At 40.2% G+C, this 72089-nt stretch overlaps 1 protein-coding gene across 3 annotated transcripts; it reads left to right on the top strand.

Annotated features, from left to right (window-relative positions):
• Window positions 1–15302: 15302 nt before the first annotated feature.
• On the top strand, window positions 15303–45524 carry LOC131226613 (digalactosyldiacylglycerol synthase 2, chloroplastic-like). Of its 3 annotated transcripts, none has more exons than XM_058222189.1 (5): window positions 15303–15462; window positions 29612–29943; window positions 30977–31243; window positions 43851–44200; window positions 44733–45524. In XM_058222189.1, the coding sequence occupies exons 2-5, from the start codon at window positions 29659–29661 to the stop codon at window positions 45250–45252; spliced, it is 1422 nt and encodes a 473-aa protein (XP_058078172.1). In that variant the 5' UTR covers window positions 15303–15462; window positions 29612–29658; the 3' UTR covers window positions 45253–45524. The 3 variants fall into 3 exon arrangements, with proteins under 3 accessions (XP_058078172.1, XP_058078171.1, XP_058078173.1); XM_058222188.1 differs by having other exon boundaries at window positions 15304–15462; window positions 29576–29943; XM_058222190.1 differs by lacking the exons at window positions 15303–15462; window positions 29612–29943 and adding an exon at window positions 30759–30824 and having other exon boundaries at window positions 30893–31243.
• Window positions 45525–72089: the final 26565 nt, after the last annotated feature.

Below are 72089 nucleotides of genomic sequence, written 5' to 3'. Positions count from 1 at the left end.
ATACGATGGTAGTTCTCATACATGGAGAGTTGATTGGCCACGTGTTGATGGGTTTTATACACACCATAAGGCGGTAGACTCATGGGCCGGGGATGGTGGTCATGAGACATTATACCCAAGTCGTCGGCCTATGTTGGTGACGAGCCCCCGTAGTAACCTTGAGCCTATTTAAACTAGCTGATTGTGATTGGACTAATAATAGCTTGGCTAATCATGCATACATGGCATATCTAGACCATCGTTATAACGCCTTGAAATTCGGGGGTCGAGCATAACTCAGCTCCCAAGTTTCACAACATCACTTATGCAACATATTTAATGATGGATGTATGTTGTCTGTATTAGTGCATAAAACATGGAGTAGATTAAGCCAAACTGCAAACATAATTCAGGGATAAGTGAAAGTCGCAAGCGGAAGACTTAAAGAAATATATGTGTACATGTGCAAGTCCCTGAGATATGTAAGTTCTGCCAGGTCATAATTACAAGTGTTGTTTCAAAACATATGTATCAAAATGACATCATCTATTACAATTACAAAGAAAGCCCAGAATCCCCGCATATCAGGACATGACTCACATGAAGCCTCCTGAGAACAGCATAAAAGAAAACACATCCTCGTCATCCTCATACTCTGGCTTTGCCTCAGGGGTCGCGTCCTCATCTACATCTAAGACAAAGTCTGGTTGGTGTTGAAACACCTCCCCAGAACGTGGGAGTGAGTGATCAACTCAGTGGAACTATACAGTAAAAATTAACATGTTATCAAATCAATCAAGCAGTAATGATAAGGCAATACAATCAAACACGTCCTAAATACTCTTGTTAATACAAGGATATATGTAGAAATGATGCATGTTCTCGCCTGCACTCCCTCAGCGTCTTCATCTTACGGTACGCATGACAACCTCCCGCAGTGCCAACAACTCCTACGCACATGCAATGCGGTGCATGAACATAATTATCAAGTTGTTATTAGTCCTTTTCATATAGCAGGATTGGGAAGCTAAGGTACCTTCCTCATATCACTTTTCAAACAGTGATCCATTCTAGGTGAATTCTACCTAACAACCCATATGATCATGGTTTTAGTCGCCGCAAAGGGCTATCACCAATCAATGCCTATCATACCTTAGTACTCCTAAGGCTCGTGCCTCAATGCGTAGAAGGTAGTCAGGTCTACAAGGACTCGTCACATCAATGTAGGGGTAACATATTATGTTTTCTGCACCATAATCGTCATATGGATTGTTACATTGGTCAAACGGGAGGTCGTCACCCAAAGATAGGCGATGCTCGACCAGCCCATCCACATTGCTCATAATTCTCTAGCGGATAAAGGTACAAGTTGCGATTACATTGGTAAGTTTGGTACCCAATATTCAAGCAATAGCGTCCCATACATCAGATAAACGGGTTACTTGACGAACTCGACTAGCACGGCGCACGTTGAGTTATAGAGTGCGTAAAAACCCCGTGTGGCCAAACCACGGCCGACACCAATACGACTTGGGTTCGTCAAACACGTCTTGCGTGGCGAAAACAACCTCGGCTAGTTATGGATTTTCTGGACTATTCATAGTCCCAAACACATCCAATTATAATAGGTATTACAGTAATGGAACAACAATTTAATCATACAATATGGAAGCATGTGATGAATACAACTCAACATAGATTGGAATGTAAATAGCATGTAGGAAATCATACACATAATAGTTTTTTTTTTTTTGAAGTATTTATAATTTGATCATAAACTTAACTTACTTAGTATTTCTACAAACACTTAGATCACATATTCCATTTCAGGAATAATTTGGCAATTCCTTTCGCCAAGGGTTGCCACACATACAATCGCACAATGACGACAATTAATCAAGAACACTTCATATTTTATCTATACGAACTTCCTATCAACAGACCACAATTCCTCAATCTCACTATATCATAAACGCAAAAAAACATCATGATGGACATTCACCACACAATAATAAAGATTACAATATTCACACCCACAAATCTATACGAATATAGTCCGACCTTAAACTAGAAAGTGTGCAACAGATCTGATTCAGATTTCGTCAACGGCGACTAGTAACCTAAGGCACGAATAAAATGAGCTACATCAACATAGACTATTCGAAGCTCTAAAAAGTTCTGCAAACTTAGAAGAAAGATTAGCACAAGAAGATACATATAATAAGACGAAAGAATCAGATTTAGACTTCTTTCTCACTTTCTCTCTCTTTTCTTCTCTCTTTCTTAGCTAGGGTTAGAAAATTCGTATGGAATAGAGAGTGAGGGATTTAAGGTATTTATATAGGCCTAAAATAGATGAAAACAGCCCCAGGGCCAAGGTATACTTAGGTTATAACCAAATCAGGCCTATTCCGATCCAACGGAACACTTCTGGTGGTCCTTTCTCCACGTGCGGTCGGACTTAAGCTCACTGACCATGGATCTAGGTCAGGCTGAGTTTTCGTACCGATCGAATTTACAGATCAGCCGTGGCGGACCACTCTCAATTCAACGGTCACCGAAACTCGATCAGGTCCACCGGCACTAGGATATGCCAGGGTCATCTTTCCTAATCCGAGGGTGAAATTGGGTCAAAATCCAATGGTCAGAAAGCTTAGAATCGGCGCGCAAGCGACACAACTCAGATTTCATAAATTATATTTAATTTCTCATCTTTCTCACACTCTTTACTCCGGACTTAAGCAAATCGACCCAGGACATCATCTGGACTTGATTTTTGAGGTGATGGTCAAGCCCAACAAGATGACCAAAATTGTCTAAGATCGACGCTATCGGACTATCGACGCGCGGTCCAGATCCAATACAAAGTTTCCAAGTACTTCCGAGAGCAACTGAATTTAGCGTTGAATCTTAGATTTCGGGGTAACATAACGTTAACAATTCTACAGGTTTTGAGTCCTGCAGATCGAATTTAAAGTGATTGATACTAATTTTACAAGCAATTGAGTTTAACGCTAAATAACCCACACATTACTTCGAAGGAAAAATAGAGGTAGTACTCGGGTCTTTGCACGAAATTTTTCAGGTCATTTCAATCGTTTATTAATTTATGTACGTGACGTACGATAGGCAGTCGTTATGCGATACGTGATGTGCTTCGCTAATGGCCAGCCTTTGCATGGGTGATGAGCCCAACTTCCGAATGGATGAGCACGCCCGGGTTAATAATGCATTCACGCATCTATGCATATAATGAGACTGCATTTGTTATGTTTTGTTTGTCTGGATGTTTTTGTGTTATACTTGTCTAAGGCGGCGGTGTGTAATCTTGAAGGGAATTCACACTGAGTTGGTCACTCATCCATCAAATATATAATTGTACAGGTAACACAAGTGGCTTAAGTGATTTTCAAGTTTAGACTGATGAGGGACCGGGTACATGGCCAGAGATGCATGGCTGTATTGTCAGGAGGAGTTGCGGGGTTTTGCGGCTCAGATTTATATGCTTCTTTTTATTTCTCTTGTATTAAATCATAAAAATCATGTATTTGTTAATTTTAGAGACATTGGTTTATATAAGTCATTATGGGCAAACCTCTTATATATTCTAAATGCAAATTGAAATTTTTCTTTATGTTGATTTGTCCATTGTACGCTAAACTACTAACTTTGAAGAAAACAGAAAAAAATATATATGGAATTGGGCTCTCTAAAGGTTAACACTCGGGTTTTTGGAAAACGGGTCATATAATCGGGTCCTGAAAACAGAGGGCATTACACTTAGAGGTGGGCATCGGACCGAGTCAGATCGGATTAGGTCAGGTTCGTCACGAGTCGTTCTACAATCTCCTTCACGCTACCAGATCGAGCCAATCTCAGTCCAGGTATTACCAGTAAACCACATTCCTCTCAACCGATCTTGCTTCTAACTCGTTAGAGAATCCACTGGGTAAATACCCAACTGAGTTCGGATTTATCCAGTTCTAGCCCAGCTCAACACCCGAGCTGATGAGTGGTTTGGATAAGCTTCCAACAACGATATGTGGGCCAGAATCAGCCTCAACTTTGGGCCGATACCGGTCACACGAACTAGGCCGAGGTCTGGGTTAAGACCAGCCATTCAAACCAGGCCGAAAGCTGGCCACGTGGGTCGCGGGTTGAACCGAGCCCGGCCACACGGCAGTGGGCCGGATCCAACTGGACCCAGCCACAAACCGCAGTGGGCTGCTCAACACACATCACGGTGGGCCGGATGTGAGAAACATCTCAGTGGGCCACACCACACACCATATAGGGTGGGCCACACCTGTGAAATGCCTCAGTGGGCCGCACCATGAATCACACTCAATGAGCCACACCGTAAATCTCAGTGGGCCGCACCTAGCAGTGCTATGGCCCAGCCCTTCGAAGCCAGGCAGTGGGCCCAACCCCTTTTTTGCAAACCAAACAGTTGGGCTAGTAAACCCAGACCAGCCTTTGGGCTAATATATGATGGGTGTTGTTCGGCCAGAAACGGCCCAGCCAACCCTTCCTGTAACTGAACTGCTGCTGGGCCAAAAAATGGCCTAGCCTATAAGGATCTTTTAGCCAATGAATGCTGGGCTAGGGGCTGGTACTGATGCTGGGCTAGGGCAGCCCAGCCCAGCTGCTCGTTGGAATGCTATAAGACCGTCTCGGGTGGGCCGACAGCCAGTCAGCCCACCTCAAATTTAAACCACAGCTGGGCCTGGACGGGCCCAACCCTGCTACCTCTTGAGGTTTCTGAGTATGGCCGTTGCTGGGCCAAATCAGGCCCAGTTCGGCCCTTAGTTTTGGGCCATTTCAGGCCTAGCCCAGGTCGCGTTGATTGGGTCGTCCATTGGTGGGCTACGGACAGCCAGCCCAACCCAGTTTCTGGGCACCTATTGGGTTATCAAAATGGGCCCAGTCCAGGCCATAATGATGGGTTGATTTCAGGCCCAATCTGGGCCACCTGTTGGACAAAAATTTAGTGTGCCTGGTCACTCTAATACAGGCCCAAATAACCTTATTCATGGTAGACCATAGTATTTATTATCATGACTAGATTCATTATGGGTAGAAAACATTATCATTTTCTTTATGGGATTAGTATGATTCTTGTTAATATGATTAGTCATTATATTATTATTAGTGAAAATTTTATTACTATTACTTGTATTATTTAAGGGATTATTAATCATTATAAGAATAAAAGATAATACTCATATATTTAAATATGAACTTGTTATCCATCATTATTAATATGTTAGCTAATACAAATTATAACACTAACACTAATAGTTATCTTGTAATTATTAAGATTAAATTGTAACTAATATACCAACTGGAGTTCAAATCCTAGAATATAAGTTTAGGACTAAACCTTAGAATGAAAATCCTAATTTTACATTAAACTCTAAGATAAGTAATTCAAACCCTAGGCTATGATCTTAAACCTAGGTAGTGCATAGAACTTGGATCTAATTATACAAGTTCATGTATGTGATAGGATTCAATTCTAAGGGCGCAAGCACTTAGTGACACTAGAAGGTGATTTGGTTCATTAGGTGATGACTTTTCCCCTTGAGCTTTCTATTTCTAAATTAAATTAAGGATAGCTTTTAAATTTATTATAAATGATGCCTTAAAACTTGATTAATTATATGTGTAGCTTACTTGGATATATGTTTGAGAATTGATCATGAATACCAAATGCATATGCTAGACCTTAATTCATTTAATAATTTTTGAATTTCATTTACACTTGCGCCCAAGTTGCATTTTACTAAAATGGTATCCTAGTTCGATACTTGATTTCTATGCTATTTGGATATGCTATTGTACTGCTTGTAAGACACATGTGAATCGAAATCTCTCTAGTTTGTGAGGTGAACCTATATATAAGAAAGAAAGTTCATACTCGGGGTATAATGAGACTGATTATGCTAGAAATAGACCCTCAACATGAAGGTTATGTTAGTGGCAATTTATTCATGGGACTTACCATATATGGGGTGATTACACCTATTTGATTATGGGATGAACCATTTGACGTTTTTATCGCTACTGCTTATTCGTGTTTAAGGCATATCTACTGACTTATTTTTTAATCGTTGTATTTCAGTATCTTTGACATTCATTTCCACTCAACATACGATGGTAGTTCTCATACACGGAGAGTTGATTGGCCACGTGTTGATGGGTTTTATACACACTATAAGGCGGTAGACTCATGGGCCGGGGATGGTGGTCATGGGAGACTATGCCCAAGTCATCGGCTTACGTTGGTGACGAGCCCCCGTAGTAACCTTGAGCCTATTTAAACTAGCTGATTGTAATTGGACTAATAATGGCTTGGCTAATCATGCATACATGGCATATCTAGACCATTGTTTATCGATTTACATACGTGATGTACGATAGGCAATCGTTATACGGTATGTGATGTGCTTGCTAATGGCCAGCCTTTGCATGGGTGATGAGCCCAACTTTTGAATGGATGAGCACTCCCAGGTCAATGATGCATTCACGCATCTATGCATATAATGAGACTGCATTTGCTATGTTTTGTTTGTCTGGATGTTTTTGTGTTACACTTGTCTAAGGCGGCGGTGTGTAATCTTAAGGAAAATTCACACTGAGTTGGCCACTCATCCATCAAATATATAATCGTACAGGTAACACAAGTGGCTTAAGTGATTTTCAAGTTCAGACTGATGAGGGACCGAGTAGATGGCCGGAGATGCATGGCTATATTGTCAGGAGGAGTTGCGGGGTCTTGCGGCTCAGATTTATATGCTTCTTTTTATTTCTCATGTATTAAATCATAAAAATCTTGTATTTGTTAATTTTAGAGACATTGGTTTATGTACGTCATTATGGGCAAACCTCTTGTATATTCTAAATGCAAATTGAAATTTTCCTTTATGTTAATTTGTCCATTGTACACTAAACTGCTAACTCTAAAGGAAATAGAAAAAATATATATGGAATTGGGCTCTCTAAAGGTTAACACTCGGGTTTTTGGAAAACGAGTCATATAATCGGGTCCTGAAAACATAGGGCGTTACGCTTAGAGGTGGGCATCGGACCGAGTCGGATCGGATTAGGTCCAACTCGACCCAGTTCGAAATTTTTAGAGCTTGACCCAAACTCGATCCGATCCAGAACCGAGTCCGGGTCATCTAACTCGAATAGATCCGAACTTCTACTGGCCTAAATCGATCCGAGTCCAACTCGGTCAGGAAAACCGAGTCGGATCGGATTGAACAAGGCTCGGATCGTTCGTTTTTTTTTCAACGGTGTGTAAATCATTACTATCAGTGTTTCATATGGTGCGATCTACTTGATTATTGAATTTAGTTAAAATTTAGTATCAACCCCTAAAATGATCTGAAAAAATTAATGGACGATGTAGATAAACCAAAAAAGTTCAAGATGGCCCACATAATTTCCTCAGTAGGATAAAAAAAATACAGCCATGTAGCTTCTTGAAGAAGCTTTACACTAGAGATATAGCTTCCTGGAGAAGCTTTATAATTGCTGTCTATAGCTAGCACCAGCTAACCTATAGCTGCTCTTAGTACGTGTCGTGCGAAGACAGGACTGACGCTCCTCGATCTCCGAGTTGTGAGAACGGTTCAAAGGAGATCAAAGTTACATCTTACGTGGGCCCCACAGTGATGTATTTATTATATCTACACCATTCATCTATTTTTAGAGATAATTTTAGAGCATTATCCAAAAAAAATGAATCATATCCAAAGATCATCTGGACCACACCATAAATAGCAATAGAGATAATGATTTTTAACATTAAAAAAAATTATAAGGTCCATTATAACGTTTATTTTACATACAATCTGTTTATAAGGTCACAAGTAACTGAATGAATAGGAAAAATAAATTTCATAAGATCATAAGTATTTGAATGAAGAGGAAAAACAAATTTCATATTGATCCAAATTTTATGTGACCTTAAAAAGGGTATCAATGGCAGACGTTCAATCTCCCATTAGTTTTTGAAGTGTGGTCTAGTTGATGGTTAGATCTGTCTTATTTTTTGTCTCAAGCCTTAAAATGAGCTCGCCAAATGGATGGACGGTTTGGATATAACACATACCTCGTGATCAGACCCGTTACACCAGCCGATCCGCTTCATACATAGGCCCATCTACTTCCTTCAACTTCGGGTGTGACCGTCAAGACACAGCATGTAAACAGCTGTATGCACCTGCTACGACTCTCTCTCTTTCGAATAAAACTATACACCATTTCTCAGTATATATTTCTCTCTAATAGAGAAATCCCATGAAGCTCCAAAACTCAACGGTAGAAAAAGAAGAATTTGATCTATCAAAGGACATCTAGCTAGCCTTTTTCTTACCTTCTTCTTCAACAGAAATAGAGAGGCAGATATAAAGAGAGATAGACAAATATAGAGAGATAGAGTTGGGGACTCAGGTGTACATTGGGCGGGGTTTTTTGGCGCCGAACGAAAAGCCTGGGCGGTGAAATTTTTGTTTAGAGATATATTTACATCCGGGTCAGGTCAGGTCGAGTTGGTTCGGACCATTTCAGTTCGAGTTTTCGGATCAGTTCTATCCGGATACACCTCTATCTGAACCTGACTCGAAAAACGATCGTATCTGGATTGACAAACTCGATTAGGGCCGATCTAGGCCATCGGTTCTGTTCGGAACAGTACCGAGTCGGGTCGGATCAGGTCGGATCCACCGAATCGGGTCCAATATGCCCACCTCTAGTTACAATGGTTATCATGCTATACGGGTCGTAGTCTTCATTTTATAGGCCTTGGCATGGACCAACTAGTGGGGCCTTCATTGACGTATGCAAATAATCCATGCCGCCCATCCTTTTTGCCGTGCCATTTTAGGGCTAGGACCTACATATCAGCCTGATCCAGAGCTCGTATGAGCTCAAATATCAACAGTGGGTGCCATTGTCACCATTATTTTCTATTATGTGGCCCACACGAGCTCTGGATCAAGTTGATATTTTGAACTTATACCTAAAATAACACGGCAAAGTGGATGGGCGGCATGGATTATTCACATACATCAATGTAGGCCCCACTGGTTGGTCCTTACCAAGGCCTATAAAATGAAGACTATGACCTGTATAAAATGACAATTAGACTAAAAACTATCCGATGAGCCCTTATCAAGGCTCACCTTGATGTATTTATTATATATCCACACCATCCATCCAATCTCTTAGGTGAACTATACTAAAGGAAACAACGTGAAGATGATTGGATGCCTTGTTATTCAACGAAGGTGAAAAAAAACAACATCTAAAACTTTTGCGCTACATTAAAAGTCAATCACCACCATTACCAATGGTGTATTCTTCTAAAAATCAGATCCTTTTCATTTTTGTGTCGTGTCGTTAGAATGATTTGAAAATATAGAAAGAAAAAAAAAAAAAAAAACAAGCTTCTATATATAAATGGCCTTGCAGTAATGGCTGCATCGTCTTGGGTGAGGCAAGAGACCGCACCTAATCCACTCCCTAATCAGATATCGCAGCTGTATCATACGCTATATTAATCCCAAAATATTCTGCCAACGTGACACACATGTAGAATATTCGACTCATGAAAAAGTGGGCCACACCACGTTGATCTCCCAATCAAGACCGATCCACCCGTAGTGAGAGGCATAACGCCAAATACTAGTGAATATCCGATGGTACAACGGACGCGGATCAGTTGGTGTTGACAACGCCACCCACAGTCCTATTGCGTTGATGTGCTGGGCGCTGTGGGCCCCACCATGATTTATTTGTTTTATATCCACGCCGTCCATTAATTTTCTAAGATCATTTTACGTATGATTCCAAAAAATAAAAAACATCGGAAGCTCAAGTGGACCACACTACATGAAACAGTGGTGATTGAATGCCCACCACTGAAAACTTTCCGGGCCCACAAAAGTTCCGATCAAGCTTATATTTGTGTTTTCCGTTCATCAAGGTCTGTGCGACCTTATCAACAGGCTGGATGGAAAATAAAAATTACGGTGGGCCCCAGTAAGATTTCAACGGTGGGGGTCTTATCCCACTGTTTCACGTGGTACGGTCAACTTGATCTTCGGAGCCGTTCATTTTTTGTTCCCGCTTAAAATAAGCTTGGAAAATGGATGGACGGCGTGCGAATAAAAAACATACACCACGGTGGGCCCCACGGCACCCAATACATCATCATAGCGGTCGCTGGGGTTGGGTATGGCCCACCCAATGAGTGGATCGGCGTGATTTTTCATAAAGGTAATTACTGATTATCGTGATCTACCCCACCATTTCTACGGCTAGGATATTCTATATATGCTATAAACTGGCAAGGGAGAAGAATAATGGGAAGCGGATTGGCTGCTGTACCACACACCAGCGATATAGCTGGTGTTGGTACATGTCGTGCGAAGACGAGCGATGACGCTGGTCGTGCTCTGAGTTGTACGAACGGTTATGGTAAACCCAAGTTACATGGCCCCAAAATGATGTATTTATTATATCCACACGGTTCATACATTTGTAGAGATTATTTTAGATCAGGAGCCAAAAATGAATCATATACAAAGATCAAATGGACTACAACGCAAATAGCAGCGGGATAATGATTTTCACTGTTAAAACATTCGTAGGGCCCACAATAACATTTATTTTTCATCCAATCTGTTCATAAGGTCAGAAATAACTTGATGAAGATAAAAAACAAATATCATATTGATACAAAACTTCTGTGACCCCCAAAAGGGTTTCAATGGTATACGTTCAATCCCCCACTGTTTTTTGCATTGTGGTCCAATTAATATTTATATATGTCTTATTTTTTGGAGAAAGCCTTAATCCGAGCTCGCCAAATTGATGGACGGTTTGGATATAACACATACCTTATAATGTGACCCACAGAACTTGCTGACGTCAATACTTCAGCTACATCGCTGGTGTGTGGTACACTAGCCAATCCGCTTCCAGAATAATGTATCCTAACGTACGATACCGCCGCTGTATCTGATGGTTTCTTGGAAAGAAGAGAGAAGAAAAGTCCGGTTTCTCTTCTTCCTCAACTTCGCTACATACCGAAAATTTCTTCAACTCTCTTCGCTTTGATTGAAATCTCTGAAGCAGATTCCCTCTTCAGATTATTTTTCTCCAGCAAAAAGGTCATATATTTCACCTCATTTTCCTCCCTTTCTTTTTCTCGATTTCTAAATTCTTGGATTTTCTTTCTCTGCTTTTCTTTTCCTCTCTCTCTCTCTCTAGATATCGGCAAATTCTTGTGATTCATGGGTAGATTGTATTTTTTTTTTTTAGTAATTCATATCTATTGAATTCTATTTATTTTATTTTTTAAAATTTTTTTATCTGGAATTGCTAATTTGTGAATGTTTATGGAGTGAAAGTTGTGATTCATTCTTTTCTTTTCTTTCCAAATATTTTTTGTTGATTTTATAATGTAAATTCTTGAAGGGCTAGATCATGTTGTTTAAGCCAATCCCAACCTTCCGTATTGCGGCCCCCCAATGTAGCGGGTGCGTTACGTGAACAATCGTACATCTGACATGTGAAGGCCACAACAGCAAGGTTAGCCATGTCAGCAAGGTTAGAAGTTATGGAGGTTATGGAAGGTTGGAGAAGTTATGGAGGGTTAGAGAAGTTAGGAAGTTACGGAGGTTTGTGAAGATTAGAGAAGTTGTGGAAGTTATAATTAGTTATGTTTCTCTTTGTTGTGGTTCGATTTGCGGTTTTTATCACGTGACAAGTGCGGGCGTGCTAGAATTGAATTTGTGGCTCAATTCAAACCGAACAACTATGACCCCAAGCGTCGAGATAGGCAGATACGTAGTATATGACTAAGATCGAATGAGATCGGTCGCCTATTTAGGCACTCGTTCAATATGTAAATAGGATTAAACGATATTCAGAGGGTAGGGTTTGTCCTTTGATGATGGGTTACACCTTTGACTTCAGTACGAAAGGACTTTTCAATACAGATAAAAGAAAAATAGGAAAGGAAACCTTATAGTCGGTCATAATGAGCAGTTGCAAAACACCTTCCTGGATGGAGCACCGAATCCAGCGTATGAGCGTAGACCCAAATTACAACTAAGATCATCAGCTATGGATTACACTATGGAATGTAAACATCAAGCCAAAAGTAAAGGATTACACTAAGAAATGTAATTGATTGGCAAAAAAGTAGAGTGATTACGCTAAAGAATGTATGCACCTACAACGACTCTCTCTCTTTCGAATAAAACTATACACCATTTCTCAGTATATATTTCTCTCCAATAGAGAAATCCCATGAAGCTCCAAAACTCAACGACAGAAAAAGATGAATTTGATCTATCAAAGGACATCTAGCTAGCCTTCTTCTTACCTTCTTCTTCAACAAAAATAGAGAGGCAGATATAGAGAGAGATAGACAAATATAGAGAGATAGAGTTGGGGGCTCGAGTGTACATTGGGCGGGGTTTTTTGCGCCGAACGAAAAGCTTGGGCGGTGAAACTTTTGTTTAGAGATATATTTACATTCGGGTCAAGTCGGGTCGAGTTGGTTTGGACCATTTCGGTTTGAGTTTTCGGATCGATTCTATCCGGATACACCTCTATCTGGATTGGCAAACTCGATCAGGGCCGATCTAGGTCATCGGTTCTGTTCGGAACAGTACCAAGTCGGGTCAGATCGGGTCGGATCCACCGAATCGAGTCCAACATGCCCACCTCTAGTTATAATAGTTATCATGCTATACGGGTCGTAATCTTTATTTTATAGGCCTTGGCAAGGACCAACTAGTGGGGCCTTCATTGATGTATGTGAATAATCCATGCCGCCCATCCTTTTTGCCGTGTCATTTTAGAGCTAGGACCTAAATATCAGCCTGATCCAGAGCTCGTGTGAGCTCAAATATCAATAGTGGGTACCATTGTCACCATTATTTTCTTTTATGTGGCCCACACGAGCTCTGGATCAAGCTGATATTTTAAACTTATACCTAAAATAACACAGCAAAGTGGATGGGCGGCATGGATTATTCACATACATCAATGTAGGCCCCGCTAGTTGGTCCTTGCCAAGGCCTATAAAATGAAGATTATGACCTGTATAACATGACAATTAGACTAAAAACCGTCCGATAAGCCTTTATCAAGGCCCACCTTGATGTATTTAATATATATCTACACTATCCATCTAATCTCTCAAGTGAACTATACTAAAGGATGTTGCGATATGTCTTAAATCTGAGTCATTTCACAACTGGGATGCGAAAGGGAAGTTGTCTAAACTATAAATAAGTGTTCCTAGGGCCTTTTTAGAGGATGAGAAATAATTCAAAAGCTTTCTAAAGGGGTTTTAAGGAAATCAAAGGGTGTAGTAAGGGTGAGATCGGATAAGTCCTCTCTCTTTGTAATTTTTATTTTCATAGTGGAGATCTATCACTTTGTGCCGTGGTTTTTTCCCACAAGAGTTTTTCACGTTAAAATTTTGTGTTCTCCTGTGATTGCTTATTACTATTGAATTGCTATCCTAGATCTAGATCCGTATAATTCCGCAGCACAAATTCCAACAAAGGAAACAACGGTGACATGATTGGATGTTTTATTATAACAACGAAGGTGAAAAAAACATCCAAAACTTTTGCGCTACATTAAAAGTCAGTCACCACCATTACCAATGGTGTATTCTTCTAAAAATCAAATCCTTTTCATTTTTGTGTCCTGTCGTTAGAATGATTTGAAAATACAGAGAAAAAAAAAAAGCTTTTATATATAAATGGCCTTACGGTAATGGCTGCATCGTCTTGGTTGAGGCAAGAGACCGCACCTAATCCACTCCCTAATCAGATATCGCAGCTGTATCATACGCTATATTAATCCCAAAATATTCTGCCAACGTGACACACATGTAGAATATTCGACTCATGAAAAAGTGGGCCACACCACGTTGATCTCCCAATCAAGACCGATCCACCCGTAGTGAGAGGCATAACTCCAAATACTAGTGAATATCCGATGGTACAACGGACGCGGATCAGTTGCTGTTGACAACGCCACCCGCAGTCCTAGTGCGTTGATGTGTTGGGGGCTGTGGGCCCCACCATGATTTATTTGTTTAATATCTACGCCGTCCATTAATTTTCTAAGATCATTTCACGTATGATTCCAAAAAATAAAAAAGATCGGAATCTCAAGTGGACCACACCACATGAAACAGTGGTGATTGAATGCCCACCACTGAAAACTTCCCGGGCCCACAAAACTTCCGATCCAGCTTATGTTTGTGTTTTCCGTTCATCAAGGTCTGTGCAACCTTCTCAACAGGCTGGATGGAAAATAAAAATTACGGTGGGCCCCAGTAAGATTTCAACGGTGGGTGTCTTATCCCACTGTTTCACGTGGTACGGTCAACTTGATCTTCGGAGCCCTTCATTTGTTTGTTCCCGCTTAAAATAAGCTTGGAAAATGGATGGACGGTGGGCCCCACGGCGCCCAATACATTATCATAGCGGTCGCTGGGGTTGGGTATGGCCCACCCAATGAGTGGATCGGCGTGATTTTTCATAAAGGTGATTATCGTGGTCTACCCCACCTTTTCTACGGCTAGGATATTCTATATATGCTATAAATTGGCAAGGGAGAAGAATAATGGGAAGCGGATTGGCTGCTGTTCCACACACCAGCGATATAGCTGGTGTTGGTACATGTCGTGCGAAGACGAGCGATGACGCTGGTCGTGCTCCGAGTTGTACGAACGGTTACGGTATATCCAAGTTACATGGCCCCAAAATGATGTATTTATTATATCCACACGGTTCATCCATTTGTAGAGATTATTTTAGATCAGGAGCCAAAAAATGAATCATATACAAAGATCAAATGGACCACAACACAAATAGCAGCGGGATAATGATTTTCACTGTTAAAACATTCGTAGGGCCCACAATAACATTTATTTTCCATCAAATATGTTCATAAGGTCAGAAATACCTGGATGAAGAGAAAAAACAAATATCATATTGATAAAAAACTTCTGTGACCCCCAAAAGGGTTTCAATGGTATATGTTCAATCCCCCACTTTTTTTTGCAGTGTGGTCCAACTAATCTTTATTCTGTCTTATTTTTTGGAGAAATCCTTAATCCGAGCTCGCCAAATGGATGGACGGTTTGGATATAACACATACCTTATAATGTGACCCACAGAACTTGCTGACGTCAATACTTCAGCTATATCGCTGGTGTGTGGTACACTAGCCAATCCGCTTCCAGAATAATGTATCCTAACGTACGATACCGCCGCTGTATCTGATGGTTTCTTGGAAAGAAGAGAGAAGAAAAGTCCGGTTTCTCTTCTTCCTCAACTTCGCTACATACCGAAAATTTCTTCAACTCTCTTCGCTTTGATTGAAATCTCTGAAGCAGATTCCCTCTTCAGATTATTTTTCTCCAGCAAAAAGGTCATATATTTCACCTCATTTTCCTCCCTTTCTTTTTCTCGATTTCTAAATTCTTGGATTTTCTTTCTCTGCTTTTCTTTTCCTCTCTCTCTCTCTCTAGATATCGGCAAATTCTTGTGATTCATGGGTAGATTGTATTTTTTTTTTTTAGTAATTCATATCTATTGAATTCTATTTATTTTATTTTTTTTAAATTTTTTATCTGGAATTGCTAATTTGTGAATGTTTATCGAGTGAAAGTTGTGATTCATTCTTTTCTTTTCTTTCCAAATATTTTTTGTTGATTTTATAATGTAAATTCTTGAAGGGCTAGATCATGTTGTTTAAGCCAATCCCAACCTTCCGTATTGCGGCCCCCCAATGTAGCGGGTGCGTTACGTGAACAATCGTACATCTGACATGTGAAGGCCACAACAGCAAGGTTAGCCATGTCAGCAAGGTTAGAAGTTATGGAGGTTATGGAAGGTTGGAGAAGTTATGGAGGGTTAGAGAAGTTAGGAAGTTATGGAGGTTTGTGAAGATTAGAGAAGTTGTGGAAGTTATAATTAGTTATGTTTCTCTTTGTTGTGGTTCGATTTGCGGTTTTTATCACGTGACAAGTGCGGGCGTGCTAGAATTGAATTTGTGGCTCAATTCAAACCGAACAACTATGACCCCAAGCGTCGAGATAGGCAGATACGTAGTATATGACTAAGATCGAATGAGATCGGTCGCCTATTTAGGCACTCGTTCAATATGTAAATAGGATTAAACAATATTTAGAGGGTAGGGTTTGTCCTTTGATGATGGGTTACACCTTTGACTTCAGTACGAAAGGACTTTTCAATACAGATAAAAGAAAAATAGGAAAGGAAACCTTATAGTCGGTCATAATGAGCAGTTGCAAAACACCTTCCTGGATGGAGCACCGAATCCAGCGTATGAGCGTAGACCCAAATTACAACTAAGATCATCAGCTATGGATTACACTATGGAATGTAAACATCAAGCCAAAAGTAAAGGATTACACTAAGAAATGTAATTGATTGGCAAAAAAGTAGAGTGATTACGCTAAAGAATGTAAATGACAGGTAATTGAAAGATATATTGGGTCTGATTGGGTTGGTATGAGACGATTTATTTTGCTGAATTCTTTTTCTATTTATAGCGTTAACCCGACCATTTGGATGCTTCATACGTTCTGACTATTACTATAATCGTTCAACACTACTTGACCTTCTGGAGGCTCCTCGCGTTCTGGTGGTTGGTATAACCGTTTCAGCACTACATGGCCTTTTGGATGTTTCACATGTTCTAACAGTTGCTGTAACCGTTTCAACACTACATGACCTTCTGGAGACTTCATTCTAAACTTGCCACTTGTCTTAGTAACCGCTTCAGGCCTCCTTGCTAACTCGACCGCATTTCACTCGGTTGCTTGATCGGGCTCTTAGATAACATTCGACCGCTTGATCAACATCCTGGATGACTATCGTCCGCTTGATTTGCTTTTGAATTCCTTTCAACTGCTCCCTGTCTTATCATCTCGTGAGCTGTGATTCCGTAAAAAACACTTTTAAGCATCCTTGAAGATCATTAGCTCACAACATCTTTCCCTTGCTATAGCACGTCCTTTCAATTGAGTTTCCCAAGAACAGTAAGGAATATGGTACAACATGACCTTCTGGAGATTTCATTCTAAACTTGCCACTTGTCTTAGTAACCGCTCCGGGCCTCCTTGCTAACTCAACCGCATTTCACTCGGTTGCTTAATCGGGCTCTTAGATAACATTCGACCGCTTGATCGACCATCTTGATCAAAAAATGACAAATTCAACCGTCTTGGTCGAACTCGACCATCTTGATTAAGAAACGGCAAATTCGGCCGTCTTCGTCGAACTCGACCATCATGATTAAGAAATGACAAATTCCCCTATCTTAGTCGAACTCGACCATTATGATTGAGAAACGACAAAATCGGCTGTGACAATGGAGATTGTCGATCAATCCATTACGAATCTGGCTTATGGTCGACCCAGGTAGTAATACGGCTGAGAACTTGGCCTGCTACTTCCTGAACCATTTGAATAATTTGGTCACGGTTCAAACAACGTGATTCGACCATTGGAGGTAATTCAAGGCCTACCTGGTTTCGCCTTCCATGATACGGTAGATTCCCAAGGAAGGGTTGACACCCCCCCCCCCCCCCCCTCGGTATATCGTGGTTTCCTTCTTCAGGGATAAAATTTCTGACCTCCCGCTCTAGTTGTTTGAACTTGGCGGATAGCGGAGCGTTCCGTATCTCCTGCATTGGAGCGGGATGAATGTTCTGTTGTGGAAGAGGTAATTGCGATGCTGGCGATACTGATGCTAGATTTAAGACAAAACTAATATTAACAATTGGCCGAGACACATTTTGCTGCGACATTGTAGTTGTTCTTTTAGAAAACATCATATTCAGACTTTCGGCCTGACTTGCCATCCATCTGTTGGTTTCGGCTTGAATTCGTAACTGCTTGGCCTAAGCTCGTAATTGCTCTTCTATATGCTGATTCACCATTTGCATATCACGTAGCACAACCATCATTATCTCATAAAGATCTGTTTGTCATCTTGCTTTCTCATTACACCTTTATACTGGCTCATATTATCCGTCCCACCGGGCATGCCAAAAACCTATAATGGTTCGATTTGCAGTTTTTGTCACGTGACAAGTGCAGGCGTGCCAGAATAGAATTTGCGGCTCAATTCAAACCGAACAACTATGACCCCAAGCACCAAGATAGGCAGATACGTGGTATATGACCGAGATCAAATGAGATCGGTCTCCTATTCAGCCACTCACTCAGTATATAAGTAGGATCAGGTGATATTCAGAGGATAGGGCTCGTCCTCTGATGATGGGTTACACCTTTGCCTTCAGTATGAAAGGACCATTCAATATTGATGAAAGGAAAAATAGGAAAGGAAACATTCCAGTCGGTCACAGTGAGTAGCTGCAAAACACCTTCCTGGATGGAGCACTGAATCCAACGTATGAGCGTAGACCTAAATTACAGCTAAGATTATCAGTTACTTGATTAACGCTACGGATTACACTATGAAATGTAAACAACAAGCGAAAAGTAAAGGATTACACTAAGAAATGTAATTGATTGGTAAAAAAGTAGAGTGATTACGCTAAGGAATGTAAATGACGGGTAATTGAAAGATATATTGGGTTTGATTGGGTTGGTATGTGACGATTTGCTTTGCTGAATTCCTTTGTTTTTTATAGCCTTAATTTGGCCATCTGGTTGCTTCCCACGTTCTGATGGTTGCTATAATCCTTCAGCATTACTTGGCCTTCTGGATGCTTCCCACGTTCTGACGGTTGCTATAATCGTTTCAACACTACATGGCCTTCTCGATGCTTCCCATGTTCTAATAGTTGTTGTAACCGTTTCAGCACTACATGGCCTTTTGGAGATTTCCTTCTAAACTTGCCACCTGTTCTAGTAACCGCTCCAGGTCTCCTTGCTGACTCGACCATATTTCACTTGACCGCTCTTGATCGACCTCCTAGATGCCTATCGATCGCTTGATCGACCTCCTAGATGACTATCGGTCGCCTAGTTTGCTTTTGAATTCTTTTCAACTGCTCCATTTCTTGTCATTCTGTGTGCTATGATTTTGTAAAAAACACTCAAAGCATTCTTAAAGATCTTTAGCTTGCAATATTTTTCTCTTGCTAAACACGTATCCTTTCCAATTGGGTTTTCCAAGAACAGTTAGGAATATGGTACAACACTATTTATTTAATTACAATGAATGCATGGAAAACAGTACTTGTTGACTTAATTCCAAAATTCCATTATTTTTTCTTAGTCTCTCTTTCTTGTTTACCCTATGTTTTTATCTTCTTCCATATCAGGAAGATTGCATTCTCCCTGAAATTATCCATACCATTCCTTTAGTAACCCGTGAAATTAACTCAAAAAATTAACGTGCATACCATTTTCTATCAAAGAGAGGATTTATAGTAGATAGAAATGATATGAAGACCCTTCTGAAAAGGAGTGAACAACAAGATCAACATATACAAGAGGTCCTCCAAAAATTATCCGCCCTAAATGCCAAGTATGATCAGATCACTACTGACTAACATTGGGACTGTTTAAAAAGATAGTACAATCATCAATTCAAAGTACAAAAAAGTTGGTAATTCCACACATCCAGGAACATCAAGAGGCATTTAGAATAGAGTTATTCGGCTTGATTTCCCTTGTTTTGGTGGAGAAGATCCTAACGAATGGGTGTATCCTTTATTGTGCCTATTCCTAAAATTCATGGAGCGGACTCTTTGCATGACTTTAGACCGATCAGTCCCCTCGGTGGGCCCTATAAAATTCTGGCCAAAGTCCTAGCTTCTCGATTGAAGGGGGTCTTAGGTAAGATTATTTCTCATAATCAAAGTGCGTTTATCCCAGGTAGACAAATCATCGACAGTGCCCTCATTGCTTTCGAATGTCTAGACTCAAGTCATAAATCTGGAGCCAAGGGCCTTTTAGGCAAACTTGATTTAGAGAAGGCTTATGATCACGTCGATTGGAATTTTCTTCTCTATATGCTTCATAGGATGGGTTTCGGGACCAAATGGGTATCTTGGATGAAGGAATGTATCGGGTCAGCATTCTTCTCGATTCTAATAAACGGGTCCCCCAAAGGTTTCTTTCAGAGTTCAAGGGGTCTACGGCAAGGAGATCCGTTATCCCCCTTCTTATTCCTTATCGTGGGAGAGGCCCTTTCAAGTATGTTGAGCAAAGGTCAGGCAGAAAGCATTATCGGTGGCTTCAAGGTGAAAGGCATGGACTCCCCTATTTCTCACATTCAATTCGCAGACGATACTCTTCTTTTTTGTGAGGCAGATCTCAACGAAGTCAGTAATCTCCGTACCTCTATCCGTTGTTTCGAAGCGGTTTCGGGCCTTAAAGTGAATATGAGAAAGTCGCGGATGATTGGTGTCAATCTGGATGAAGTTGAATCCAGAGTCTATGCTGATTTTTTCGATTGCGCGTCGGGATCTCTTCCGACAACCTTCGTTGGGCTCCCCTTCTGCGTAGGTAAACCTCCGTTGGTTTTATGGGATAAAGTAATCGATAGGTTTGAAACATATTTAGCCAGGTGGAAATGCAGATATTTATCTTTAGACGGTTGTCTTACTTTGATTAAAGCGTTACTCTCTAATCTTCCCCTATATTTTATGTCTCTTTTCAAATGTCCGGCTAATATTCTTGCCATATTGGAAAGTCTAAGACGTGATTTTCTTTAGCATGGGATGGAGGAAAAGAAGAAATTTCATTTGGTAGATTGAAAAGAGGTTTGTTAGCAATATCAGGATGGAGGAGCTGGTGTTAGAAACCTTAAAGCTATGAATCGGGCCTTGCTAGGCAAGTGGTGGTGGAGACTTGGGACAGAAAATGGGGCTATTTGGAATATTCTAATCAAATGCAAATATGGGCGCATGTCTGAAGGTTGGTGGTCCAAGGATTCTTCTTCCTATAGAGCCTCTGCTTTATGGAGAGGTGTGCTATGTTCTAATAAGGAAGTTTGTAGGAGTATCGGTCATTCTATGGGCAAAGGAGATAAAACCTGATTTTGGGTAGATATCTGGGCAGGTTCTTCGGCTTTGAAAGATGATTTCCCCTCTATATATCGTTTGGCTCCCAACTCTTCCATTGCGGTTGCTGATTGCTACTCAATCCATGGTAATGAAGTTATTTGGCATCCCCCATGCAAAAGGAACTTCCATGACTGGGAAATTGGAGAATTTACTGCCTTACTAGATCATATTGGTTAATGTAATCCAGATATTCTTCAAAATGATAGGCTTGTTTGGAGTCCTGATAAAAAAAGGGGTTATTTTTAGTGAAATCCCTATATCTCTGTATCGGCAGGAAATCAATTTTACCCGATGAGGTGATGACAGCTAAAGTGTGGAAATATAAAGTGCCTCCTAAGATTGCAGTTTTTGGTTGGTTGGTGGGGAAGAGGAAAGTCCTTACAGTTGACAATCTAAGAAAAAGGGGAATGATTATCTCCAATATTTGTCTTTGTTATATGACAAATGAAGAAACGATAGACCATCTATTCATTCACTGCCCATACTTCCATCAGGTATGGTCAGTCCTGCTTTCTTCTTTCACGGTCTCCTGGACTTTCCCGCATTCTACAGATCGTCTTCTTGCAGCTGGCATGGTGTCTCCCTGGGTAAAGATATTTCTATGGTTTGGAGAATGTCTCTTTTAGCCATTTGGCGGGTAGTCTGGGAAGAAAGAAACAGTAGGTGCTTTAGAGATGTTTCTAATTTGGTGGACTTCATAGTTAAAAGGGTGCATCAATTTATCTCCGAATGGGCCTGTAATGTGGTTAATCTGTAAAGTTGTAATTTTTCTCTTTTTTAAAGGGTGTTTGGCATGCCATCTCAGCGAGCTTTTCCCCTTCTTTTTTTCCCTTTCCTTTTAATGAAGGTTTCAGTTAATTCTTTTATAAAAAAAAAAAAAAACATGAATGGGTGTATCGTGCGGAGCAATTTTTTCGCATATCATCGAGCCAACTCAAATCAATGCCCGATCATTGCTTCATTTCATTTGGAGGGAGAAGCATTGTAGTGGTTTCGATGGAATGGAGAAGGCTCACTGGTCATTATCATGGTCCACATTTTCGAATAACCTCATCAAGAGGTTTGGTCCAACTGAATTCGAAGATTGCACTGGTTCTCTTGCCAAATTGAGGCAAACTTCCTCGGTAAGAGATTACCAATCTCAATTTGAGAAATTAGGCGATAGAATTAACAGTTTACCAAAATCTTTCTTGGTAAGCTATTTTTTCAGCGGATTGAAAGATGAAATCCGGCTTGATGTATAAATGTTTAACCCAAAAAATGTAATGGCTGCTATTGGGTTAGCCCAATTGGAAGAAGAAAATATTGTGGCCCAACATAAAGTTACTAGAGAGATTCTTCCTAAACCAAATTTCCAGCTTGGGCTTTTGGGCCCCAAACCCTCAATTCCTCCTATTAAACGTCTTACCCCAATGGAGGCAAAAGAACAAGGGATCGCGGGTTATGCTTTAATTGTGATGAGAAATTTGTGCTCCGTCATCGTTGCAAGACATAAATGCTATTTTTATTGGAGGGCACATGGCCTAATGAGGATAAAGTCTAGGAGCCGGAGCCGTTACTAATAAAGGAAAAAGAATCATCTAGTGTAGCTAGCATGGAGGGCAATATAGTAATTGCACAACCTGAAATCTCCTTACATGCCATTGCAGGAACATCTCATCCTCAGACAATGCGTGTGGTGGGCCACCTCAATCATAAACCTATCACAGTTCTTATCGACTCTAGTAGTACACATGATTTTGTGGACCCCACAACCGTTAAACGAATTGGCTTCTCAATCTCCTCGGGAGGCCAATTTCAAATAATGGTTGCAAATGGGGACTACCTAGTCAGTCAAGGAAGGTGTTCAGGTTTGACTCTTACCTTGCAAGGAGTCCCAATCACCATAATTTTCTTATCCTTCCACTAGGAGGATGCGATGCAGTTTTGGGCGTTCATTAGCTAAGTACACTAGGTCCTATATTGTGGGATTTCTCTCAGATGTAGATGAGCTTCAAAATACAAGGGCCTAACATGTTACGAGGGTCTCACAAAGATGATTTGGATGTATTGGACAATCAACAATTCAAAAGATAGGTAGGCTATTAAATTTTGAAAGGAGATAATGTTACATTCAGTTTGTCTTAAATCTATGCAGGTGGACAACCCAAAGTATACACGACTCCAAGATAGAGTATTTGAGTTTTCAGATGTTTTTTAAAGAACCCAAGTGGCTACCCCCATAGCATAGCTGCGTAGCCATGACCAAAAGATTCCAATGGTGGAGGGAAGCAACCTGGTTTTTGTATGGCCCTACAGGTATCCCCATTACGAAAAAAAAATAAAATACATAAATAAAATATTGAAAAATTAATTAAAGAGATGCTGCATTCAGGCATTATCCGGTCAAGCACCAACTCGTATTCTTATCCAGTTTTGATGGTGCGCAAGTCTGATAGCAACTGGCGGATGTGTGTTTACTATCGAGCCTTAAATAATGTTATTGTTAAAGGCAAATTCCCTAATCCTGTCATTGATGAGCCGCTCGATGAATTGCATGAGGCTTTTTTTTTAAAAAAAAAAATATATTTTAAATTGGATCTATGTTTGGGATATCATCAGATCAGAATAGAGGACGTTGACATCCACAAAATGATATTCTGTACACATGAAGGGCATTATGAATTTTTGGTAATGCCTTTCGATCTCACCAACACCCCATCTACTTTTTAGAGCTTGATGAATGACATATTCAAACCCCATCTCCAAAAATTTATTCTAATCTTCTTTGATGATATACTTTTGTACAAAAAATCAATGGATGACCATCTCTCTCATCTCTAGATGGTCCTATCCACGCTTAGATCTCACAATTTATTTGCTAAAGAATCCAAGTGGCAGTTCGGGACAACAGAGGTGGATTAATTAAGTCACGTAATCATTAAAGATGGAGTTGTTGTGGACACACAAAAAATAAAATAAAAAAATAAAATTTGTCCACGTGAAAGAATGGCCTAGGCCATTGACTCTCAAGTCTCTTAGAGGGTTTCTTGGCCTCATTGGATATTATTGAAAATTCATCTCTAATTATGGGACTATCACGGGACCATTTTTTGCACTACTAAAGGACTCCTTTCACTGGAACGACACGGCTAAGGAATCTTTTTTAAAATTTAAAGAATCCTTATTGCATTCACCTGTATTGGCTCTACCAGACTCCCCCAAACATTTTGTCCTGGAATGTGATGCTTCAGGAACGGGAATTGGGGTTGTTCTGATGCATGATGGACGTTCGATTGCTTTCTTCAGTCAAGCATTAAAAGGTACCGGTCTTTCTCTCTCTATAGACGAAAAGGAAGTGTTCGCTATTGTCCAAGCTGTCCAAAAGTGGAGATCCTATCTATTGGGCAGACTCTTCCTTATCTGAACATATAAGAGGGGCCTTAAATATCTCCTTAGACAAAGGCTTACTACGCTTATGCAACAAAAATGGCTCTCCAAACTTTTAGGTTATGACTATTAAATAAATACAAAAATGGGAGAGAAAATAAGTTGGCTGATGTACCTTCACTCCAACCAAGAGAGAATATCTGTTTTCATATTTGCTTGAACATCCTCTTGGTGAAATGACCTCCACGATTCCTACCTTCAAGACACATTTTTTATGTAGATCCAAAAATGTTGGGATAAAGGAGACCTGGACCCACTTAAATATTCCTATAAAAATGAAATATTTTACTGCAATAGTCGTGTCTTGCTGAGTCCAAAATCTACTTTAATTCCAAAGGTGATGAAGGAACGCGACACTCCTACTGGACATTCGAGGCATCACAAAACTCTTTCAAGAATTAAATCAATTTTCTATTGGCTCGGAAAGAGAACCCAGGTATGATAGTTCATTGGAGAGTGTAACACTTGTCAACCGCACAAATAAGAATGCATTGCTCCATCAGGACTTCTACAACCATTGGGTTTACCTAATCACATCTTGATAGATATTTCAATGGACTTCATCAACAGGCTTCCACCATCCCATAGTAAAACGGTAATACTTATTTTAGTGGATTGCCTTTCTAAATATGCCCATTTTATTGCACTACATCGCCCGTATATGACATCTTATGTGGCACAATTATTTGTTATACATATTGTTAAATTGCACGTCCTTATCAATCATAAGTAGGGCTGTACATCGAGCCGAGTCGAGTCGAGGTGAGCCATGCTCGGCTCGACTCGTCCATGTTATACTTGAGTTCGAGTTCGAGCTCGAGCTCGAGCTCAACATTGAAGCTTGGCTTGTTTGCCAAAGCTGTCGAGTCGAGTTCAAGTTGAGCTAGTGGTTCGGGTCAAGTCGAGCTTGTTCATATGTCATGGATTGGACACGGGTTGCTTGAAGTCGCCGAGTGGGCTGCGCGGGTTGCTCAGAGAAATCAGGAGAATGAGAGAAAGAGAGAGATAAAGAGGGGCAGTCAGCCGGGCAGAGTCTTGGGCAGTTGGGCTGCCGGGCTGGGTGCGGCTGTGCAGGCTACGGCGTCTGCTCGTGCTCGGTGGGGTAAGGGAAGAAAGAAAGAGAGGGAATGGGGATGGGTAGGGTTTTTTAGTGGTTGTTGCTTTCTTTCGTTTTTGTGTGACACTGCTGCTCGCAAGAAGATCCTGGCGAAAGTGGTATCAATATATATATATATAAAATATTAAAATATATTCTTCGAGTCGAGTCGAGTTGAAATGCACCATGGTCGAACTCGGCTTGAACTCAACTCGAGCTTTAGAAAACAAGCTTGACTCGCCCCGAGTCGGCCTTTCAAGCTGAGTCAATCCGAGCTGACTTGAGCCGAGTTGAGCGAGCTTTTCGAGCTAGCTCGACTCGTGAACAACCCTAATCATAAGTGAGAGGGACCCCTCCTTCACTTGTCATTTTTGGCTAGAACTTTTCAAATTACAAGGTACCCAATTGCAAATGAGCTCCAGCTATCACCCTCAAACCGATGGACAATTAGAGATGGCTAATCAAACACTAGAAACTTACATACGATGGTTCACCAGTGACCATCCATTTGGATGGTTAAAGTGGTTACCTTGGGTCGAATATTGGTATACTACTATAGTCCATTCATCCACAAGAATATCTCCTTTGGGTGTGGCATGGAGGGGGAGTTGGGAAAGCTGGTAAAGCGGTTTGTGGGTTTCTCATCATGGCTATTTTTTGGGCCATATGGAAGGAGTAGAATGACTGGTGCTTTAGAAACGAGAGGTCCTTTGTGAATGGGGTAATTAGCAATATTAAGGGTTTTGTTTTAGGTTTGGCTCCTCATGTTAAAGCAGCTAAGGCTGTTAGTGTCACGTTGCGTTCTTTTCCTGCCTTCTAATGGGCGTTTTAATAAATTGTTAGTTATCTCTCAAAAGAATAATTGATATTATTGAATGAAGTTGTAATAGATGGAGAAAAGAGAAGAAAAGAAGAAAAGTGAGAGGAAAAGGAGAATGAGAGGAGAGAGCTTGAAATGCTCCACATGCCCCCACCATATCTTTTATTAAAATTAGGGCATTCACTTAATATAAGAAATTACAATTAAAACCCTCTAACTAAAAGATAAAATAAACTAATGAGTTATGGGCTTAAAGACTATAGCCCAAACATGACAAAGCCCAACATAAACCCAAACATATGAGAACCACATGCGTGATCATGGGACCACACGTGTGGCTAGGGTGGCCCACACCTATGGTCATAATGCATCAATACTCCCCCTTTAGCTAGAACATATGTATCACCGATGCCCAACTTGAGAAAGAATCTGTCTAGATAAGTCTGACTTAAAGCCTTCGTAAACATGTTGTCCATTTGATCCTGAGACTTGACAAACAACGTGCATATTTTCTTGTTAATATCCTCTTTGCTAATGCAGTGACAATCATCTTCAATGTGCTTGGTTCTTTCGTGATAGACTGGATTGTTGGCGAAGTGAGATGTTGCTTGATTATTACGTACAATTTAATATGTGCATCCACCATAAACTCGAGCTCACACATTAATGCCTTCAACCAAATAAGTTCACATGTTGTATAGGCCATAGCCCTATACACTGCTTCTGCGTTGGACCGAGTGACAACATTTTGCTTCTTGTTTTTCCATGTAAGTAGATTTCCTCCTACAAATGTTCAATAACTTGTGGTCTCGACCGCCTATGAGAAGGAGAGCCAACCTAGTTTGCATAAAAAAAAAAAACTCTTCTACCCTAAAACGTCCATTTCGCTTGTAGAGAATTTCATGGCCATAAGTTCCCTTTAAATATCTAAGTATACGAAGCACAACCTCCATACAATATGAGACATATGAGGAGCCTGTATAAACTGACTAATTACGCCGACTGGATAAGAGATGTTCGACCGTGTAATTGTTAAATAGATCAATTTTCCAACTATCCGGCGATATCTCCTTGGATCATCAAATAGTTCCCCTTCATCTATACTCATCTTTGAATTAGCATCCATGGGAATTTCAAGTGGCTTAGCCCTTAGCAAATCTACCACCTCTAATAAATTCATCGCATACTTCTGTTATAATAAGTTAATTCCCACCTTCGACCTTGCTATCTCAATACCTAGAAAGCATCAAAGGCAACCTAAATTCCTTATGCAAAAGTGTTATTGTACAAACTTCTTTTACTAAAAAATACATGTACAATTGTTAGCAATAATGATATCATCGGCATATACAACTAACACGATAGTACCTGTCTTTCTCTGTTGAACAAAAACTGAATGATCTGCTTGACTATGTTTCATCCCAAACTGAAGCACCAGCTTACTAAATTTATCAAACCAAACACGAGGAGATTGTTTTAATCCATAAATTGATTTCTTTAGATGACATACTTTATCCCAATCCCCGTGAGCAACAAAGCCAGGCGGTTTCTCCTTATACACCTATTCAAGCAGATCCCCGTGAAGAAAGTTGTTCTTCACATCAAGCTGGAACAATGTATAGGGGCAAGTCTAAATTTGTAGCAATAGAGATCAGCACACGTACAGAATGAAGCTTGGCCACATGAGATGTCTCAATCCCTAGGGTCTAAGTGAATCCCTTCGCAACGAGTCAAGCCTCTAAATGTTCTACCAAGCCATCAGGATTGTACTTGAAGGTACCATCTGCACTCTACTACACATTTTCCTGTAGGTAACTTAGCTAAAGTTCGAGTTTGATTTTGATGAAGTGGAGCCATCTCTTTTAGTTTTACCATAGCTCACTTCCACTCATCACTATTAAGAGCCTCCTAGAAAGAGCAAGGAACAAACACAGAGGATAAATGCAAAGAAAACTGCAAAAAAGAAGGAGACAAGTCATCAAAGAAAACAAAATTAGGGATAGGATGCTAGGTACAAGAGCATATGCCCTTACAGAGAGCAGTGGGCAGATCACCTTCATCAGACAATACTGGTGAAGACTCAAAAGAATGATGGGGTGCTATGATTGATAGAGGACATGTTGGTATGCACTTCATCACCTTTCTTGGAACGTCTAGAGTAGACTTGCAGCAGTGGTGGATCTGAACGCTGCACAAGAACTCACTCTATGGATGAAGTTGTCTGGCGCCATAGGAAGAGTGATGGAACCTTCTGCGAGTTGCAAGGATCTTCCTCCCTCAGAAAAAAATTGAGTACTTAAAAAAATGTAACATCAACTGACACATACCGTCAATAAGTGACTGGATTATATAACACTTGTAACCCCACTGAGTATAAGAGTATTGTAGAAAACATACTTTACAGCCTTGGGTTCAAATTTATCAGAAACATGGTCAAGTTGATGTGTGAAGCATATATACCCAAAAACTTTGGAAGGAATTGAAAACGGTTGGCGGTGGGGATATATGACAGAGAAAGGAGCTTTACCACCTAAGACTGATAAAGGCATCTGGTTTATGAGATAAAATGCAGTCAAAACTGCATCACTCTAAAAACCTTTCAAAGCCTTTATTTTTAACAACAATGCCCTAGCAACCTCAAATAAATGACGATTTTTATGCTCTACAACTCCATTCTGCTGTGGTGTGTGTGCACATGATGTTTGATGAATGATGCCATGGGATAAAAGACAGGAATGAATAGTTCAACCAGACATAGAATGACAAACCTGGAATGCTACTGATGAGGAGAGATGGGTGACCAAACCTAGAATGCCATTGATGAGGAGAGATGTTGGTCTGCAATGCAGCTTCAGTCCTTGTTATTCCATGATTGAGGTAATAGAGTGCATTTAATTCATGTCCTCTACCAATCATCCTCCCCGTCCTACATCAGCCCAACAGCGGATTAGTTAGTAATTACACTAATTGGACATCCTAACAATTGTTCAGACTGGTGGTTTTCAAGTCAGTTTCAGCAATTTTTTATTCCATTCCACAGTAAGATAAACTGGTGGTTTTCAATTGTTTTAGTTCTTTGATATTTTAAGTTCTTATATATGTCATGGCATCTAATTCATTAATGCAGTTTGGATATCTAATTTGGGATCTCATCAAGAACCAGGCTGACTCTTGAATCTCAAGATAGCTACATGAATATGACCCGATGATATGATGGATAGAAAGCAGCATATTGCAATATTTACAACAGCAAGCCTTCCATGGATGACTGGAACTGCTGTCAACCCTCTGTTCCGTGCCGCTTATCTTGCAAAGGATGGAGAGAGAAAAGTTACATTAGTGATTCCTTGGCTGTCTTTGAAGGACCAAGAACTTGTTTATCCAAATAAAATTACTTTTGGATCACCATTGGAGCAGGAAACTTATGTCCGTCGGTGGCTTGAAGACAGGACTGGATTTTTATCTGGATTTAACATATGTTTCTATCCAGGCAAGGTAAATGATCTCTGCAGATCAATTGTACTACTTTAACACTTGAATTCATGACAAGACTAGTTGTAGTTGAAAAGTTCATGCAAATAATTGCATGTTGAGCTCACCTCAGTCTCTGTATGGCATCCAACACATCCAGCAGGGTCACCCCACCATGAAGATGGGATGTCTCAAAAGTCAGGCCGATCCAACTATCAGGCAGGCTCCACATGAATTTGGAGGTTTTTTGGCGGTTGTCCATTGTTTTCTGTGGTGTGCCGCACCTGATGTTTGGATCAGCCTGTTTTTGGGGCATCCATTTTTCATGGTTGGTTGGTCTACCGGACAGATTGGATGAGATGCACGCCATGGTAGGCCCCACATGTAGCTTGTAGCACAAACTTTCATCTACAACTAGTTGTGTGTGAGACCTTCTCTTTATTAAGATGTATAAAATAAGAAATGGCATATATGGTTCAACCGACATCTGGGCTGGGACTAAGTTGAGTCTGGTTGGAACTCAGCTTGCTCATATTTATGTGATCCCTGCATACGTTTTGGATTCAGAACCCTGCTAAGGTGATTCATGCGAAGAGGTGGTTGTTCCAATATGTCACGTGTGTGAGATTTGGGCCATCAATCAGGTGGGTCCCCCCGTGAACATGCCCTGACCCAAGAAATCAGGTGCTTGACCACATCAGGTGGAGACATGTAAATTGAATATAGGCCACTGATCAATTTTTCTCTGGTTTTTTTTTTTTTTTTTCCCCATACATGTTTGGCCTACCTTGATGAGTGGACTCGCCTGATTTTTCTGCTGGGGGGGTATGTTCATGGTCGGCCCTAGCTGATCAATGGCCCAGTTCCTTCCACATTTTTTGGGAAGATCTTTTTTAATCATCTTAGTATGTATCTCCTTTGCATTCTCTTGGAATTAAGATGGACTTGGTTGGTCAAGTTGTTTATTTTCAAGTCACAAGTAGAAGGTCCTGCCAGAATTGTCATTCTCCTGTGTTTGTTTGAAAATATTTCATGGCATCATTCAACCACATTGCAGTTTGATCCAGAGAAAAGGAGCATTTTAGCTGTTGGAGATATTACAGAAATCATCCCTGATGGAGAAGCAGATGTTGCTGTCCTTGAGGAGCCCGAGCATCTTACATGGTACCATCATGGGCGGAGGTGGAAGACCAAATTCTGGCGAGTTATAGGGGTTGTCCACACAAATTATTTGGAATATGTGAAGAGAGAGAGAAACGGACGGCTGCATGCCTTTCTTTTGAAACACGCTAACAGCTGGGTTGTTCAAATCTATTGCCACAAGGTATGATTCTTTATCAGGTTTAGTTATCAATACATCGTGGTATTTTGAGTCAGCAACATTGAGGTAAGGCCCTGGGATTCTCTCCCCTCTCACTTACCAAGGGGGGGAAATCTGATTGCAGAAGGTCATACTTGCCTTTTTAAAATGATATTGATGATCGATTGAGAGGCCGAGTTCCCTGTTCGTTCAGAACTGGACATCCAATTTGTGGCCATCAAATGGATGGCTGGAAAAGAATAAGATATCTTAAAGTGGATTATTTCAACCATTTTAAAATTCCATTTTTTGCTTTGAAATGGATGGCCAACATAAGCTTTGTGTAATCAAAGGGTCAAAATATTTAATTCCTCGGCAAACCATACTATGAAACTTTGGGAGAGTGATTGAGCAAAAAGACTTAAGGCAAGATGAATGTGTCAAAAAAATCAATTTGGTTTCATGCCCGAAAGGTCTACCACTAAATCTATTTTCCTACTTAGACAATTGATGGAGAAATATCGGGAGAGGAGGAAGGATTTCCGCATGGCCTTTATTGATTTAGAGAAAGTATACAATAGGATCCCTAGAGAGTTAATTTGGTGGGTGTTGGGAAAGAACAGAGTCTCAAGAGGATATATTGACCTTGTTAAGGATACGTATGAGGGAGTGCTACCTAATGTGAGGACCACTAGTGGCGAGAGAAGTGAGATTCCAATTACTGTTGGTTTAAACCAGGGTTTGGCATTGAGCTTTTACCTTTTTGCATTTGTTATGGACGAGTTAACAAGGCATTTGCAGGAAGAGATTCCATGGTGAGCATGTTGTTTGTAGATGACATAGTTTTAATTGACTAGACGAGGGAGGACGTACACCTGGCTAGATTTATGGAGGGATGCTTTAGAATCTAAAGGTTTTTTTTTTTTTTTTGAGAAGTAATGATTTTATTAAAAAGGAAACAAAAACAGCCAAAACAACCACAAATCAGCCTAAACCTAGGCCAGTGGGGCCCACCGGTGAGCAATCACCAGTGGGTGAGTCCCATAAGTTTAGGCTTCTTACGACCTCTTCCTTTTCTGTTATATTTCAAATTCATCTTTGAATCTGATTTTAGATGGGAGATAGAGATAAGACCGGATTATCTGGTCTCATCCAATCTCTCATTCTTTCCTATAAAAGGATGAGACTCTCTCCCGTAAGTGATATGATAAGTAATACTGAGAGTATACGGAGAGAGATATAGTGTGCACAGTAGTCTGTCCATTTTGGCTTGACCTTGGGACGATCTAATCCATATATCGCAATCCGGGGCCACTTATACCGTAGGATCAGAAGTGTGAATAGATCCATCTGCTCCAGTAGTAGATAGGCGGGCCATTGGAGCATCAATCTTCTGCTTTGTGAGGGTTCTAAAACTCGTGTAGACCGTCAGATCTTAAGGGCTCACCTTCCGCGCTTCACTACAGTGGTATCAGAGCAAACTCAACGGCGGATCTCCAATTTATAATTTTCATCTAAAAAAAAGGTAAGTGGCCCCTTTTTTTATTATTAAAAATTATAGGATTCATGCTCCTGGCTTTTAAATGGTATCAGATCAGTGTGCACTGTGACTCTTGATGTGCACAAATGCACCAAAAAGGACTACATGGATGCATGTGCACTTGTAAAATCTGAACTCATAGATGTGCATGATGTAGCCAGTGCACACTGTATTTTGATATATATATATATATATATATATATATATATATATATATATATATATATATATATATATAGCTTTTAACACCCAATCCGCTTCCATAGATGTGGACGGTAGTCGACTTCTTTTAAGCCGTCCATTAATTTCTGCATGAAGCCCACCTCATGTGCAAACCGGTGTCATATTAGAGAAGCGGATTGGCTGATGTTCATCACACCAACTGATGTGTGTCCATATGACCCAATGTAACTAGAAACATTATAATATTAAGTTTTTTTTTTGAGAGCATTGGAGTATTTTCCATTGATGCCACATCTATTGAATCTATGTTGTGGAAATCGGATGGTTATGAGAGTATAATGCCAAGTTTGGATGGATTGGATCACTGGATCAGTGTAATTTTTGCATGAAAATCATTGATTGTGATACAGATCTAATGATCGGTCCAGATCTATCACCAAGCGGATTGGCTGATGTTCATCACACCAACTGATGTGTGTTCATATGACCCAAAACACGTCATATGTTTTATTCACGTTGAAAAGAGGATTACAACTCTCAACCACTATGTTGTAGTGACGTATACAACCAAAACACGTCATGTGTTTTATTCACCTTGAAAGATAAAAATTGTATTCACGCCAGCAACACATAGGTCTCATCACTAGATATGTGTTATCATCACTAGATATGTGTTGAATCCAAACCGTCCATCAGTGCACACTGTGTGTGTGTGTGTGTGTGTGTAGCTCCTGTACACGTGTTAGCTAGTGTACATCATACCATTTAGATAGCTTCTGTACACGTGTTGGCTGGTGTACATCATACCATCTATATAGCTACAGTTCACGTGATTGGTTGGTGTATATCACACCTGCTATATATCTGCTGTAAGAAATAGATTGACTGATGTACATCACACTAGCTATATAGCCTTTATATTCACATCAGCAAGTTTTGTAGTTTTGTGGGATATATGTTGTATCCAAATCCGTCCATCCATCATATGGGAGGCACTACTAACATACTAAAAATTGAGCTGGGCCCACTGATCAGATTAAGCTGCATATGCTCATTTAATATAGACCTTTGGCAATGAGACATGCTCCTGGTATGTGTTCAGCTCACTGGATAAATGGCCCAGATCTCACACATTTCAGTATATTGGAGTGTTTGCTACAAGCCAGCCCTCTGGACTCTCATCAGTCATATATACCTTAGGCATTTTGCAGTGGGAACACATGATTCAATCAGAGGAGTCATTTGATATTCTAGCGGTATGTTGAGGTTGATCTGCAAGTATTCAGAACTCATACATACACCTGACACATTAACAAAATTGAACCATCCAAACGATGGGACCCACTGAAATGTGGATAGGTTGTCATATTCAGGGAAGATTTATTGAAATTAATCTAATCTGTGATAAATGACCATTTGCTTGTTTGGTGGTGACCAACTGACTTTGTTCATATTAACCATTCTTCACAAGATGTTGAGATGTAATTCAAAATAATAATGCCTTTTTTGAATTCTCCTGTAATTAAGCTTACACAATTTTTGTGTGGAATGTTCTCCTTTATGCAAACTGTTAACCATATTTAGCGAAAATATGAATAATGTAGATAAAATCTACTTTGAGAATTAGTCATCTAGAGATCATTAGTAATCGAAACGATCATCAACTATGATGATCAATGTTGATGAAAGGATCCATTATCAACAATGATCATTATCGGTAATGATCGGATCCATCACTAATGGTCATGATCACAGGTGAAGATTGTATTCTCTTTATATCTAAGCACTTGATTTTTCCTTTCTGATGATGATGTTAATATGCATGAAAATATTCGGCTTGATGTGATTAGATCTAAGCCGTCCTTATTTTTCATTAAAAAATATAGAAAAACTTAGTGCTTAGGTACTCCCTATTAATAAAGGTTGTGCATAACCTGAGTGGGAGTTTATTCTCCTCCACCAAATAATGCATGCAACCAAGTAATGGAAGGTTGCATGTTATACAATTATAATTTTATAAAAGCATCAATTTCATCCTAAATAGAGAACTTGATTGTTCTACACCGCCCATTCGAGTATGTGGACTTCAAATCTCGTTAAGATGTGTTAACTACTTTTATACTCTGAAAATTTGTATAACACGTAGAAATGCTGATGATTAGTGTCAATACCTTAGATCATAGCTAAGTAGTGATACTCATGCAATGTAGAGATGGCCACCAAAGCGTTAATCGCTGAACAGCTGAAAGGACAACATTTCGACGACAACAACTACGAAGACTGGTCCCACGCGGTACGATCCTTTCTGGACGAGGACGACATATCGCACACACTCGATGAAGTTCAAGAGGAACCCATATTGGCTGAAAACAGAAATTTACAAAAACATAGGGTTGCAATGACTCGCTATAATAAGTGGCGAAAACAGATTCGTTCAACCCATAATGTCTTTCTTAACACTTTGCACAAAGAACTCATACCTACGTATGAAATGCATGACACCGCTAAGGGAATCTGAAAAGCACTGACAAATGCTTATGCGTAAAAGTCAGATGCGAGAGTTAGGGCAATGAAATTAGAATTCCAGGAGTATAGGATGCCAATCAACTGCCCTATCAAAGATCATATCCATAAGATGGAGCAGATGATAGGTGCCCTTAGGAATGTTGGGTATAAATTGACTGAAAATTAAAAGATAATAGCAATGCACCGTTCCTTGCCTGAATCTTGGGCCCCAATCAAAAGAATTTTGAACTATACTGATTCTATCACTACGTTCAGAGACTTTTGTGGCTACTTGGTACGTGAGGTTAAATGAATGCAATTCAGCTAGGTTCGGCTAAGGCTTTTGTAGCAGACACCCATAAGCGAAAAGCTAATAAGAAACAATTTAAAGCTTTCAAGAAGGCGAAAAAGAATAACTAAGAACAGAAGTCCACGGTACCTCCTCCAAATCTTAAGAAGGGGAATGGAAAGAAGAAGTAAAAAAAAACAAATATAGTTTGCTTTGTCTGCGAAAATTACGGCCATTATACTCCGCAGTGTGCCCATAAAGAGACGGTAATTCCTAAGTCACTAGATACTTTGTATGTAGGCGTTTGTTCTGAAATCCTTTCCGTTGATACTATATCTAACGAGTGGATTTTGGATTCAGGCGCAACAAAGCACGTGACATGGAGTTGTCGAGGACTCGAGGAATTTCGTCTATTGCCAAGGGAAGTTACAAGCTTTACATGGAAAATAATGTCGTTGAAGAAGTACTAGGGATTGGCGTTTACCATCTCCATACACGCATAGGGCGAACAATAATCCTCCGTGATACTCTTTATGCACCAGGGATGCATCGAAATTTAATTTCTATTTCTAGGTAATTATTTAATATCTTGTTAGCTGGTAATGACATGTAATTGTTGATATCGACTAAAGATTGGCTATTCTCGAACTTTTAGATGAAAGACCTCGGTGAAGCCAACTTTATTCTTGGGGTAAAAATCATCAAGGATCACTCTAAGAAATTTTTAGGCTTCAAGCAACCTATATACAAAAGATCTTAAAGCGGTTCAGGATGGAAAATTTTAAAAGTCATTGAAACCCTTATAGATAAAGCTACCAAGCTAGATAAGAAATCGTGTCCCCAGACTGAAGCCAAGAAATTGGCTATGTCCTCAGTACCTTATGCAAGCCCAGTAGGGAGCTTAATGTATGTTATGCTTTGCATCAAACCGGATATTAGCTATGCAGTTGGCATAGTCAGCCGTTATCAGAGTAACCCAGGACAGTCTCATTGGCAAGCCGTCAAACGTATATTCCGCTATCTCAGAGGAACAAAAGACCTAATGTTGTGTTATGAAGGCACAAGCCTTAAGCTCAAAGGATATTCTAATGCTGCTTGGGGTAATGACGCCAACGAGGGAAAATCTACTTCAGGGTATGTATTTTTACTCGGAGGAGGAGTTATCTCATGGTCGAGTAAGAAACAAACATCCACAGCTCTTTCATCTATGGAGGTCGAGTACATTGCATGTTATGCTGCAGTTCAGGAGTGTGTATGAGTTCACAGATTTCTATTGGGTCTGGGTGTTGTACCGAATGTTCGTCAGCCTATATCGCTGAAGATAGACAATACTTCTGTCATTGACTTGACAAGGGACCCTAAACACTACCAGAAGTCTAGGCACATTGAGATCAAGTATCATTCGTACGTGATCAAGTGAGAGATAAGAAGGTCGCCCTCAGCTACATTCCTACTAAGGAGATGATGGCTGATCCCATGATGAAACCTATAGCTAGAGATCTATTTTAGCTTCACGTCAGGCAAATGGGATTGAGAAAAGTTTGACTGATATACTTGTTTTGTAATACATTCGATCTTTCATTAATGAATAATATATTCCATTTATTCAGTATTGAACACTAATATAAACTAGGTAAGTAGATCATCAACATTTACCTTGAGATCATGTAGGATTTCTATTTTTGTCGGCAGGCCGGTCACCCACTCGCACGGGTTGACCAACCTTGAATGTACAAGAGAGGTACATTTGGGGTCATGTTTATACATTGAGGTATGAACTTCTCTTTATTTTGAATAATAAAGGATGAGGATATGAGTGAGTCGTATCCGCCTACAATCTTTTAAGATTGAAGATGAGACTGATAAAGTCGAATAACATAATCGCACCATTCTTTTTTCATGCGATCAATGTTATGGCCTGAATTTAAAGTCAGGTTATGAGGTTATGAGATGAGTCGTACCTCATGTAGAATGACCTGCGTATTGTAGACCCGACATTCACCTAGTATTGTCTACTTTACGACGTGGATTGTAGCCACGTGCTGGGACCTTTTACCTACAGATTGCTTTGATTCGATCTAATCATTGCAACGTGCGAGTAGCCAGTCCCGTAGGTGACTCTTTGTGTCCTTAGCTACCCTCCTCTTGTGTATATGAGGATGAGATTGAGTGTCGCTACTTTAGTGTACTATGACGAAAGGTCCTTGATTGGCCAGACTCAGTTACGCTAGGAAAGCGGCTTGATTAATTCCAAATTACACATCTGCGTGGGGAAGATCCCGTGACAGCTACACCAAGTTTCTAGAACTATAAATACGCACTTGAAGACTTATCCACCGGCAGTATCGAGTTGTTTTTATTAGACTTTTGCAAACAATATTTTTTTTCTTAAAAGCATATATATATATATATATATATATATAAGTATTGTTTTGAATTGGTTTTAGTTGAAGTTTGTGAAAAATCAAGTTTTGAATAACTCGATAAGTTGGATTAGTGCGTATGTTGGCCGAGTACTCGACCGAGAGTCAACTCCATCCGATGTGGTCATGCGGACTAGGACAGGCATTGCAAAGCTTGCGTTATTGAGTATTAGTTAGGTGGTCACTTAGTACTTAAGCACCTGTAAGAAGATTATGGTGATCCAGCTGGTCCCACGCCTACGTCCAGAATAAATAAATCTGAAATTAAATTTTTCCATGCAAAGATGAGGTTATTTAGTCTCAAAGAAACTCTTGTCTTAGAAAATCGAATATCAAAACTATCAAATAATAACCTAGAAATAAAAATTAAATTTTGACGCATCCCCGGTGCATAAAGAGTATCATGGAGGATTATTGTTTGCCCTATGCGCGTACGGAGATGGGAAACGCCAATTCCTAGTATGTCTTCGACAACATTATTTCTCATATACACATTATAACTTCCATTGGCTACAGGTTGGAATTTCTCGAGTCCTCGATAAATCCATGTCACGTGCTTTGTTGTGCTTGAATCCAAAATCCACTCGTTAGATATAGTATTATAGGAAAGGATTTCAGAACAAATGCCTATATACAAAGTATCTAGTGACTTAGGAATTACCGTCTTTTTATGGGCACACTGCCGAGCATAATGGCTAGAATTTTTACAGACAAAGCAGACTATATTGGTCTTTTTCTGCTTCTTCTTTCCATTCCCCTTCTTGATATTTAGAGGAGGTGTTGTCGTCTTCTGTTCTTGGTTATTCTTTTTCGCCTTCTTGCGAGATTTAAACCGTTTCTTATTAGCTTTCCGCTTATGGGTCTCTGCTACAAAGGCCTTGGCCGTACCTAGCTAAATTGCATTCATTTCAACCTCACATACCAAGTGGCCACAAAAGTCTTTGAACGTAGTGATAGAATCAGTATGGTTCAGAATTCTTTTGATTTGGGCCCAAGATTCAGGCAAGGAACGGTGCATGGCTATAATCTTTTGATTTTCAGTCAATTTACACCCAACATTCCTAAGGGCACCTATCATTTGCTCCATCTTACGGATATGATCTTTGATGGGGCAGCCGACTGACATCCTATACTCCTGGAATTCTAATTCCATTGCCCGAACTTTCGCATCTGACTTCTGCGCATAGGCATTTGTCAGTGCTTCCCAGATTCCCTTAGCGGTGTCATGCACTTCATACGTAGGTATGAGTTCTTTGTGCATAGTGCTAAGAAGGACATTACGAGCTGAACGATTCTGTTTTCGCCACTTATTGTAGCGAGTCATCGCAACCCTATGTTCTTGTAAATTTCTATTTTCAGCCAATATGGGTTCCTCTTGAACTTCATCGAGTGTGTGCGATATGTCGTCCTCGTCCAGAAGGCATCGCACCGCGCGGGACCAGTCTTCGTAGTTGTTACCGTCGAAATGTTGTCCTTTCAGCTGTTCAGCGATTAACGCTTTGGTGGCCATCTCTACATTACATAAGTATCACAACTTAACAATGATCTAAGGTATTGACACTAATCATCAGCATTTTTACGTGTTATACAATTTTTCAGAGTATAAAAGTAGTCAGTACATCTTAACGAGATCTGAAAGTCCACATACCCGAATAAGCAGTGTAGAACGATCAAGTTCTCTTTTAAAGATGGAATTGATGCTTTTATAAAATTACAATTGTATAACGTGCAACATTCCATTACTTAGTTGCATATATCATTTGGTGGAGGAGAATAAACTCCCACTCAAGTTATGCACAACCTTTATTAATAGGGAGTACCTAAGCACTAAGTTTTTCTATATTTTTTAATGAAAAATAAGGACGGCTTAGATCTAATCACATCAAGCTTGATAATATCACACGTATATAAATATTATCATCAGAAAAAATAATGAAGTGTATAGCCATAAAGAGAGTTCAATCATCACCTGTGATAATGACCATTAGTGATGGATCCGATCATTACTATTAATGATAATTGTTGATGATGGATCCTTTCATTATGGTTGATGATCGTTTCGATCACTAATGATCTCTAGATGACTAATTCTCAAAGTAGATTTTATCTACACTATTCATATTTCCGCTAAATATGGTTAACAGTTTGCATAAAGGAGAACATTCCACACAAAAATTGTGTAAGCTTAATTACAGGAGAATTCAAAAAAGGCATTATTATTTTGAATTACATCTCAACATCTTGTGAAGAATGGTTAATATGAACAAAGTCAGTTGGTCACCACCAAACAAGCAAATGGTCATTTATCACAGATTAGATTAATTTCAATAAATCTTCCCTGAATATGACAACCTATCCACATTTCAGTGGGTCCCATCGTTTGGATGGTTCAATTTTGTTAATGTGTCAGGTGTATGTATGAGTTCTGAATACTTGCAGATCAACCTCAACATACCGCTAGAATATCAAATGACTCCTCTGATTGAATCATGTGTTCCCACTGCAAAATGCCTAAGGTATATATGACTGATGAGAGTCCAGAGGGCTGGCTTGTAGCAAACACTCCAATATACTGAAATGTGTGAGATCTGGGCCATTTATCCAGTGAGCTGAACACATACCAGGAGCATGTCTCATTGCCAAAGGTCTATATTAAATGAGCATATGCAGCTTAATCTGATCAGTGGGCCCAGCTCAATTTTTAGTATGTTAGTAGTGCCTCCCATATGATGGATGGACGGATTTGGATACAACATATATCCCACAAAACTACAAAACTTGCTGATGTGAATATAAAGGCTATATAGCTAGTGTGATGTACATCAGTCAATCTATTTCTTACAGCAGATATATAGCAGGTGTGATATACACCAACCAATCACGTGAACTGTAGCTATATAGATGGTATGATGTACACCAGCCAACACGTGTACAGAAGCTATCTAAATGGTATGATGTACACTAGCTAACACGTGTACAGGAGCTACACACACACACACACACACACAGTGTGCACTGGCTACATCATGTTTGGATTCAACACATATCTAGTGATGATAACACATATCTAGTGATGAGACCTATGTGTTGCTGGCGTGAATACAATTTTTATCTTTCAAGGTGAATAAAACACATGACGTGTTTTGGTTGTATACGTCACTACAACATAGTGGTTGAGAGTTGTAATCCTCTTTTCAACGTGAATAAAACATATGACGTGTTTTGGGTCATATGAACACACATCAGTTGGTGTGATGAACATCAGCCAATCCGCTTCTCTAATATGACACCGGTTTGCACAGATCTGTATCACAATCAATGATTTTCATGCAAAAATTACACTGATCCAGTGATCCAATCCATCCAAACTTGGCATTATACTCTCATAACCATCCGATTTCCACAACATAGATTCAATAGATGTGGCATCAATGGAAAATACTCCAATGCTCTCAAAAAAACTTAATATTATTATGTTTCTGGTTGCATTGGGTCATATGGACACACATCAGATGGTGTGATGAACATCAACCAATCCGCTCTCTCTAATATGACACCGGTTTGCACATGAGGTGGGCTTCATGCAGAAATTAATGGACGGCTTAAAAGAAGTCGACTACCGTCCACATCTATGGAAGCGGATTGGGTCCACGTCCAAAGCCTTTTATTTATAATATATATATATATATATATATATATATATATATATATATATATATATATAGTATCATTGCCCACATAATTGGAACTCCTTGGTGAATAATATTTATAATCAGAATAGTTCATGCATGGAAAATAGGATTTATGATCTATATTCATACCAAGAGTTACAGTGCGCACTGATCTTATACATTTAAAAAGCCAGGAGCATGAATCCAATAATTAAAAAAAAAGGGCCACTTACCTTTTTAGATGAAAATTATAAATCGGAGATCCGCCGTTGAGTTTACTTTGATACCACTCGAGCCCGGTGTGAAATGCGCATTAATCACTCCCGGTGAGGAGTCTTGAACACGAGACCTCTCTCGTGGGCCCTGCCGACCTCGAGCGTGCCCTTGCATCCTATAGGCGACCCCACTTGAGCCCGGTGTGAAAATGCCCTTGCATTAGGGAGCAAGTATGAGGAAGTTAGAGCCTGTGAATCTTGCTTTGTTACACCTGGCTAGATTTATGGAGGGATGCTTTAGAATCTAAAGGTTTTTTTTTTTTTTGAGAAGTAATGATTTTATTAAAAAGGAAGCAAAAACAGCCAAAACAACCACAAATCAGCCTAAAAGAAAGACGGAAGAGGACACTCAAAAAGAGCCTTTTATATTTGGGGCACACACAATTACATCCGATTTAGCCCTCCCAAAGATCTCTGGTACCCACTCACACCAATTGCGGTAATACCGGTTATTCCTCTCTTCCCATAAGACTCAAATGCTTGCCAATAAAGCTAGTTTCCAAAGCATCCTTCCTCTCGTACTGGCCCTATGCCCATGCTAGGCAAGGATAAGGCTCTCAATGGAGCCTGACGCAACCCAAGACATGCATCTAAAGGATTTAAAATTAGTTAAGACTTGAACATAGTATATTCAGTGTAATTTTAGTAGTAATAGGAGTGAAACAGAGGAATTAATTAAGATTGTTGGCTAAGAACTAAGTTTCCCAAAATGGCCATTTCGATACCTTGGGTCAATAATTCATGACAGTGAGAGATTGAAAAAGATTTGGCCATAGAATTCAAGCTGGGTGAAAGAAATTGATATGTGCCTCTGGAGTTTATACGATGGCTGTAAGTCCAGCCATGCTTTATGGGACAATATTGAACACTTAAAGCACAACATGCTCATAGGATGTGTAGCTGAAATGAGGATGTTGAGATGGATGAGTGGTAAGATGAGGAAGGATAAAATTAGAAATGATTCGATTTGAGGAAACTTAGGAGTAGTACCAATAGGCAATAAGATGAAGGAAAGACTTGGGTGGTTTGGTCATGTGCCACGGAGACCAAGAACTGCGGTGGTTAGCAAGAGTGAGTTCGTACAAGTTGATGGCTCTAAAAGGCAAGGGGAAGGCTCTAAAAGGGAAAGGAGAAGGCTCAAAAGGACGTGGATGGAGGTAGTAAGAAAAGACTTGGATGACCCATGGTCTAATTGAAGGTCTGCCCTTTTATAGAGTGGAATGGCAGAACAAGATCCATGTAGCTAACCACAATTAATTGGGATAGGGCTTAGATGATGACGATGATAAATTCTTCGGGCATCCTCCCATCCAAGCAGAGCCCTATCACACAAATGGTTTGGGTCATTGAAAAAGCCCAATTTCAATTGATAAAATCGCGACGTATCATATTTCAACACGCCAGGATGTATTCGTGCAAAACTCTTTGTAATACGATTGATTTTAATCACTTTTTTGGGTAAGATATCTGTTGGCATATGTTTACAAGATCTGGACTGTTCATCTAGGAGAAAGGAGCAAGGGGATAGAGTGCCAGCTGTCTATCTAATGGGAGAGAAGTTATTAACATGAGATCCTTTCCCTGTAACTAGTTTTTCTTTTTGTTTGTAGAAATACTGTTGGTGATACTCTGGATTCCCATGGATAACAAAATAATAAGTAATATGCAATTTACTTATTTCGTTTCCTTTTTTCCTTTTACAAGTTGATGCCCCACCTGGATTACACTTTCTCATGAAATTGCAGGTTATAAGATTATCAGCTGCGACGCAAGATCTTCCAAGATCCATCATCTGCAATGTCCATGGCGTCAATCCCAAGTTCCTCGAGATAGGTAGGAAAGTGCATGAAGAGCAAGTAAACAGAAACCAACCATTCACCAAGGGTGTCTACTACATTGGGAAGATGGTTTGGAGCAAAGGCTATAGAGAGCTCCTTCAACTACTTAAAGCCCACCAGAACCAACTTCCAGACTTTCAAGTAGACTTGTACGGGAATGGGGAAGACTCTGATCAAGTCCAAGAAGAAGTTAGAAAATTGAAACTGACCGTTGAAGTCAACCCGGGGCGCGACCATGCTGACCCTTTGTTTCATGAGTAAGTTTCTAGGCAGTGCTCATGCAATTTCCTCCACATCTTGGTAGCTGATAAGTAAAACCAGAGAGACTTTTTCTTGGAGACTTGCTAGTTCACTGTGTATGTATAGACCAGCAACCATATCGGCCGATGTTGTGCGAGATCCAATCGATCCATCAGGTGGGCCCCTCTTAGTTGCATCGGTCCAATAATCAGGCTGGCCCATTCATCAGATGTGCCATGATAGTGAATGCACCCTTCTTCTTATGGCTCTGGAACCAATGGGTGCATGCCACACTTTGCTTTCTCCGGCTTCTCTCTTAATGTGAAACTGACTTGGCATTAATGGTTGCTGCCTATTTTGGCATTTTAAGGATCCATCACGCACATTAACGCCCTGCTGCATGTTTTATTGCATGCCTGATGGATGGTTCGGATCTTTCACATGTGTGCCATTTGGGCATGAGTAGCTACATGTATGGGGGCTGGCTTGTACATGATCGTTGGATCTTGAGTTGATTGCCATTATAAAAATTCTTTTTTCATCTCCTAGGTACAAAGTGTTCTTCAATCCAAGCACAACCGACGTAGTTTGCACAACCACAGCTGAAGCTCTGGCCATGGGCAAAATCGTTATTTGTGCTGACCACCCGTCAAATGACTTCTTCAAGCAATTCCCCAATTGCCGTATGTACAAAGATGGAGATGAGTTTGTAAAAGTAACACGCACGGCACTGACTGACAAGCCAGCTCGGCTAACTGATGACCAAATGCACGAACTGTCATGGGAGGCTGCCACAGAGAGGTTTGTGGGGGCCGCTGAGCTCGATCACAAGTTCATTGAGGAACCAGTGGCCCCAGTGACACCGGGTTTTATGTCAGCGTCGTTGTTGGTATCGGATCTAACGAAGAATATGGAAGATGCATCAGCATTTGTGCACTATACGGCTTCTGGGATTGAAGCGGCCCGCCGTGCTTTTGGTGCAATGCCAGGGAGTTTGCAACCAGATGAGGAGCAGTGTAAGGAGCTGGGCCTGGTTCTTCCAGCGGGAAAGCCGGATTCAAAGCACTGATTCAAGAGGAATGCTACATCTGCCTGAGTGAGTGCACCTTTTTTGCACTCTTAGCATGCATGTGCAAGATCCAAGCCACTCATCAGGTCGATCCATCTGTGTAGATTTTTAGCCTGATGTACATTACTCTTGTAGTTTATTCTGTGGGGATCTCTGATTTTATTTTTATTTTTTTCCTCTTTTCATTCATGTATTTCTTCAAGTTGTCATTTGGATGCATGGAAAGCACACTTGAACAAATATATAGTCGGCATACTATCCCCATTTCTCTCTGTGGTGTGGCCCACCTGGCTTGTGGATTTGGCTGATTTTTAGCCTTGGAGCCTAGTGTCAAGGAATGCACCTGATGGACGGATTGGATTCACACAGACAACACTGTGGCCGTGCTAAGTTGAGTGTTTTACGCACTGCTTAAAACAGGTGTTGGAGAGGATTCCAGTATAGATATAAAATAAACCTTCTAAAATGTGGGACTCGTCGCCAAATTACAGTTTGAAGATCAGATTGATCAGACAATCCTAGTCTTTGATTGATACACAGACATTTATTGGCTTAAACAAGACCATTGTATATTCTTATCTTTAACCGTCCAAAAGATGTTCACAAATCTGATAATCGGAGAGGGAATTGAGTATGTTTTTTTGGTCAGATATGTCTAAACTGGGATCTACGATTTGGACGGTTCTGTTTGATCTAAACAATAACTTAGGGTGAAAGTGGGCCCCTCTGATCCTTGCCCAGACCAGTAACTAAAGACATGGACTGGAGCCCAAGGACCAAAGCCTAACGTTATTGATAGCATACTCTATGGCTTTGGGTTTCACTTAGGAGATGGGCCCATGGCCCACTAGTCGAGGGCCATTGATCCCGTTGATGGATCACTCTCCAGAATTGAAAAGGTTCCAGTCACAAATCTTGGGTTTTATCAGTTGAATTCCTCTTTTAAGCTGTTGATTTGTAGGCCCAGTATGGAAAGGTTTGGATTCTTTCCAAGATATTTTTGGGGTACCAGGGGCCCACATGTTAGATCTGATACCCTATCCTTCGGAAGCCTTGGGATGATATGATCCTATAAATTAATTCCTCTGGCAAATGAGGATAGCTTAAACCCAACACAATATGGGCTGGACCTGATATTCTGTTAGGCCGAATTGACAACTTCCCAACTGTAAATAACAGCCCAGCCTGGTGGGGTTTTTTAAGGGCCTGGGTTCGAGCCCTGATTACTAAATTGGTTTGAGTGCCAGGTTTATTTCACTGATATCATATCAGGAGTTAGTAGAGCTGTAACTGGCTGGGCTTGGGCCAGGCAAAATCAAATTTTGAAATAGGCCCAGTCCAAAAAAATCCAGGCCGCCTGGCCCATTGACAGCCATAGGAGTGAGACTCTTGAGAATCTCCTATAACTTCAAGTCTATCCTATGCTTTTTTAGGTTTTGGGTATTTATTTTATTAATGACATGAGATTTATACCTCCGAAAAATGAGAACAAACCTTCTTAATGAATAAAGATACGGTTGGCTGTTCTACTCTTAAATTAGCTCCAATTTAAAAGCAATGTTAGAATTAGGACTCTTAATTGTGTGGAAACTCTAAAAAGAATAAGAAGTTGTGATGGGCTCTTCTTCTTCAATTCTTTATCTTGTTAAGCCTCGTTAAAAGGGTTTTTTAGAGCATGTAAGGTGTGAAAGATTCAAAAAGATTTTCATAAACATACATCAAGAATAACCTTTTAATCAATTATTTTATTGATTTACAATTTTTTTTTAATATTATTATTATCATCATCATATGATTCCATCATTGATGCATTGAATGTAGACAATACATCTCTATAATCTTGTGAAAATGAGATTATTCAAAGTAGGCTAAATGGACAATAGGGATGGAATAACTGTTGGATAGAGAGATTATTCAAAGCAGACTCAACCGAGAACATCGATGGAATAGCTGTTGGATGGTTAGGACACCCTATTTTAGAGATAAGAAGGGAATTAGCTTTTCTTGCGTAGTATATGTCTACCTTTTTTGAAACATTTTTAGTGATTTTGGAGGATGGAGATGAAATTGTAAGAGCCAATGTTCCTTTTAAATGTACAAAATCGAAGTATAGCATTGAATAGGTAGGTATATTTGTTGAGTTCTTTGGTGGTTGAAGAGATTTCAGCATAAGTTGTCAATGGTCCAGATTAAGTTAGAAGAATCAACTATACCCTCTCTAGCTAAGGAATATTGGTCATTTTATGCTACCAAACTATGCTAATACTCTCACAAGAAAGATAGATTTACTTTTAAAGCAAACCTAGTTAAGCACTTTCATTTAAGATAGCCATCCTTTCATTTTTTAAGATATCCGTGGATCGACAATTCCTTTGAGGATCCCAAGCGGTGGCCTAAGCTAAAACGGTTGTTGGATATGTAGAAATTTTCTTCAATGAACCATTTCTCATTAGAACTCGTGAGAACCTTTTGAGAATGAGAAAACATTTCATATGAAATGTATTTGCGATTTAGGTTGTATGGACCCTTTTATCTAGCTTAGTTGAAGAATCAGATAAAAAATCACTCTTTCACGGCTTAAGTGGGCTCTGGTGAAAATCAAGCATGAGTGTCTCTCCCACTTTGTTGCAGCCCGCGGGCATACATCAATTGGGATGAGTTCTCAAAAGGTTCACCTAGGACAAAATTTCTCATCATATGGATTAGATGATATGATGCATTCCGTAAAAAGGAACCGACAGAGATAAAAAGACCATGGAATGTGATAAAAGCATTTATGCTTAAAAGGGTGCTCTTTATAAATTAACACACACACACACACACGAGAAACTAGGAAGCAAGACGTGTGCTGCATGTGAAGAGAGAGAGATTGAAATAGTACAATTTGAGTAGGGGACACGCAGATATAGAAAGATAAAAGAGTTAGAGTTGTTTCAATTATAGATGTCCGCATCTCACTATTTTTAGTGCTTTGGCCCCACTTGAGTTCTAGATTTACCTAGGTTTTGGGCTCACATCCTAACATGAGATGAAGTAATTCAAGGACAAAATGGATTTCACATAGACATTAAGGTGTGCCATATGTTTTTGTATTGGGCGGAATTCACTAGGAGTTGCATTGTGTGCGGGAGGGGAGATAGATTCCACCTACTCTCATAAAAAAAAAAAAAAAAGAAATAGAAATGACAAAATTACCCTTGGTTGAAGGGCCAAACACATTAAATGTTTTCATTTTTAAAATTCTCTCATCGACCAAACATTAAATATTTTCATTTTTAAAATTCTATCATTGACTAACTCCATAAACTACTTGCGCTTACGCATTGGAGATGACATAATTTTGGAAAGAAAAAAAGCTAAAAATTAAAAAAAAATAAAAATAAAATCTAAACTCCCAAAGCTAAAAATAAATAAAAAGAAGTCTTTCAAATAGGCCGAAGAGACTAACATCACTCACCCTACATACCCATTGACAACATGAATTGGGCCGACTTATCTGGTCTTAAGTTGAGTCGGGACTCAGCCAAGTTGGAGTTGAATAAGCCCGACTTGTCCGGGTGACTCATCGTATCAAACCAGATGGTCTCATGAATCCGAGTCGACTCCGATGAGTCGCACCCGAGTCTTAGAACTATGGTTACCTCGGGCTCATTTCTTAACCTATCAACTTGGACTCTTTAAGAACCACAAATGGTTGCCCATAGCGTCTCAAGGGGCTAGTTAGGGCTGAGCCAAGTTCTATCCAGGCCCAATCTGCATTATTCGACATAGGCCTGAGCTTAGCCTAGACCTATGACAAGCCAAAAAAGTCCAGCCCTAGCCCACGATTCTGGGCTCAGCTCCAAGTGGGACCCACATTATTCAATGTAATTATAGGCCCAGTAGATTAGCCCAGCCCATATTCTTATGCTGGGCCTAGGTTTAACCCTGGCCCGTATTATTCGACATAGGCCAGAGACCAGACCAAGTTCGTGACAAGCCAAATAATCCAACCTAAGCCCAACCCAAGATGTCTATGCTGAAGGCAGCCTAATCCCAGCCTGACTTAGAACAAGCTGAATTTAAGCTTGATCCCAGCCCAAGCCCAGAAAAAAGCCCAATGGGCCACCCTAGCCCATTGACAGCTCTAATTGCACGGATGGAAATCCAACCAATAAACTACATTCAATAGTTCAAAGCTTATGATTGGAAAGTTAAGATTGATCAATGGATGTGATTTACGAGATATGATTCATTCATGGTAGGACCCACTAAATCCAATCTGAATATCAGGCATGAGTAGGAACAATTGAGAGGGAACGGTCACTATTGATTTGAGTTGGGCCCCACCCACGTTTCAGAATGGCCTGGTTCGAAGTTTGCTATCATCCAAGGCAAATGGATTATGTAAATGGATTGGATGACATATACACAATACGGTGGGCCCTCTATGAGAATCAAGGGTAGGATTTCCTCTCAACTCCTACTACTTGTGTGGCCCACCTAAGTCATGGATTGGTCTAATTATAGAGCCCATCACAAAAGTAGGGATGACATGCAAGATGGTTGGAGTGGATGTGATCAAGACAAATGGATTGCATGAGAGAGAGAGAGAGAGAAGTAGACAGAGAGAGGGTTTTTGTCAGAGCGCGTGTCATCTATGCAACGAGACAAATGGATGTCATGTTAATTACCTAAAATATAAGAAAATGGACAAGATTTGCTTGTCTTATACGAAACCGGATTAGCTGCTACCCCGGATCCAGCAAGGTGGGTCCGATCCTGACCGTGGGGCCCACCTTGGTGAATGTGTTGTATATCCACGCCGTTCATCCGTTTTTCCAGATTACTTTATGGAATGATCCAAAAAAAATAGCAGATACGTTTCTCAGGTGGACCACACCACAGGAAACAGTGATGATTGAATGCTCATCATTAAAATCTTACTAGGGTCCATCGTAATGTTTATTTTCCATCCAACCTGTTGATAAGCTCAAAAGACTGGGAAAACACGAATAGCAGCCTGATCCAAAACTTTTGTGGATCCAAGTAGGTTTTAATGGTGGGAATTCAATGCCTACCGTGTGGTCCATCTGAGATGTGTATCTGCTTAATTTTTGGGACTGTGTACTGTAATAATCTGAAAGAACAGATGGACGGCGTAGATATAAAAGCATACATCTATGTGGGCCCCTGGCTGGATCCGGGATGGCAGCTAATCTGCATTTGTCCTGTACAACGTTGTATAAATAAATAAATTAAAGAAATGATCCAGTGCGCTCAAAGCACTTATAAGATATAGTGCTCCTAGTTGCATTAGAAGACCTGGAAAGTCTGACCAGCCAATCTGAACCGTCCTTTTGGTCCATCACACATTTTAATGGCTACCATGCAAAAATAATTTAACCCACACCTAACTTGGGGTTGTCTTTTACGTCATTTTTTTTTCGAAACTATGGATGGGGCCGTTAGGATTGCTTGATAATAATAATTCTTTAGAATTATATACAATTTGTAATGTGCTCTAGAAAATCAATGGCTTAAATTGCTGATTGGACTTAATTTTGCACAAACAACCTTGACCGTTCATTTTAAAGGGTGTTAATCAGATGGTAAGGATTATCTGATCAGTGTGAAATTTCCATGGTAGCCTGAAAAATATGCCCTGGACGAAATGGACAGTCCAAAATCGACCAGTTAGACAACCCAAGTGTCCCTATAGAACTGGGAGGAATATAACTTACAGTACGAGAGAGCACTGGATCATTTCTCAATAAAAAAAGAAGCGCTGCATGTATGGCTTGTGTGTGCCTCTCTCTCTCCAGCCTCGACAGACCACAAACATAGATAACCACAGTAGATTCCTGTTTGTACGGATAACCTATTCCAGATAAAATTAACTCTTCTTTTTCATCTGCTTCTTACCTGAACCCAAGGGGCCCGAGGAGTAATTTTATCTGTTCGTACCCTAAAAATCCTCTTCCGTGGCAATGTTTTCCGCCAGCGAGAAAAATAATTATCCTAAAAGGCAGTGTCTATTTTAATAATTTTTTCGGCTCCAAAATTAGTTAGTTTGGCTTTCTTTTTCAACCCTTTTCAAGAGAGAATGAGAATCTCCGCAGTATATTTTAGGACTAAGACATTGTTTCTCTTTTCCTTTGCAATGCCTGGCATGTTCCTATACTGCTAATAACTTATCAGAAGCTTTGCTAAGCCCAACGCCGTGTGAAGCCCATCTCTCTTGGGTCCTCTCCCTCAGCTGCTCCTGCTTCCGATCAGGTGTCCTCTTCTCCTACAGTGCAGGTAATTGTCCCACTTTATTGTAGAAAATGAAAATAGTTTCCTCAAATTTGTCCCACGGGGCTTCATGGGATTCTGCATCATATGGACTGTTTAGATTAGACACCCATGATATGTGTGAAAAGGTGCGCATGTGAGCATGCCTCTCTTGTATATAAAGAGGGGGGAGGGAAATGATATTATGAGGTTGACCCTCATGTGAGTTTTCGATGAGGTTGAATTCTGTGAGCCTCATCGCAATGTGTTTTGGACATCTACACCATGCATTTGGTAGGTCTGTTTTAGCTTATGGGATGTATAAAAAATAAGTTGTGTTCAAAACTTAGGTGGGCCACACCATATGAAAGTATGGGAAATCATGCCTTTAAAAGTCCCAGGAGGGGCCTACATAAGTTTTGGAATTGCCAAAATTTTAGTGTAACCCCTCGTTGATCAAGTGAGATGGACATAATGGATGGGCTAGATTGTTTGAACCATATCTAAGTCGTCCTTACAAACAATTGAGATACTTTTAATTGGTTAGATCCACTCTAAATTCTTGTCCGCAGTGTGATCCACCTAAGTCATGGATTAACATGTCTTTTTGGACCATGGTCCACCATAGAAGGGTGCATTTGGTTGATGGGGTGGATGTCCAACATACATAATAGTTGGGCCCACCACAATGTCATGGAAGTTCTATGAGCCCATCATGATATGTGATGGACATCCACACGGTTCTTTTGATGAGTCCTTTTTTGGGTCATTGGATTTTTCTAAAATCAGCCATATCCCAAACTCAAGTAGGTCTTTTCATATGAAATCATGTCTAAAACATCTAAAAGCACTGGGTAAGGCTCACTTGAGTTTTGAAATGATGTGAAATTTGGTGTAACCATAATGGAAGGGCTAAATATCTGAACCATGTCTTAATAGGTCTTACAAACGATTAAGGGCGGGTTTGGCTGGGTGGATAGGAAGGGATTGAATGGTATTAGGGTGGATGGGATCAATTTCAAGGTAATGATGGCTGCGTCATGGATTGGTGCAATATCCATGGGATTGCTATATCCCGGGATCAGATCACCAAGTCTGTTTGGCACGCCCGGCCAATCCCGGGATTGCACCTTCCAATCCCTTTCAATCCGTCGAACCAAACACGTCCTAGGCAAAATTGGATGGGATTAAGGTGGATTGGATGGATTTTAAAGTAATGATGGTGATGTCAGTGGATTGCTGGCAAGGGATAGCTATATCCTGAGATCAGATCATCTGTTTGGCACGCCCGGCCAATCCCGAGATTTACCTTCCATACCTTCCAATCCGCCCAGCCAAACAGGCTCTAAGAAGCTTTCTCATATGGGCATCCACTCTTAACTATTATCTGTAGTGTGGCCCACCTAAGTCATAGATTATCCTATGAATATGATTGATAAGGTAGAGGTCCAACACACATCATAGTACAACATAGTGGGCCTCCAAGAGTTCAACCTAGCGTTACCTTGTGAGGTTACCTCATGAGAGCTTCCCATGAGGTTGAGCTTTGTAAGCCCCACGATGATGTGCGTTAGACATCCTCACCGTGCATTTGGTGGGTCTCCTCTAGGTTATGCGACATTCCAAAAGTCAACCTTATGGTGGGCCACGCCATCTAAAATTAATTGAAATCATGCCTAAAATATCAAAAAGCACATGGTGAGGCCCTCCTAAGTTTTAGAATGGCAAAAAAATTTAGCGTGACCCCTCATCTAAGTGGGACACACACTATGAATGGGCGAGATGTCTTAATCTCATCTCAGTGGCCCCATAAACAATCAGGAAGGTTTTAATGGCTGGGAATCCATTCTCAACTATTATTAGTGTTGTAGCCTACCTAAGTTATAGATTTGCCAGTTTTTAAGCTCATGGCACATCATGGAAGGGTATATCTTATTGGAGTGGATGTTACCAAGCTCGATTCCATAGAAGCTCTCATAAAGTCCACATCATATTACCTTCTCTCTTTCTCTCTCACACCATGAGGTCAACCAAGCTTCCCATGAGGTCAAGCTGTGGGTCCCACTGTGATCTGTGATGAATATCCACACTGTGCATTTGAAAGCTTCCTTCTAGATTATAGGATGTGCAAAAATTAGGCTATATTCGGAGCTCATGTGGCTAGAACCATATAAAACCACGTGAACTCATGCCTAAAACATTTAAAATCACTTTGTGGGGCCGCTGAGTCTTGGAATGGCCTACAATTTGGTGGACCTCTCATCCAAGTAGGACAAACACAATTGAAGGGTTGGATGTCTAAACCACAACTCATTGGGCCTTACATATAATCAAGAATGTTTCAATGACAAACATCCACTTTCAACTATTGTCTATGGTGTGGCCCACCTAAGTCATTGATTGACTTTTTTTTAGGCCCACTGCTTACCGTGGAAGGGTGCATCTTATTAATGGGATAGATGTTTGCCATGTATCATAGTGGGGCCACAGAGCTTGACCTCATAATACCTTCTCCCATATGATAACCCTCACACACATTTAATTGTACGATCCAACTAATTAATGTGTGGGGCCACCATAGTATTTGTATAATATCTCATCCATCTAATAGGTTGTCCCACTATAAAAATAAGATGCCTCGAAAATAGGACAATCCAACCAAATGGGATACTCCACGTGAATGTGGAGTTTTGAGGTGTTGCTTTAGTTTTCTATGTCCTACCCCACCTAATAGTTGGATCAACCTAGTTTTTGGGTCATCTTATTTTCATGATGGTATAAACTTAATGGACCGTTGAGATGTCTTACAAACATGAGACACACACACCATCAAGTTGAACACACAACTGATTGCATGTGAGCATCTCTCTCTCTGGAGAGAGGGAGAGTCATGCTTATGTGCGCACCTACTCACGTGTGCACCTTTACACACGTGTTATGGGCGTCTAATCCGAATGATCCATATGATGCGGAATCCCATAAAACCCTAATGGACAAATTTTCACCTTGATCTAAAATTATGGTGGGCCGTAGAAAGGAGAAATGCAAATCAAGGGAGGAAACCATTTTCATTTTTCATGGCCCACCTAAGTTTTGGATCAAAGTAAAAATTGAGCCTAAAAGGTTTCATGAGGTGCTGTTTCATGTGGACCATTCAGATTTTAGAGTCATCACGTGTGATGAGTTCTCAAAACAGTTGGCACAAGTTCGGTGAGAACGGGATATATATATATATATAGAGAGAGAGAGAGAGAGAGAGAGAGAGAGAGAGAGAGAGAGAGAGAGGTCAAGCCTATGGGAACTTCCCATGGGTTGTAGCTGTGTGGGCCCCACCATTGTGTGTCGAACATCTATCCCATCAACTAGATGCACCATTCCATGGTGGGCCACGGGCTTAAAATCAAGTCAATCCATAACTTCGGTGGGCCACACCATATACAATAGTTAAGAGGAGTTATCCTCCCATTAAAATCTTGATAATAAACTATTGGGCCCGCCAAGATGTGGTTCACAAATCCAGCCCATCCATTATGTGTGTCCCACTAGGTTGATTGGTCATGCTAAGTTTCAGCCGCATTCAAAACTCATTGACCCCCACCAAGTGCTTTTATATGTTTTGAGCATATCTTCGCATGATTTTAGATGATATGGTCCACTTGAATTCTTTAGACAACTTATTTTCGAGATATCCCATAACTTAAAGGGGACCCATCAAGTACACAGTGTTGATGTTCAGCACACATCACAATGAGGCCCACACAACTTGACCTTATTGGAAGTTCCCGTGAGGTCGACCTTATAGTACCATTTATATTTTTCACACACACACACATATATATATACACACACACATACACACACACGGAAACGCTCACTGGCGAACCTGTTCATGCCGGTTACATACGAACTTTTTTGAGAACCCATCATACATGATGTGGATTCAAAATCTGAACCGTTCATGTGAAGAAGCACCTCGTGAAACCCCCTAGGACCAAGTTTTACTTTGATCTAGAACTTTGATGCACCATGAAAAATTAAAACAATTTCCTCCCTTGATTTGCATTTCTCTTTCTTATGGCCCATCAAAATTTTAGATTAGGGTGAAAATTTCTCACGTGAGGTTTCATGGGATTCCGCATCACATGGACCGTCCAAAATATAAAACAATATAATATAAAATCTATATATATAATATATGTAATACATACAATATAATATATATATATATATATATATATATATATATATATATATATATATATATATATATATTTCCACGACTACTTTTTCTATGGTTGTAAGTATTGAATCTTGACAAAAGACAGCCAAACATGCTTCCATGTCTTGTGGGATTTTGCCTTATTCCCTTCGTCTCTTATTTGATAAAGACAACTCAAACTTCCACCATTCCCCAAAATTCCACTTCCACCCTTCCATTTCCACGGAAATGGACATATAAATTGAGAGTGAATAACACAAAGCAAAATAATAATAAAGAAGATAACTTTGCTACTCTAGTAGAGTGTGATGGATGATACACAGGCACAACTACATTGTACACATGGCATGCACGTCATTCGAATTAAACTGTCCAAATTATGAGTAACAATCTTGGATTTTTAATCGTAAATGAAAAAAAATGCTTATTATTATTATTATCTAACTATCAGATCGGTGGACACTTATTGGACGGTTGAAATGAAAAAACTCCAACGTCCTGTTTCAGTAAAGAGGCTTCGCTTTTACGAGCGTGACTTGGTTAAAATGGTTTTCACCATTTAGGCAGTTTATATACAATTAATAATGGCCTGCATATCAAGAATCGTATGCAGCCCGAGTACAGACTTATTTGATACTCTGACACAGCTTGACTCTTCATATGCAGGCACTAATAATTTGTACACCTGTAATATGTTAACAAATTAAGCCGACTAAATTGTGGGACCCACTGTTACTAAGTCACATTCTCAAAATGGGATTTTTTGGACAATCCTAACGTCTGATTCATGGACACTTCTTTGTTGAAGTAGAACCGTTGGAAAATTTTCATCTTTAAACTTCCAATAAATGTCCACCAGTCTGATAGTTAGGTAATCAGATAACCATAATATTTGGTTCATGATACAGATAAGCTGGACCTAATTTGAACTACTTGTATTCCACGTAGGCAATCACTAGGTGCCTGCGTATCATCTGCCATCATCTGCAGAGTATCAAAGCTTTTCTTTTGAAAAAAAAAACAAAGCACGCAAGGGTCACGAGAGAGATTACTCGTACAACGCAAGCATCATACCAAATATTCTGTCTATTCATCTATCAATGGAACGACCGAATTAATGCACCAATGCTGTGGGGCCCACCAACTAGTTGAAGTAGGTGGGGCCCACACCTCATCGGGTGACAATCAATGGTGCTGTACAACGTACGGTCTCAAATGGTCCAAGGCGTGCTAACTTCACATTCCAATAATTTTTTTTTTAAAAAAAACCATTATAGAAAAATAAAAATAAAAAATCTTGTACCTGTCTACCTGCTATTTACGTCATTGATTATATATATGTATATATATTTTTGGATTGAGTGGTCCACGATCCCTAAAAAGGGGAGACTTTGGAAGGACTAAAATTCAAGTGGGGCCCACATTTTTAAGCGGTTGGTGTTTTTTTTTTTTTTTTGATATTCCGGCGGTATATGAGGCTTGATATGCAGTCCGTTGTAAATTGTACACGTGGCATGCATTAACTTAAATTAAAGGGACTAAACTGTCGAATCACTTCACTAAGTAACAGCACCAAAATCAGACAGTATGCTCTGATTCATGAGCATTGAAAAATGACCATTGGTTTATTTATTTATTTAACTGTCCAATTAGGAGTGCCATGGGCCGGGCTGGCCCATCTGGCTTTTAGGTTTGCCCACTTCAGACTGGGCTTGGCTGAAATACTAGACCCAATGGCCAGGGCTGGCCCTAAAATTTAAGCCTGCTTGTTTATTGGTCAGGGTTCCGGCTGTATGTAGAGCTGTACATGACTGAGTTAGCTCGGTCAGCTTGCTTGACTCGCCTTGGCTTGAAATTGGATTAGGACCGAGTCGAGCTGGTTTTTGGAGTTCGACAAAATCTCGAGCCGAGTTCGAAATTGCCCGAGCTCGACTTGAACCTCAACTCGAATCGACTCAGATCGAATCGGCTTGGTGACTCGGTTATTTTGATATTGATGTTCCTCGCAGAGTGTTTGATGAAATGACTCAATGAAATGTTCTTTTGGGTACATACATTCTCCGTGGGATCGGCAAGTGGCAAGGAAAGAATGGATATAAAACAAATCGCTACAAAAAACACTTTACATTATGAAATTGCCATCATATCTTGATTTTGATGATGCCCGCCGAGTGTTCCATGAAAGACCTGTAAATTGCTGTTGCTATTTTACATTATGTGAGAAATTGAAGATACACCCAGTGTTAGAGAAAATGTTGTATTGGCTCCAACTCGGCTCTAATTGGCTCAAGCTGCTGATCAAGCTGAGCCGAGCTGGCCAGTTAGAATCGAGGACCAAGCTGAGCCAAGTTCGAGCTAAGGTTAGCTATGGGTCAAGTTGTGCCTACCTTGACTCGGTTTGACTTGCGTACACGTCTAGCTGTATGTAAGAGCCCATTAGACTGGTCCGGCCAAAGCTTCAAGGGCATTTTTGTCAATATCATGCATCATTCACCACGTGAAAGGTGGAACTCTCAAGGTGGATGGTCCATATTGAAGGTAGGCCCCACACGATGGACGGTTCTCATTGAAGAAAGGGCCAAGGTGAGCCCCGCATAATTAATGGTCCACATCAAAGGTTGGGCTCACATGATGGATAGTGGATATTAAGGATGGACCAAACAAATTAGAAGGATAAGTACTTGTGTAATGTTGGAAACTAAAATTACTTTTCTACTTGTAAGCTTAAAATATGTTATTTAAATAAAAAGCTTACGTAAAGTAACCTAAAGTCCAAACGGTCTGAGTGTCGATTTAGGACGAATTTAGTCCCGGCCATGCATAATCATGATGCGTTGGGCTTGGGCTTTTTTGTTTTGGCCCATTACATGAATGGGCTGGATGTAGGCCTGGTTTGTATCTTGCAATCTGGCGTGTGTGCAGACCTAAGCCGGCGTATTGGCAACCCCCATATCAGATGAATTTCCACAAATCCAATGGTTGGATGGTCAGATGAGCGTAATTGGCGAGCGGTTCGAGATGGGCCTGGCTTGGGCTTGATTGTATAGCCCACTTACAGCTCAGATGCCTCAAATGGTCTTTTAAAAAAAAAAAAAAATTTATTATTTATTTATAAGGAGTGGATGCATAATGGCCACTTCAGGTTCCAAGAGCAATCCTCATCATCTATTTTCATCTTTTTAATAAACATTCTCTGATTTCATCAATCTTCTTATGTGGGCCACTGCATTTTAAATATTCTGTAAGGTGGCCCACTATGTTTTCGTTTCTTTCAAGGGCCGAAAATGGTATTTGAAGATAGTATTGAGCCATCGAAACAACGTAAGGTTTCAAATTCCATTTGGGTCAAATGGTATTTAGCTGAATTGCAATTCAAGGTGCGTCCAAACGCACCCTACTCGCGAAACAACCAAACTTCGATTTTCTTCATTAGCATTCACACAAACGGACCAGCCTCCAAATTGCAAATATGTTATTGATCACATGGAATTATATTTTTTTTAAAAAAAGGAAAATTGCATCTACAGCTCTCTTAGTTGTTAACATGATACATGTAGGTGGGCCACAACAGTCAGAAATGTGGACCGTCAGGTGACTTCCTAACAAGAAAAATCGTCTTTTGGCACCCAAACACGCAGTATTTTGGAAATTTGCTTACTTGATCCATGTACCTTATATCTACACACCATACATGGGTTTTCATCACTGCAAGTGGGCCCATGGTTTAGCAATCCAGACCATTGCTCTATTGGGCTTTTTTGGGGAGATGGTTTTCATCACTTCCACTCTTATGTATGTAAGTTTCCCAAAAATCAGGGCAGTTGATCTTGAATATTTGGCCCATCGTTTGTAACCATCCATTTTTTTCTGGTAAAGCTTTTGCCCCGTGATAACCCAATCAGCAAGATTTTTAATCTACATCACATAAATAGTGAACACCATCAGATGAACGGTCCATATCTACATAAAAGTGTACATTTACAAGAGAAGAGGGTGGGATTGGGTTGGCCACTCATACGGTGATTCTCCACCGTTTGGGCAAATATTTAAAATGACTAACAAAAATGGACGGCTGAGGCTTTTTTAAAAAATAGCTTATTAGAGTAGTTCTTATTTAATAAGATTTTATTGGATTAGAGTAAAGATGCCAAACTAGCTTTTTAACATACTTTTTTTTTTTCCTGAGCCAATGATGAATGGTTAGGATTAGTTAGCAAAAGTGATCCTTTGACTAAAAAACAATCCATGATGGGCCCAAACAAATATACGGCTCAAATTGTCAATTGGATCTATTTTTGGGTAAACAATCTTGGCCGTTAATATTAAATGTTAATGATCAAATGGGTAAGATTGCCAGAATGGTTTAATACTTGAATGGTAGTCTAATAAATGAGCACTAAAACCAGTGAACGGTCCATGTCAATGGAGTGAGCTAGATGTTCCAATACAACTAGGAGTACCATAAGGGAGCACCTCTCATATGTGTGTGCATGCTAGTTTTCCCAAATCATTGATAGGGACGGTTCATTCAATAGCTTACCATTGGGAGTTACCATTGGGAGTAAGATGCCGTGTAAGAATTACCCCGAATTTGGATGATCCTAACCTTATAAATGAAGGCAATTTGTTCTAACCGTCTATTTTTATAATCTATAGATCATATGGTTGGAATCAATGAACTATATATATATTTAACACACACACCACCACAAACTCACGTAGTGGGATTTCACCACCTTTGGGTACTCGACCAGGTGTTGAAACTCCTAGACCAGGTGTTGAAACTCAGAGTCTACCACTGGAGCAAGAGCAAAACTAAAGTGCTACTTTGGAATAATAAATAATGCAAAGTGGAATCTATCAAATGAATGGTTATGTTGATGATTGGAACTATTTTGCCTCTCTACTTAACCTTGACATGTCATTTTCATGCTATTGATTGGTTGCTTAGATCATTTGGTTGATGAGATTTTTAAATAATAATCAAGCATCCCAACTATATATATATATATATATATATATATATATATATAGAGAGAGAGAGAGAGAGAGAGAGAGAGAGAGAGAGAGAGAGAGAGAGAGAGAGTTTTGACGAGAATTTGTCAACACTTTTTAAGAATTTATCTCACATAATGTGTATATGTAATCCGAACGGTTCACTAAATGAGTCAACTTATGAAATTTTTATGGCACAGAGCTTAGCTTGATCCAAAAACCTAATGGGCCATAGCGAAGTAAGAGGCAAATCAAAAGAGAAAATTACCTCTCACTTTGCTATGGCTTATCATGTTTTTAGATCAAGTAACTTTTGAGCTTTTATGATATTTTTCGTCAAATGGACCTTTTGGATTTTGTGACATCATGTGCCAAAAAGTGCTCATGAGTTTTCGTGAGAACCAGTTCCCATGTAAGCATTTCACGCACACACTCTCTCTATATATAAATGCTTAGTACTTGCACACTAGTTCTCATAAGAGCTTAAGATAACTTTTTTAGAACTCATCTCCGATATGGGTGCAAGATTTGAATCGTCCACGTGATGGAATACCTCGGGAAACCCTTATGCCCAACTTTACCCTAATTCAAAACTTTGGTGGGCCATGACAAAATGAAATAGATTTCTCCCTTGATTTGCCTCCCTTTTGTCATGGCCCACCAAAGTTTTGAATCAGGGTAAAAGTTGGGCCCTGGGGGTTTCATTGGGTGCTGCATCATGTAGATAGTTTGAATTTTGAGCTCATATCATAAGAGACGAATTCTCAAGAAGCTGTAAGCAATTCTTGTGAGAACTAGTGCACAGACAAGCATTCATAAGTCTCTCTCTATAAATATATATGATTCGCTACTTGATAATTTGATTGACATGATTTTTGCACCATGATTTGTAATTAAATAATAATTAAGTATCCCACATGTTAATTAAAAGCTTCGGGGATGTTGCAAAACTATGTTATATATATATATATATATATAAAACCAGAGCAAGCATAGGGGAGTTATGTGTGCTCGTACTCAAAGAGTTGAGGATATAATTAGGGTGGCCCCCCTTTAATTTTTTATAGCCCACTTGTCGTGTATGTCAAATCCACTTTGACTATTACATGTGTCATCTCATGTTAGGCCCAAGCGAAAAAACTTAGGCTAACCTGCGATTCACGTGGGCTCCACTGGGGGGGTGCTGCAATGCTCTTAGACATCATTTTGCCAAGCCATAGATAGGGTAGGTACTATTGCTTAATAAAAGTGATTCTTTAAAATCATAACAAATTCCCAGCTAGTCATAAAAAACCAATGGCTTGAATTGTTATCCAGACCTATTTACATATATATGAGCTTACCATCCATATTTATGGCCATTCATCAAATGATTAATATTTGTAAAATTAGTGTAACGTTTTCATGCTACTCCATAAAATGTGCATTGGAACTAAATATCAATTTAGATCAGTGGGCTTGATTGTGTAAGTGTCCCAATGCAACTAAGAACACAATAGATCTTATAAACTATTAAGTGGTATGGCAATATTGAGATTCATGGTTCACAACTCTACTGAGTAATTATTGTCTAGTAAAGAAGAGAGGAATTCATTTCTTCTAACTCATGTCATGTGTATTTGAGATATTCCGAAGTGTTAATTATGGCATTATAGTTATCGGAGCAGATTAGGAGAGACCTTGGACTCACCATAGACGGTGGCATGACCCTTACCATGGGGCCCACCTTAATGTGTGTATTATGTATCCACGCCTCCATCTATTTTTTCATATCATTTTAGGGTGATCCAAAAAAATGAAACAGATCTAATCATTAAGTGGACTATACCATAGGAAGCAGTGGTGGTTGAACACTATATCATTAAAAAAAAAAAAAAAAAAACCTTCTTTGGATGTACCTTAATGTTTTTGTAGTGTTTATTTATCATCCGATATATTGATAAGGTCACGTAAGTCTAGATGAAGGGAACAAACAAATATAAGATTGATTTAAAACTTTTGTGGAATATACCATAAGAAATAGTGGTGATTGAACACTGTACCATAAAAAAAAAACTTCTTTGGGTGTACCTTAATGTTTTTTAGTGTTTATTTACTATCTAATTTATTGATAAAGTCACAAAGTGATGAAGGTAAAAAACAAATATCAGCTTGATTCAAAACTTTTGTGGTCCATTAATGGTCAATTACCAATGTTTCCTATGGTATGGTCCACTTAATAAATCGATTTATTTCATTTTTTGGATCATGCCCTAAAATGTTTTGTAAAAATGGATAGATAGCATGGCTATAGAGTACATCCATCAAGGTGGGCCCCATGTTAAGGGCTGCACTATCTCACCTAATCAGCTCCCATAACTATCCATCTTGACCCATGGTTATCATGACCTATTGTCAAGATTGTTAATATGACTGAATTACATCCATGTAAGAAGCAATGGATATGATTCACATTCATTTTTTAAATCACCACTAGGATAGTTGCTTACCCTTGATTTTCACTTAACTCACTTAAAAATAATAATAATAATAACACACACCCACACCTACAGTCTCATGTACTAAAATGGGTACTCAAACTTAAGACCTCTTTGTTAAAACTCCTGCAAATCTACCATTGAAGAAGCAAGAGTAAGTACTCCACTAGAGCCCACTTGAGTTGTGAAATAGCATGATAATTTTCATCACCCTTGATCTAAGCCGGAAAAAAAGGGGTATGAATGACTTAGGTTGTGTTCATGGACACAGTGTAATCAAGCATGGATGTCCCTCTCAATCATATAATTGGGTGTAACCTTTTGAACAAGGTGGCTAACTTTTTTGTTCAGAGGTGTTTCGTGAGGTGATTCATCCATAGCATTGGATATCATGGGCACATCACGTGAAAAAGGTTATCATGGAACCATCCGTGAACCAGATTTTACTATGGTATCATGCAATGATTGTACGCATGCTTAATCTAGGGTTGCTCTTGGACACGAGGCTTCAGTAGATCCCTAACCATGGGCCCACTTCGATATATTTGTTGTATATCCATGTTGTTCATATGTTTTTCCCATTTATTTTAGAGCTTAGCCAAAAAATAATTCAGATCTAAATCTCAAGTGAACTACACCATACGAAGCAATGATAATTAACTACTAAAATTTTATTGTTGGCCACAAAATTTTGATAGATCGAGATGATATTTTCCCTTCATCCAGGTCTGTGGTGAAGGAAAAATATCAGCTCGTATCGAAAAAATATCACCTCAATCGTAAGCTTTTGTGGTCCACGGTAAATTTCTAGTCCCATTGAGACTCCGATCCACTTCATTCCCTGCTCATGTCCTAAGGGCCTGTTTGGCCGGATGGATCCCACGGTAGGAGGGATGGGATCTATCCCGGAACATACATGACAAGCCAAATAGAACCGGTGAACTTGTCCCAGGATATAAGCAATCCCATGGATCATAAAACAATCCACTGACATCACCATCATTACCTTAAAATTGATCCCATCCCTTGGTTGGAAGGATTGGAAGGTAAAATCCCGGGATAGGCCAGGCGTGCCAAACAGACCCAGTGAACTTGTCCCGGATATAGCAATCCCATGGGATTTAAACCTATCCACTGGCACCACCGTCATTACCTTAAAATTCATCCCATCCCTCCTAATCCCATGGGATTCGCCCGGCCAAACCGGCCTTAAAATGAACTGGCAAAATGGATGGACGGCGTGGATATACACAACATACAACAAGGTGGGCCCCACAGTCAGGGATCCACCGAATCAGCGCAGTAGTCCTCTGTCTATAATGGGTCCCATCTGGACGGTGTAGATTAGTTCAAAACTTTATGCCACGCGTGCATGGGGTATGAGAGCATGCGCGTGGATGTCGAGGGGAGCGCTCAAGTACACTTTTTAACCGTACCACTAAGCTACCGTCCACCACGTGCTTATGGCCAACGTGTCACCTGTTCATGACATCCGAACCGTTAAAAATGTGGACCCCACCTTGAATATCACTAAAGAAGAAACATCAGACAGATCCACTCATCACGTGGGTCACGCGTACGAAAGCAATAGAAAACCAATACTGACGTGGATGGCAGAATGCCTCCCCTCTTCCAATTCTCCATCATTGAACTCTTATTTTGGACAAGTAGAGTCCCACGATCTGTTGATCCAGGCCATTAATCAGATGGACCAACCATCCCACAAACCTCTCCAATTTGGAACAATGACAACCGTCTGATCAAGAGCCAACAAATGAATGACTAGGAAAAGAACAAAAGTATTATTATTAATAGTCTTCCAAACATGATTATATTTTAGGAATGATCCATCCACGGTGTGGTCATTCACATGAACGGTCCAGATCACCGACAGTGATCCCACCTGGAGAAAGTTAGTGCCCGCGAGTACGATGCAACTCCTCCGTGAGAAAAAGTTCCATTTTCTAAAATATCGCGAGAAAATAATAAAAGACGTAGCGTACCGTGCGATTCCTGCCGTCCTGCAAAACCGTCTTTTACACATTGAAGTGAAAATGACTCGCGAGATAAAGGTGTCAGATTTTCCGAAATCTTTTCTTTGAAAACACTTTTTCTCGTTTCCCGAGAAATAAAGGTTGTCAGACATCGAGCAGGATTCTGTTTCCTGGCGACGGACAATATCCCCAAACGTCACATTGATGTAATGGGAACATAGAAGCTAGTCGAAAGAAACTACCCGTCCGTTGTAATAGAATTACATTGATGCCATTGTACTTTTGAAATGACCAAAATAACCTTGAACTTGAGAGTATTTTGAAGGAAGATTGCTCTGATTGTTTACCACCATTTCTAAAATGAAGGTGACGCATCGTATACGTAGATCCAGAGCATCCAAATTACAGATCAGATTGTCCACTGAGATATCCTACCCGTTAGATTGATGGCTATCAAATGGATCTTAAAGGTATAGTTGATTGGTGTATATTCCAAATGACAGATCAACTATCAAGATCTCAGCTTTACTTTTTTAGTTTTTGCTCCGTCCACAACGGGGTCAGCTATTTGGATGGTCTGGATTGCCATAGAATTCTGCCAGAAATTCGGTTGAAGAATCACCACCATTTCTAAAGGGGTGGTGGACGAGCACAACTTGGGCCACCTCGATGTATGCATTGTAGATCCATGCCGTCCATCCATTTTTCCAGCTTATTATATAAGGAGGTCCCAAAAATGAAGCCGATAGAATTTTATATTAAGGTAAACCACACCAAAAGAAACAGTGGTCATTGAATTCTCACCATTAAAATCTTCCTAGCGTCCACCGTAATGTTTATTGGCCATCCAACCCGTTGATAAGGTCACAAACACCTAGATAAAGAGACCACAAAAATATCATCTTCATCCAAAGTTTTTGTAGCCCACAAGAAGTTTTTAATGGTCAATCACCACTGTTTCCTGTACTATGGTCCATCTGAAATTGGGAACTGCCTCATTTTTTTAGATCATGCCCTAAAACGAGCTTTCAATATGGATGGGCGGCATGGATGTAATCACATACATCACAGTGGGTCCCACCCACCTTAGTGGATCCAGTGTCTCACCTAACCGGCTCCCACTTAAACTTGGTCTGTTAACAATCTCTGCCATCCATCCGAATGCACATATCGATTGATCTGGACTTAGATTGAGTAACCACAGCCGTTTGATTATGAACTATTTTTGGAATGTTGTTGATGTATGAGTGTAGGAAGTGGATTGAACGTTCATGACCAATCAAGGAAGGGACCCCTTCAATCGGATGGTCAAATTGGTAACTAGGGGAAGCGGATTGGGTGGTGACACCACCCATATCCCTAGTGACTGGAATCTGTGGGGCCAATTGCGATGTATGTATTTTATCCACGCCGTCCATCTGTTTCACCGTATCGTTTTAAGGCTTTAGTCCAAACTTGAAGCATATCCAAAGCTCAAGTGGACCACACTACAAGAAACATGAGAGGTAATGACATCTACCGTTGAAACCTTCCCAGAGTCCACTGTAATGTTTATTTGCCATCGAACCCGTTGATAAGGTCACATAAACGTGGATTGAAGGAAAACATAGATATCAGTTAAATTCAAAACTTTTGTGGCCTCCAAAATTTTTCAATAGCATACATTCAATTCCCATTGTTTCATGTGGTGTGGTTCACTTGAGCTTTAGATATTCTTCAAGTTTTGGCTCATGCTATAAAAATGAGCTATTAAAAAGGATGGACAACATGAATAAAAGGCATACATCACCGTGGACCGATATTCTTCAAGTTGGCTCATACTATAAAAATGAGCTATTAAAATGGATGGACAACATGAATAAAAGGCATACATCACTGTGGACCCCATAAAGTCCAGTCACTTTGAATATTGGTGGCATTTGGGTCACCACAATATTAGCTTCCATAGGTAAGAGAGTGCATTGCATATTGATGCCGCGCGGAACCCAAATTTCCTGTAAAAGCCTTTAAAGTTGGGCATGGGATGACCCGATTCGGATAACTCGACTCGTCCGACTCGTTCTGATCCAACTCGACCTAAACCAAATGGGTGAGTCGGTCCGAACCGAGTAAGTTTCGCCCAATCCGAACTCAAACTGAGTTGAGTTCGAGTTACTCAGTAACTCAACTTGAAACTCGATCTAGGATTCACCCAATGTAAATTCAAACCAAGTCGAGTTCGAGTTACCTAGTAACTCGACCCGACTCAATCTGGTTAGACTCGACCTGATCCGAAACCCAACTCGACCCAACTCTTCAACCCTACCCGCCACACCCTACCCTGACTTGATGCCACTCCCTCTCTCCCTACCTCATCCTCCTCTTCCTCTTCCAAGCCCGGTAACCACCCACCACTATCATCCTCCTCCTCCTCCTCCTTTCTCTCCTCTCCACTCCCTCCCTCCCTCATCTCTCAATTTGACTTGGTGCCAACTTGACCCGACTCAGTACTTCTGACCGGATCGAACTCGTTCCGCATCAGTCCAGGCCAAACCGAACTCAGATCGAGTCAGGCATGTTAAACTCAGTATCGAGTTGGATTGAGTTTGGGTCAGGCCTATTTCAAAACTGGATCAAATCGAGTCAGCCCTAACTTGGTTCGACTCGACTCGATGCGCAACTCTACCTGTATCTACTAACGTAGGAGGGACCCAGACTGTGGGGCTCACGGTGATGTGTGTACCTTAAATCCACACCGTTGTAGAGGACTCATTGTGGCGGAGTCCTCCCTATGGCCGTGACTCTCTCTCTCTCTCTCTCTCTCTCTCTCTCTCTCTCTCTCTCTCTCCTTCCCTCATCCTCCTCTTCTAAGTCCAGCAGCCACACACCACTATCACCACCCTCTCTCTGTCTCTCTCTCTCTCTCTCTCTCTCTCTCTCCTCTTCCAAGCCCGGCAGCCACCCACCACTATCACCACCCTCTCTCTCTCTCTCTCTCTCTCTCTCCTCTCCACTCCCTCCTTCCCTCATCTCTCAATCCGATTCGGTGCCAACTCGACCTGATTCGATACTTTTGACTAGATCAGACTCAGTCCAGATTAGTCTATGCCATACCCTGACTTGGATCAGGTCAGGCATGTTGGACTCGGTACCGAGTCAGGTCGAGTTCGGGTCAGGCCTATTTTAAAATCGGATCGAGTCGAGTCAATCCTAACTCAGTCCGACTTGACTCGATGCCCAACTCTGCTTGTATTGCAAGCTCTTGAATGTCACAACATGTGCAAAAACATCTAATTTTCGGTTCTCTTTCCTACCTTCATTAATACACTTTAATGCATAGGCATTCTTGATATACTAAAGCTTTGGATTTACCTTGTGTTGTGGACATTAGATAGAAGAGTTTTCTTTTTATTGTAATACTTTGTTGAATATTTAAAACCTTCATCTTGATTATATAAGGCTTAATGTACTATTAAATTGCGACATTCCCATGAGATTGCCATCATTCCACTGACATCACCATCATTACCTTGAAATCCGCCCAATTCCTCCTAATCCCATCTATTTTGCCTGGGACATGTTTGGGTGGACGGATTGGAAGGGATTGGCCAGGCCGGCCAAACATACTCGGTGGTAGATTCCCTGGATATAGCAATCCCATGGATTGCCAGCAATCCACCGACACAGCCATCAAGCTATATGAATATTTCAACAATAATTGTTTAATCGCTAATGTTTCTTCTTATACGGCTCACTTAAGTTTTTAAGCCCATTCATTTTTTGTCATATATGCTAAAATGATATCATGAAGCAAATGAACAGAGTAAATTTCTCACAAACATCACAGTGCATGATCTTCCTGCAAAAGGCTCCGGCAGGAAATCTACTTCAACTTCCCAGTAGCCATTCGCTACACTCATTGCTGAAAAAGGGAAAAGTTGATTGCATACTGAGTAACTCAGTACACTAAGCATACAATAAACTTTATGACTTTTACTGTGATTTATTTATTTTATCACTCCACCCATCTATTTTACCAGATAATTTTAGGGCTTGAGACCAAAATTAAAGCATAACCATAGCTCAAGTGGATGGCCAGCTAATTGTAGGGCTTGAGCCCAAAATTAAATTATATCTAAAGCTCAAGTGGACTACACAATATAAAATAGTATGAATTGAACATTTACCATTCTAAAATTCTAGATGGCCACATAAGTTTTGGATTAAGTTGATATTTGCGTTTTCCCTTCAACTATATTTGTATGATCCTATGAACATGTTGGATTACAAATAAACATTAGCATGGCCCTAGCAAGGTTTCTAACAATGGAAATCATTAGGGTGGTTTGGCACCATGGATTTGGGGGGGATCTGAGGGGATTTCAAATCCCCAGGTCATTTGGCACGATAAAGTAAATGGGGGTTTCAAATCTTCTCATTCAGGTGGTTTGTAATCCAAGGTGAGACCTTGGATTACATCTAAAATCATTCCCACAGTTGCATGTGTAACATGTGTATCACTAGACTATTAATCTATCGGACACATGACCCATTAATGATATCTTAAAATAATTAGATGATCAATTGCATCACTATAATTACTTTAATATGATGATCAACACCGTCCAAACATTATCCATGTAAATCAACAGTTAAAAATCGTTGGTTAGTCACTCGGACATGATCTTGTGCTTGTGGCCCATCCTAGACTTGGAATTTCATCATTTTTTGGCAAAGTATATATTTTAGTGGGCTTATTACAACCATTGTGTCAAAAATTACATAAGTTCACTAATTAGAGATGTTAAAGTTGATTTAGTAATTAAATTCAAACCCCTACAAATATACCATGAATAGTTACTTTTGGATTAAAGTTGATTCTCAATCTAAGGTGCCAAACACAACAAGAGGATTTCGAATCCAGGGGGTTTTCAATAATGTGGGTTACAAATCCATGCTCCCAAACAGGCCTCCCACCCTTTCTTGATGGTGTGGTCTACTTAGCTTTGGATAGGCTTTGTCTCAAGTCCTAAAATTAGCTGTAAAAACAGATGGATTGCATGGATAAAACACATACATTCAAGTTGGGCCCAAACAAAGTTTCATGGGTGCTATGTGGGCCCCACTGTGATATATGCGTTGTATCTATGTTGTCTGTTCATTTTTCTAGATCGTTTTAGGGCATGAGCCCAAAAATGAGGCAGATCTAATTCTTAAGTGGACTATAATACAAGAAAAAGTGGCGATTGAATGTCCACCATTAAAAACTTCTTGGGGCCATAAAACTTTTTTATCAAGCTGATATTTGTGTTTTCCCTTCAATGAAGTCTGTGTGACCTGATCAATAGTTTGAATGGAAAGTAAACATTACAGTGGGCATTAGAAAGTTTTTAATGGTCAATGTTTACTCAACATTGTTCTCCTGTGGTGTGGTCCACCTGAAATTTGGATCTTCCTAATTCCTTGACTCATGCCCTAAATGAATGATCCAAATTGGATCAACGGCATGGATAAAACAAACTCATCATGGTAAGGCCTACAGGGCACCGTCCAGTAGTGAGGTCGGTACTGGCAGTGTCAGTATGTAATCCGCGTTCGAGAGGGAATTGGATTAGCTGCGACCTGGATCCAGCCAGGTTGGTGCGACCCCGACCATGGGGCCCACCTCGATTTATGCGTGGTATATCTACACCGTCCATTCATTTTCTCATCTTATTTTAGTACATGTTCGAAAAAATGAAGTAGGCACAAATCTCAGGTAGGCCATTAAGTAGGGAATGAATTCCCACCATTAAAAACTTCTTGGGGGCCAAAACTTTTACATCAAGTTGATATTTTTGTTCATCCAAGTACGTGTGACCTTATCAACAGCTTGGATGGAAAATAAACATTATGGTAGACCCTAGGAAGTTTTTAATTGTGGGCATCTAATGACAACTGTTTCCTATGGTGTGGTCCAACTGAAATTTATATCTATCATTTTTGGGACCATGCCCCAAAATAAGCTGTAAAAACAGATGGACGGCATGGATATTAAACGCATACATTGAAGTAGCCCCTACGGTCAAGGTCGCACCCACTTGGCTGGATCTGGGTCGCAGCTAATCCGAGTCCGTTGAGGGAGGGAACGGATTGGCTACTCCCCCTCACACCAGCCAATGGCTGGTGGTCGGTGCTCTGTGGGCCCACCATGATGTATGTGTTTCATCCATGCCGTCTATCTATTTTTAAAGATCATTTTACAGTATAATACCAAAAACGAGGTATATCCAGTTCTGAAATGGACCACATTACAGGAAACAGTGTTGAATGAACGTCAATCATTAAAAACATTTTGGGGGCCATAAAAGTTTTAGATCGAGATGATTTTTTGTTTCCCCCTTCATCTGGGCCTGTATGACCTAATAAACAGATTGGATTTCAAATAAACAATACAGTGGGCCTTAGGAGGATTTTAATGATGGATATCCAATCACTATTGTTTTCATGTGGTGTGGTCCAATGAGATTTATATACCTCTCTTTTATGGCATAAAAACTTAAAACGATATTTAAAAATGGATGAACGTAATGGATGAAATACATACACCATGGTGGGGCCCACAGAGCACCGACCACCAGCCACGGGGCTGGTGTCAGGGGGAGTAGCCAATCCGTTTCCGTTAAGGAACCCTAGCACTGTCTAAACCTGGGCCCACCGACCTCACCCTTATGGACCACACAAATTGAGTGGGTCCCACTGCACAACTGAATAATAATTAAAAAAAAACAGACAACCTAGCATATGAACGGTACACAACCCACAAGATGCAATCATGTTCACCATATTGCCATCGAATCCTCATCACCTGAGGAAATTGCCACTTTCTAGGGTGGTGTGTGGCCCACTTCACAGCATGTGATAACCTTCAATCATCAA

The sequence above is a fragment of the Magnolia sinica genome, chromosome 15 (genome assembly GCF_029962835.1).
Source record: "Magnolia sinica isolate HGM2019 chromosome 15, MsV1, whole genome shotgun sequence".
Classification (NCBI taxonomy): domain Eukaryota; kingdom Viridiplantae; phylum Streptophyta; class Magnoliopsida; order Magnoliales; family Magnoliaceae; genus Magnolia; species Magnolia sinica.
The sequence above is the reverse complement of the archived record's forward strand: the minus strand, read 5'-3'. Positions and strand labels throughout refer to the sequence as shown.

What these genes read in the sequence shown, in the direction of transcription:
- LOC131226613 (XM_058222189.1), top strand. Translation starts at nt 29,659, where the DNA reads ATGATGGATAGAAAGCAGCATATTGCAATATTTACAACAGCAAGCCTT. An exon ending in TTCAAATCTATTGCCACAAG is followed by an intron (nt 31,244 to 43,850) that starts GTATGATTCTTT and finishes ATGAAATTGCAG; the next exon opens with GTTATAAGATTATCAGCTGC. An exon ending in GCTGACCCTTTGTTTCATGA is followed by an intron (nt 44,201 to 44,732) that starts GTAAGTTTCTAG and finishes TTCATCTCCTAG; the next exon opens with GTACAAAGTGTTCTTCAATC.